Genomic DNA, 72,089 nt, shown 5'->3' on the forward strand with positions numbered 1-72,089 from the left:
GGTTTTTGTTTGAACTTTAAAAGAGCTACCCAGAGTATCCTGAACTGTATCCCCAAAGCAGGCTTAGAAACTTGAATATCTCCTTTAAATTTCAGGCCAAAAAACAGTTCATTTTCCCACTGTCCACCAGCCCCCACTGAGCCAACAGCCAGCAATACTACTCTCCCATTTCACATCCAAATGTGCATCACACACCTGCTTATAAAATAATTGTGCCACATTCCCCTCCCTCAGATTGTGACTGAGGCACATTACGGCACACAGTCATGAGAACCTACCACCCAAATTTTAGCGTGTGACCAAGTTCAGGAAAGAGAGGTGTTACATACTTAGAATAGCATTGGCTCTTTTCTAGTAACTGTCAGCCTGGGGAGAGGTGAAGGGAGGGGTGCAATTGAAATAAGGATGGCATCTCTTCATGTGCCATCTCAGTTTAAGTGACATTCCCAGTGGCCCACCCAAATGCAGTTTGACAGGCTGCTGGGAAAGCAGGTGTGTTGCAGAGGATAGCACTGCTTACCATCTGCTCTTTTGAAATCATACACACACGCACACTCCAGACTATGAAACAGATGCTCGGTAGGTAGCTGGAGGTGCCATTTAAAGCGGGCAGGCATCACACAGGAATGATTCTCTCCATTCACTCTCCTGCCCAGCACAACATTCACAATGGAAGAAATGTAGCTGCCTATTGGGGATCCTCAAAAGAGATGCATACATCCCTTTAAATTGTCCCATGAGGCTAAAGGTGTAAGAAAAGGCAGAGGGACATAATTTAAGAGTTTAAAAATGCTTTGGCATGAAAACAGTTCACTTGACAAGCTGGCACCAGCAGCTTAAAAATTCAGTAAAAGTCCTGGTGACATTGGGAGGACTAAATTGGCTTTAATCATACTACTTCAGCTTAACATCACCAGACTGGGCTGCATCCCTGTGGTTCATAGAATCAGCTACTTGAATTTGTCTCAGTGAAGTCTATATATGATAATCCTTAGTAAGAATGCTTAAGCTGTCAGCTTCCCACACCAGCCATCAACACATTTATGTCAAAATCAGCCAGGTCAATTTTAATGGAATTTACAGCATTGCAGCTGTTCTTTGGATCATCACTGTAGTTCAGTCACTGAAAGGCTGAGGGTGGCTGAAACAGAGAGAGACCAAACTTGCAGCTACATGATAAGAAGTTAAGGGTCCCCCCTCAAGTCACTTTTATACATTGAAGTCAGTGTAGTTTGCTTTCCCACAAAAAGCCATAACCTTATTGGATTATTAGAATACAGGTTGGGTATCCTTTATCTAGAATCCCAAACTCCAAAATATTCCAATAGCCAAAATTGTCCACATGGGTGGCTGAGATAGGGATGCTTTTGCTTTCTGATGGTTCAGTATACACAAATTTTGTTTCATGTACAAAATTATTTAAAATGTGTATGGAATTCAGGCTAAGTATAACGTGTATACAAAATATAAATAAATTTCATGTTTAGACTGGGATCACATTACCAAGATATCTCATTAGATATATGCAAATATTCCTTAATACTCCCCCCCCCCCCAAACATGAAATCCAAAACATTTCTGGTCCCAAGTATTTCAGATAAGGGAGAGTTAACCAGTACATGATTGGTATAAGTTCTTACAAAAAGTTGCCACCCACCAGATATTCTGAGCAAATAAATGTCAGTCTGAATGCACACTTACAGATCAGGTCAACCCTTTAATTTCTGAGAGCATGTGGCCAGAAGGAATAAAAAACAGTTTCCTCTGTTTTGAAACTTAATTAGAAAGGATTCCTCCCATGAGGTGAGAACTACCCTGTATATCAACACAGACATGTTTGTCTGAGGAATAAACTATTAGGATGTGTAAGTGCAAGCCTGTCCCTCATTTGAACTATATTCTTAGAAGGAAAGGGATATAGCCTATATTACTGGAATGAAACGGAAATAGCTCCCTGGACAGACGCTGACTTCTTGACATGTGCTGCATCCACACTGAGAAATAATCTAGTTTGACATCACTTTAACTGCCATGGCTCAATGCTATGGAGTTCTGGAAACTGTATTTTTATGAGAGAATTAGCCTTCTGTGTCAAGAGAGCTCTGGTGCTACAAAAAACTACAGTTCTCAAAATTCCATAGCATTGAGGTATGGCAGTCAAAGCGGTCTCAAACTGGATTAGTTTTGCTGTGTGAATGCAACCTAAAGCAGCAACTTCATTCTTCTGTGCCACCATTCTGTGTCTTCGAAGCCTTGGAAACAACACATCAAAGGTCAGAGCTGAATTTGTACACATCCAAATTTCAGGATTTAGTGTGTATCTTCAGTTTTCTCATTGACGTATGATAACCTAATGAATTTCTCAGTTTTTTCTTAGGCAAGGAATACTCAGAAGGGGTTTGCCATTGTCTCCCTCTGAACATAGCCTACAGAACCTCGTATTCCTTGGTTGTTTCCTTTCCAAGCTAAAGATGTTCAAGTTCAGTGTGTTAAGATTTTGGGTTGTTGTTTTTTTAGAAAAATAGTTCTACTGTAAAGTCACATCACAGGTTTTTTGTTTGTTTGTTTTTTAAGTGCCTACACATTCAGTTTGGGATCAGTATTTACAGCTGCTGCAGAATTTAGCTTTATTTTATGCCTCTGGGCAAGGGGAACAATTGGATTATATTAAGGCTGCAAAAATCTTTGACCCTCATATTCTGCTGTTTTTCTGACTGAAGCACACTGACATAAAGGAGAATTTGCTCTTTGGAAATTGTTCCCATGTCAGAATCACAAGCTACAGTTCACTTCAGATAGTAGTAATATTAGGCATACCTGTAAATTTTCATTTTGAGAAGATTTACAGGAAGTGGGGGAGAAGAATGTGATGAATGATTTTAACAGGTCTCCCTTTCACAGACATTGTAGCCTTATTTTGGCATTTACCTAAACTCCCAGTAGGGCCATCAGATAGTTCACCTTTCTAGCTCACCAGCTGTTCATACATTATGATAAGGTCCACATGCAGGGAGGAGGGACTGGTCAAGCATGCTTAATTGTTTAATATTAACCAAAAAATGTAGGCAATATGAGCTCTCAATTATATCACGCTCCTCATTATAGCAGTAACATTTTGGATGCTAGCTATCACATCTGAATCTGAGAGAAGGGGAAGTGGAAGATGAGGTGACACACAAATACCCATCTGTTTGGATCACAAGGCACCAGCAGATGCTGCATGATAGAAGTCAAAATTAAAGGTGATATATCCTCTCAGCAAGCATTGTTTGTATTCAAGTACTTTGGCAGTGCTATGGCAGACCATCATGTGGTTTTCTTGGCAATATTTATTCAGAGAAGGTTTGCCATTGCCTTCCTCTGAGGTTGATAGGGTCTGACTTTCCCAAGCTCACCCAGCTGATTTCCATGGTTGAGTGAGGATTTGAACCCTGGCCTCCCAAAGTCCTAGTCTGACACTCAAACCACTTACACCATACTGCTGGTCTCCCAGCAGATGTGGGCTGTTATTGAGACTGAAAAATGCATCTCTGATGCTCTTGACCATTGGTAGCAAAATCAAATGTGGCTCATGTGTCAAGTGAGCAAAGTTTTCTTTAAAAAAGAAAAGGTTGCTAAAATCTATTAGATGCATTTTCTAGTGCTATACCTCTAACTATGATTTGGTTGGTCTCTCCAGCTTGCTGAGAAACCCCTACACATGCATGAACCTCAATGATTGCCATACTCAAAAGATCCAACCTGAAAGTCGCAAAGGGTATGCATAATTGTCCATGCAAAGGGAAATGGAAGCCTATGGCTCAAGAGCATCAGGTGTGTCTCTGAGGTGCAGTGATGCCAGAGACAAGTGTATGACAGAAGGCAACTTGTGTCTCTGCCCTGATACAATATTCTCTCTACTGGTAGTATAAGATGTTGTCTCAGGATTGTGATCCATAAATCTTTCTTTTCTGCATCTATTGCGTCTGCGAAGTCTCGTCCAGCAGAGCTGTTCAAGGTGGTTAAGAAGCTAACTCAGACTCCTTCCACCTTGAACCCGATATTACAACCTACTGAGGGTGCTGTGACAACTTCAATGATTACTTTGCAGATAAAATCTCTCGGATAAGGGCCGACTTAGACACCACCTTTGATATAGAAATGACAAGAGAGGTGTCCAGCGACTCTTAATGAGGTTAATTTGGATCAATTTCAGTCTTTGAGTACCGATGATATAGACAAGCTGCTTGGAAAGGTTCAAAAGACCACTTGTCCTCTCAACCCCTGCTCTTCATGGCTGGCCATCCAGGGAGGGGAGGCAACTATGAGTTTACTAAGATCAATAATTAATGCCACCCTCAGGGAAAGCTGCTTTCCAGCCAGTAGTACATGCACTGGTAACCTCTCGCTTGGATTTCTGTAATGCGCTCTACATGGGGCTACCTTTGTATCAGGTTCGGAAGCTTCAGCTGATTCAAAATGCTGCAGCCAGATTGATTACGGGGATAACTAGATCAGATCATATAACACCCGTATTAAAATCTCTCCACTGGCTGCCAATTCGCTTCCGGTCCCAGTACAAAGTGTTGGTTATTACCTTTAAAGCCCTAAATGGCTTGGGCCCTGGTTACTTGAGGGAATGCCTCTCCCTGCATAATCCACCCCGCACTCTCAGAACAACAGGTAAATTATTACTCGAACACCCTAAGGTGAGGTTGGCGACTACCCAGCAAAGAGCTTACACGGCTGTAGCGCCTATGCTCTGGAATGCTCTTCCAGAACAGATCCGCCTTAGTGGAACAGTGGAAGCCTTTAAAAAGGCATTGAAAACCTACCTCTTCCAACAAGCTTATCCTTCCAGTTCCTTGTAATAAAAGTATCCCCCAAACTGTTTGATTATGTATTATATATATTTTATGTTTTTAATACTGCTGAATTCATGTTTTTAGATAATTATATTGGATTGGAATTTGTATTACTGTTTTTAATGTGCTCGTATTGTAATATGACATTGGTCATTATTTAAATGTTGTACACCGCTTTGATCTACAAGGAAAAGCGGTATATAAATAAACAATTTATTATTTATTATTTATTATAAAACTGGCTGTGGTCCAACCCATTCTTAAAAAGCCTTCCCTTGATCTCCTGGAGATATCTAACTACCAGCCGGTCTTTCTTCTACCATTTTTGGTCAAGGTGACTGAGAGGGCAGTTGCTAACCAACTCCAAACAGTCTTGGATGATACTGATTATCGTGATCCATTTCAAACTGTCTTCAGGTCAGGATATGGAGTGGAGACTGCCATGGTCGCCTTGGTCGATGATCTCCATCTGTGCATTGACAGGAGAAGTGTGGCCCTGTTGATGCTCTTGGAGCTCTTAGTGGCCTTCGATACCATAGACCATGGGATCCTTCTGGAGTGCCTGAGGGAATTGGGAATTGGAGGCACTGCTCTGCAGTGGTTCCGGTCCTATCTCTTGGGCAGGTTTCAGATGGTGTTGCTTGGCAACAGTTGTTCAGCCAAGAGGGAGCTCAAATCGGGTGTCCCTCAAGGCGCAATACTGTCACCTGTGCTATTCAACATTTACATGAAGCTGCTGGGTGAGATCATCCGGAGGCATGGGGCAGGGTGTTATCAGTACGCTGATGACACCCAAATTTGTTTCTTTATGTCTTGGACTGCTTCAGTGACCAAGGAAGGCATCTCCCCTCTGAATGACTGCCTGAGGTAAGTAATGGATTTGATGAGAGAAAATAGACTTAAATTGAATCCAAATAAAATGGAGGTACTCGCTATAGGCAATCCCAATGTGGGTATGGTGATAAGCTCTCCAGTTCTGGACGGGGTCACACTTCTCCTAAAGGACTGTGTTCGTAGCTTGTGGTTGATCCTGGACTCATCGCTTCAGCTGTCATCCCAGGTGGATGCGACAGCCAGGAGTGCCCATTATCAGCTTCAACCGTTCCTGGAATGGGAAAACCTAGAAACGGTTGTACATTCACTGGTAACCTCTAGTCTCAATTTCTGCAATGTGCTCTACATGAGGCAACCCTTATGCCATGTTCGGAAGCTGCAATTGGTCCAAAGTATGGCAACCAGATTGGTGACAGGGAGTTCCAAATTTGATTCTATTACACCTACCTTAAAATCCCTACACTGGCTGCCCATTAGCTTCTGGGCACAGTATAAGGTGTTGGTTATTATCTATAAAGCCCTGCATGGCTTGGGCCCAGCTTACCTGAGGGAACGCCTCCTCCCATACAATCATTCCCTCACTCTCAGATCCTCTGGAAAGAACCTACGGCAGTTAGAGAGAACTAGACTGAAGACGACTTCCCGGAGGACATTCTCTGTTGCCGCTCGAAAAATCTGGAATGACCTGCCAGATGAGATCCGCCATATAACATCATTGGAGGCCTTTAAGGAGGCAATAAAAACAGATCTCTTCTGGTTGGCCTTCCCAAACTGATCTCCTCAGAATTTTCACTCTCCATTTGTTTAGGGTACTCACCGGACTTTGATCTTGACTTATTTTATTAACCATTTTATTGGGAATTGTTTTTAATGGTATTTTAGGGTAGGAGGGAGATTGGGGAACTAGAATCTAATATGTCCTGTTATGCTTTTATCTATTGATAGTCATGTTTGATTTTATTGTTTTTGTTTGTTGTTACCCGCCTCAATCCAATAGAGGGAGAGGCGGGATACAAATTATTATTATTATTAATCTGTTAAATGGTTTAACCATGGCTTTCCCAATGTTGCTAAACTGCATAGCCAGTGACAAAGAATTATAGGAGATGCGGTTCAATAACATCTGGAATGACCCTCCCCTGAACCAACCAAGCATATCTTTAGACTGTGTGGGTCAACTTCTAGGGTCTTCAACCCAAGAAATTACCTTTTCAAGTGTGTTCAAAATACTGTGAAAGTATGATGCTATGAACACAACTAAATGAAATTATGGTTGTCTTGCAGGGTACTGAGGGGCTATTGATAATTTAAATTAATCTCTAAAAGCAAAAATCTGGTGGAAAAATGTTGCAGGAACTGGTGCAGTCCTGGATAAATATTCACATTAATACTGGGAGTTCCCTACCACCACCATGTCTTCCATTTTGAAGATAAGCTCAGTTTGGATGTGAGATAAGCTACTTTCTTGTATACCTAACACTTGCTTTTGTGGCGGGAAAGGAACAGGCACTTATTTTCAAATGGATATGATGTTCCTTATTCATGTAGCATTTAAGAAATGGACCAGTGGAGGGCACTAAAGAGTTGCATAATTCCTAATTTCAGAAGATCTTGTTTAAAAGGAAAGGCTTGGAACTAGAGATGAGACCTGGTCCTAGCATGCAGTGCTATTCTATGCATGTTGACTCATTATGTCCAGTTGGGATTTACAGAAAATTCAAAATATTATCCTTAGTGAATATTGGCCTAATTCAATCAAGTTAAGAATCTGAAATCTGCATCAGCATCAATTAGCATCAATCATCCATTCATTAGCATCTCACCTTCTCTCCCAAAGTGGGACTCATGGTTTGTTGTTATTGTCATTTTGTGCCTTCAAGTCATTTCTGAATTATGGCAACCTTAAGGGAACCCTATCATGGGGTTTTCTGGGGCTGAGAGTGTGTGCCTTGCCCATGGTCTATCAAGGTGGCTTGCAAAAATTAAACAAACATGGATAAAAGCACAAAGAAAGATACAGGTAAAAACATACAAAAAGTTACTGTGCAATCATTTATAGAATTAGAATCATTTAAGTCAGTAAATCTGAATGTTAGAGGAAAACTGGAGAGTTTAAACATGCTTAGCAATTAAACCAAGTACTTTATTGATTAATGATCCATTTACCTTTAAAATCTGCATTCTGCTTTCCCGCCAAAGAATTCTCATTTAACTATGGCTGGATCATATTTGTTTTAAAAGTTGTATCCATCCAGTTTGTTTTCTGTGTTATACTATAACCTTGCACTGCATATAAAGAGAGGCCAACGTGGTTATGAAGGGTTGAGATCTGTCAGCCAAACTTATTATTATTATTATTATTATTATTATTATTATTATGTTTTATTTATATAGTGCTGTAGGTTTACACAATGACGTACATACAAACAATAAAATGGATAAAGTAAACCTGCCCATGGCATACAATCTAAGAAATAATAGCATAATACATATAAATAATATATAACAATACAGGAAAGGGTTCAAGAAGTTACTAGCTCTCTGGGCAGTTTACAGAAACAGACAGAAAAATGCATGATGTTCCATTTCTGTCACATAATACTTTTAGAGATCACTAGCTACTTTATGTTTTTAGATGGTTTGCCCTATTGCCTGTCACTGACTCAGACGTGACCCATATTTAAAGCCACAAGAAGTTAAATGTGTAAATAATTCAGCTATTCCAGCACTTTTCTCTGTCTCTGTGGCATATTTACGGACATGTCCTATGGAACTTCATCCTTTCCCCAGCACTGAAAAACATCTATATGGACTCCTGAGTGACATTTACTGGTGGCATGGGGGCACAGTTATTAATATGCTGATGACAGGACTTTTTTCATCACCTGTTGATCCAGGCATAGAAGTCTTGGCTGAGCACTAGTAAATTCATAATGTTATCAAGAGACCTGGTGATGCAGTGGTTAAAAGCCTGTAATGCAGCCACTTCACAAACCACAAGGTTGTGAGCTCAATACCAGCCCAGGGCTCGAGCTCGACTTAGGCTTGCATCCTTTCAAAGTCACTAAAATGAGTAACCAGATTGTTGGGAGATGGGAATGTAATTGCCTGTTCTATATTGGAATAAAGAAAAACTACCCCTCAGCTTTTGAACCAGTGTGGTGTAATAGTTTGAATGTTTGACAACGACTCTGGAAAATCATATTTCACATTAAATATATGTATGATTTTCCAGAGTGAAACATTAAATATATGTAAGGTGTGCTTTTTTGTTGTTATTCCAGCAGCTGCTGCAGGAATTCAGTAGCTGCCACACTGCAGAATTAATGCTGTTTGACGCTGCCTTAATTGTCATGGGGTGATCCTATTGAATCCTGGGATTTGCAGTTTGTTGTGGCACCAGAGCTCCCTGACAGAGAAGGCTATAAAGCTCACAAAACTACATATCCCAGAATTCCATAGCATTGAGCCATGGCAGTTGAAGTGGTGTCAAACTGCATTAATTCTGCAGTATACTTGCAGCCATAAATGCTGTTAGCCCTAGGACAGTAGTTTCCATTGACACAAATAGAAGCTTTCCTCCCTGGCTTGATAATAAAGCGGTGGGAATTTTTATGAAGTCCATGTATAGAGGGAGGCTTAAAGTTCTGATTTCCATGCATCACAGTCTCACTGTTACCTTTTAAAAGGTTTTGCTGCATGTTAAATGCTCATGTACATCTAACATTCCATCTTGTTTCTCCTTCCATTTATTTGCTAATTTTGTTCATTAAAAAAGACCAAAATCTTAACTAGTGTTTGCTATGTACCTTCAAGTCTTTTCAGATTTCTGGTGACCCTGAGGTGAACTTATCACAGGGTTTTCCTGGCAAGATTGCTTCAGAAGAGGTTGTCTTTGTCTTCCCCTGAGGCTGCCAGAATGTGACTTGCCCAAGATCATTCAGTGGGTTTCCACTGCTGAGCAGGGATTCAAACCTTGGTCTCCAGAGTAATAGTCTAATGTTCAAACCAGTACACCATGCTAGCTCTTAACTAGAGTTTAGACCCAATCAGTCAGTGGAACTGACACAAGTTTGGGTTTAACAAATTCTCATTGATTTAATGGGTCTGCTCTAATAACAAGAGAACCAGTTTGGCTCTTTTGAGAGTGGTTTGAGTGTTGGACTATGGCTCTGGAGATCAGGGTTTGATTTCCTGCTCGGCCATGAAATCCAATGGGTGACCTTGGGCAAGTCATATGTTCCCAGCTTAGAGGAAGGCAATGGCAAACCTCCTCTGAACAAAGAAAACTCCATGATAGGCTGTCTTAGGGTCGCCATAACTTGGAAACAACTTGAAGGCGCACACAACAACAGCAAACTGAATTGAGGCTCAAGTCAGCTTGAAGCCTCCATTACACTGTATGCTGTACTTGATCTAGCTGTACTAGCTGTACTTGAAGATGCCAGAGGCTGATCCTCTTTTACATGCAAATCATGGGCTCTCTGCCACTAGGCACTGATGACCATTCCCCAAAATAGATCAGTGGTTCTTTTAGGATAGCACCATCGCACCTTAGCCATTTTCAGCGGAGAAACAACATGCACTTTTAAAAAGCTAAGAGTCTTGACTAATTGTGGTAATATCTGCTGGCATTAAGAAGACAGCAATTAACACAATTTTGGAATCAGTGCGAAAGGCGTCCTCCCACCTTCAGTTGAAGCGGATGGCATGTTTAGGTGTTTTGGCACTTGAATGCCAGATTTTATTTCTCTTTGGGGGTGTGTGTATTGGCTGTTCCTTCCTACACATTTTTCTCAAACTGCTTATTTCTAAACAACAGATGATCAAAAACAAAACAAAACAAATCAACCCCTCACCCACTTTAGTACTCTTTCTGTGTGTGCGTGTGTGTGTGTGTGTATAAGCTGAATCTGCCAAGCTTGCCACTGTTCAGGAAATGTGAAGCCAAAAACAAAAGGATTATGTATAAATATGACATCAATATAGTTTTGCAAGGAAAGGAGGACTTTTCAGTCAAATTGAAATTAATATGACTTGTATATATGGCTCAGATTTAAAAAACGATCCTTCTGCTCAGATTCTGTTATCCATTAATTACTGAAGGTATTGCTACCAAGAATTTAATTAAAAGAGTAATGAAACTGATATCCTTTATTTATCTTATCAGATTTTCTTCTAATCAATTCTCCTGTGAGTCTGTCAGTTCCTTGTTTATTCTTTTCCAAAACTTCCCTTTTTTCTGCCAAAGACTCTCTGGAGTCTTTCAGTATTATTTGCTGTCCACTTATGGCAACCCAATGAATGAGCGAAGGGCCTAATCTTCAACTGCCCTGCTCAGGTCTTGTAAACTTCCCTCGTTGAGTCTACCCATCCATAGTGTGGTCTTCCTCTTTTCCTGCTGCCTTTCACTTTATCAAGCATTATCATCTTTTCCACTGAGTCACCTTATCTCAAAATACATTTTGCCCTCTGGCTTGAAAACATTTTTAAAAATATAAATTCCCAAAAGCAAATCTTGATTTTACCCTTTTATATCAGGGACACCATTCTACTATGCCATTGAATTTATTGGGACTTGAGCGCCCATGGATTTTGATATCCCTAGGAGGTCCTGGACCCAAACCCCAGCAGATAACAAGGGCTTACTGTATGCCCAAAGTACAATGCCCACATTTGAGTCATCTTCACATCTACTGAGAATGCAGTTTGATTTGCTCTAACTCTGATTTGCTCTCTCTTTTTTTTTTCTTTTTTCTTTTTACCAGTCCACGGTATCTACAGAACTCTTCTTTAGCACCACATCTGAAATGAGTTTTCTTCACTGTGCATTGATCACACCCATACTTAGAATGGAGTCTACCTGTGTGAATATAGACCAGCCTTCCCAGCTGGTTGCTCTCCTGAAAGAAGTTGGAAATAATGCATTACATATGATTAGGTTGTAATTAGTTCCTTGCAGTTCACTCCTTTCCCCAGTAACTAAGGTTTAACCTCATTACATTATGATTGTAACTGTCTACTTTAGGTGGCCTTTTAAAGTGTAACTTTCCAAGCTGTCAGAGCTCAAAAATATACTTGCTCAAAGGGATTCATTCATATTCTTGTGTTTAAAAAACAATTGGTTGCTTTTGGTGCAGCATTATAAAACACTTCTTTGCACTGCTTGTTATTTTTTGTTAGTTTTGTTACTTTAAAAAAAAACTTAGATTGATAAGAGCAAGTCCCAAATTTCTAAAATTATTGCCAAAATGCCTCTAAAAATACCTAAAGATTCAGTTTAAAAAGTAATAAATCTATTTCTCTTAAAAATGTCACAAGACTCTTCCTTTTTTGTCCCCCCTTCTTTTTAACTAGCGATCTTTGCTCATTACATTAATATAGGTGCGTTACAGACCACCTGAAAGCGGCAGTCTGCCAGCGCCGCCGGTTGCTCCATGAGGGAGCCGCAGCTTCCGTACCGCGCGGCTCCCTGGTGGAACAAAAAGAAGCCCGAAAATGGTGCTTCTTTCTGCGCCCCGGAAGTGGCGCCGCAAGTGCCCAATGGTGCACCACAGTGTCACTTCCGCTGCACGACGTGCGGATGCTATGCGTCTTCTGCGCAACGTGCAGATGCTATGCATCCGCTACGTCAAAATGGTGGCGCCCGTGTGAAACAGGCACAGCCATTTTGTACATACCCAGTACATACAAAGCACGCCCTTTCCTAACCCTAGTACGTCCTGGGGATGTACTTTACACCCGTCTGGAACAGGCCATAATATTATTGGGCTCATCTAGACTTGTGGCTTGTGAAAAATTTTATTATACCATTCAGTGTCATATCCTCACTCTGGACATTACAGTCAGCTTTTGTATCCAGGGATTCTGCATCCATGGATTCCAACATCTATGGCTTGAAAATATTCTCTTTAAAATCCATAAAGCCAGCCTTGATTTTGCCATTTTATATAAGGAAACCATTTCACTACCCCATTGTCTACAATGGGACTTGAGTATCCATGTATTTTGTTATCCACAGCAGGGTCCTGGATACCAAACCCCAGTAGATACCAAAGATCCACTGTACTTTGGAAGTGTATCTCCCCCTGTCCTTGTTATCAAGATCAAGTAACTCATCGCTGGTAACTATGTTCCTTGATCCTTTCAGCACTTGAGATCTGCACATGTTCAAGTGCAACTCCCAGGATGCCCAGCCACTGTGGCTGATGGCGGGTGCTGAGGATGATAGCAATTGTAATCCATCACTCTAGAGGGCACCATGCAGTTAGGGAAGAATGGCACAGAACATGGTATTTCAGGCTTTGTTTTCTTTATTTCCATGGCAACAAAATTCAATTATTTCTCCCACCCTGAAGTCTGAGGACTGAGCCCATTTTCCAACCTCCCCCTTTCTTCTTAGCCATTCAGAAAAACAAAACAAACCTTTCCACAAGCTGAAGACCATTTGGCATTTTCAGGCTTCCCCATCGTCTGATGGTGATGTAATGGCCAAGGCCCACGATGACTGGCTGCAGGCAAACTGGTCATGTTTTGTCCACACATGGTCCAGTAGTCGGCTTACAAGGCAGTCATACTGAAGCTGAAGCTGTCCTTACAAAAGACAGCTCAAGGAAAAGCATTCAGGGCCAAACAAAGGGCCAGCTAAGCGTGAAAAACAAGAGAAACTTGGCATTCACAGCAGAGTGGCAGTTTCCAGCTCTTTTACTAATGAGTGGCAACTGGGTGTGTCATATAGCAATAGCAGGCCGTGATTTGTTTCTTTCACTGGAGACATACTTAGTGATATGTTTTAGGGACTGGCTGTGGAAACATTCTAAAGAACACACACGTTCATTCAAAAAGCCTAGCACTATCTGATGGATCCCAAGAGGTTTGAACAGAAGAGTGGAGGAAGTGGATAGTGCCACAAGTTCTACAAATGTGCTTGTGTGAGATTTGCACAAGAGTTCATACAGTGTTGGCAATGGATGTATCCACACTGTGGAATTAATGCAGTTTGACACCACTTTGACTATCATGGCACCATCCTTTGGAATCTTGGGATTTGTTGTCTGTCAGAGAGCTCTGGTGCCTCACCAAACTATAAATGTCAGGATCCTACTGGATAGAATCATGGCAGTTAAAGTGATGCAAAACTGCTTTAATTCCGGAATGTAGATACACCCTATGATGGGCACAGTTCCATAGCAGTTCCATGCAAGTGCATGAAGTAAGCATACATGGCTGAACTGAGTTTGCTTTTCTTGTGCAATCCTCTAACACAGGAGCACATGTGGTTTTCATGGTCCCAGTGTTGCCCCAGGACTTCCTTTATAAACGTTTTAAAAGCCATTTCTTCCCTAGGGCTGTGGGGAGCAATGTTGCCAAATTTGGGGCTCTGTTTGACCATAGCAGGTCCCCCCCCCCAAATGGAATTGTGTAATGTGAGGTATAAAAAAGTCGTTCTGTGAGCAGAAGCACTTTCCCCCCAAAAAAGGTACCACCCAGATCCAGTGGCAATAAATATAAAGTCACAATAGCCATGCAGTCAGTCTATCCATCCATCCACCCTCCTTCCTTCCCTCCCTCCCTCCCTCCCTTGATTTATTGAGACACAGGCTCCCAATCATACAGACTGCTTTATGACTGATTCCGAACCATTATCTTACACTAGCTCTGCAAATATCTTTTTAAAAAAATTTCAGTGTTAGTGTAAGAAATAGAACTTCTGGAAAAATACATGGATGACAAGGTGAAACTGTGGAGAAATGCTTTTCATGCTTGATGGGGAAGCGTAAATGAGTTCCAGTTAGCATTACTGTTGGGGCAAACCTATTTTCCTTTCCTCACAAAACTGAGGTCCCATGCCTTGGGACCACCATTCCCATGTCAGCAGTCTTGTTCAGAATGGCTCCACACAGAGGGAGAGGGCAATGACAGTGGCCCCATTCTCACTGGCTTATAAAGCAGATCAAGACTTGGATTATAGGAGCATCGTTCCCATTTGAGTGCACATTCGATCCTCATTATGCCGATTTCATTCCCACTGGAATTTGGATCTGATCCCTATGTAATCGATGTTTCCAGGGAAAACCCGAATCGGGGGGGGGGGGGTCGAACCCAGGTTAATTTGACTGCACTTTTCTGGAGGTTTTTCTTGCACCTCCGGTGTCCGATCTGGGACAAATGAATGGGAATGACAAGGGTGTCCAATTCGGGAACTTGGGGATGGGAGGAGCAGTGCTCAAGGGGCTGGCTTGGGGGTGTCACCCACTTTGTTCTCTTTCCTGCATTACCAGCACCATTTCCCCCCATTCGCATAGCCTTTCCCCAGGTGGAGTGGGAAGCAGGGTAAAAGAATTGCATATGTAGACAAGTTTATTTTTTTTAAAAAAAAAATTAAGCTTTCGATCGCCTAGGCGCTCTGTCAGGTGTCCAAACATAGCAAATTGCTGCATTGACCTCCAAATACGGTAAACACATTATGCCCCCCTGCAACCTCCCCCTGCTCCACATTCATATCTCTACGTGTGAGGGGAGCTATTCAACACCATTTTTAACTATTTTTTCTTTTTTTTTTTTACATGCCTGCGCAATCGCCCCCCAGACAGCCCAGGGAGCAATGGGGGAGGCAAAGGAACTTGTGGGGATAGAGGCTCCTTCTCCCTTTCCCAGAGGGACTCTGGGAAGACACAAGACAGCTTGGGAAGCAAAGGGACTTGGGGGAATGGAGGCTCCTTCTCGCTTTCTCAGAGAGGCTCTGGGAAGACACAGGACAGTTTGGGAGGCAAAGGGACTTGGGGGGATGGAGGCTCCTTCTCCCTTTCCCAGAGGGGCTCTGGGAAGACACAGAACAGCTTGGGAGGCAAGGACTTGGGGGATGGAGGCTCCTTCTCCCTTTCCCAGAGGGGAAAAACGCCTAAGCAATTGATTGACAGCTTTAAAAAAAAACAGGACTTTTTCTCCGTTGTAATTTGAAGCTGACTTTTTTGCTCTCTGTTCCCATTGCCCTTCCGGAACCTCTTTTTTAAAAAACAGCTGTCAATCAAGTGCCTAGGCGCTTGACGTCACAGTGATGTCAGTTGCTTCAATGCATTTTGAAAGATGCAAATGGGAACAGGGAACAAAAATAGCCCCGCACCAAATTGCATTGAAGCAACTGATGTCACTGTGACGTCAAGCGCCTAGGCGCTTGATTGACAGATGCTTTTTTAAAAAAGAGGTTCCGGAAGGGAAATGGGAACAGAGAGCAAAAAAGTCCGCTTCAAATTACAATGGAGAAAATTTCAATGGGAATGAGAAAAAACCGCAAGTCCGTTTGCACCCTTTCTTAATGGAAACGAGGGTCCAGATTCGAATACGACTCGTAAAAAAGAACCGAATCAAAATCACAGCGAAATACGTCGCTTTATATGGCCAGTGGGAATGGGGCCGTATGAGGCCCGAATGTGTCATCTTATTTGTTCAACTCCCTGTCTGTATGCCTTTACAGACTGCAGATGTCAGGCCAAAAAAAAAAAAATACTGCCATTTGTCTAGACCTTCAGTTCACCCTAACATTCTTTCACTGTATTTCTTTATTGCTCTGCTGTTTAAAAAACTGTTTGAAATTGTTATATATTTGATCTGTTTTTGTTATTGTTATTGATGATGATGATGATTATGATGCTTTACATTTTAGTATTGCGATTTGATTTTTTCTAAAGCTTGTTTTAAACATGCTGCAAAATGTAAAGCACTGTCAACATCAAGAAGTGAGCTATCTATATTTAAAATAAATAAACCTTTCAGTATAGCCTGGATTTTCCCTTACAGACTTGAACAGCTACCATTGACACCAATGAGAAATGCTACACTTGGAAATATCATAGCATGAAACCTGTCCCTTGTCCCTAATACTCTGATGGGAGGGGGTTCTCTTGGAATAAACACCATACATCTCAATACACAGATCATTTTGGTCTTACAAATACATGACCTCTAGAACCTAAATGTAATTAGCTAAAATAACTAGTTGTTCATAATTTGATTGTTTCCCTAGTCACTAAGGTACAAATATATTACACTGACACTGTAACTTAGCTGAGGATCACTTCATTCCTATTATAGTTTTATTTAACTTTTAGTTACTTTCATAGTTTATATGGCTCAAATGTTGGCCTCAATACTGTACCTCATGCTCTGCTGTGGATAGTGAGATACAGGTAGATGCAGGGAAACATATTTTGTAGAACAGGCCAGAGGCTTAAAATATTCCAATTTTTATAATGAGGTCAAGTAACTATTTTTTAGTTACTTTGAAAAACTAGGACATTCAAAAACTATATGGTAACTACTACCTTTGGGACCCTTGGAGCTGTAACTGCAGTGGATTACATTTTAAAATAATTTTCCAATCTCTTATTTTTGCTATACTCTTTGCAACATCTCTGAGTATGCAAACACATTGTCGGTATGAGATGAACATTCAAACAGGAGAAAGAAGTTCTTTTCTTTTATATCCAAAATTACAATTCAGACCACAAGCTTATCAGTCCTTTTAAACTAAGCTTTAACCAAAGAGTGCATTCTCTGTCATTTCAGCACTGCAAAGAATGAGAAGAATAGAACTAATGTAGCAAATAGAAAATATGCACAGAGAATAGCTCAATGTGATTCTTAAGCTTACCAAGTTCTTCCTATAGTATAAAGCAGATGCAACAATTTCCCAAAGAAAACAATAATTGAGCTCTGCTGCTTTTGTGTTTTTGTTGATAGCAGCTAAACAACAGCAGGGAGCAATGAGATATGATTGTGGAAGTTTTTTATCTGCAGATTATAATTATTTTCTCTTAGCATGTCTTCTGGGCTTATAGTGTTGTATCTTGTTGCACCAGAGGAAACACAAGAAGTTTTTTGTGCCTGCAGACCATTGTTTAAAGGCCAGAAGGGTGCCTTTGAGCTTGGTATTTAATGTTGCCTTGTGGCTCATTGACTGAGGATTATTTTAGAAAAGACAATCAATCATTCTGCTAAGGCTGCATTTGGAAGAGGTCAAGAAGGGGAGGCCATATATAGAAAAGTGCACAGTATCTGGAGGTGAAATCCATTGTGCACGTGGACGAAGAGCTGGAGTCACACCACATCCTAAATGTGGCCCTCTCAAAAGGTGGAGTGCTCCTTATGGCCACATAAAGTGCCGAACTTTCCAGATGAAATTTGCTACCTATAAAAGAAAATCCTGCGATGAAAGCCGATTACCTCATCTCTGGCACACAGAAGAGAGTGATCCATCTAATTTCTCTTCCTTACAAATTGCCAGAGAGGTTACTACAGTTCAGGCAGGCTCATTAAGGGCAGTGCCAAACACTGCGAGAATGGATGGATGGATGGGGGATTCAATAAAAAAAAAACCAGTCTGAAAAGCTATTCTGCACAATCCAGTTGTTACTAAGCTCCTGCTGAACAAAGCCCTATATTGTTTGAGCCATGATTTCTCCCAGGGTGGGAAAAAAGTCTTGAAATGATGTGCCAAAATATATTTTACAAGGAATATTGTACACTGTATGACCTAATGACCCACGGCTCAGTCTCCTATAGCTGTACCAGAGAAGAAAAGCATGAATATTTCCTTGTTAAAAGTGAGAGGAGTGGGGGGTATTCTAACATTTGAAACAGCTCCACTTCCCTCTTCCCAAATTTTGTGTTTTGAGGGGGGGAAAGAAAGCACTAAAATTTACATTTCTTTTTTCTCCATTCTGCTATAAGGTCTAAAATGAGGTCAACGTGGCTTTGGAAATGACAGATCATTCTAGGCATTAATTACATTAAAAAGCATGGCCTAAAGAAGCACTAATAAATCAAATGCAGGGAGCCTAGTGAATGATCTTTTGAGCAATACAGGAAAGACCCCAAACTTGTAGGATCTATTTTACTGCTTACTAGAACTCCAAGGTCCATCAACTGGACTCAAGTTGAAAACAGAGGTGGAAACCTGCATTTAAGAATTACAAAACAAATTCCCTCTAAGTACCTGCTCAGCTCAGGAATTTGTTTCTGTCCCAGAACAGAGTTTATAGTTCTTGCACATAAAAATCCATTTTTAATTTTCATGCAAGCCTTCAGTAGTCTGTTTTAGGCAGGGGCATGCTTGTGCAGACCCTTTTCATTGTTGCTTTTAAACAGTTGAGTGCTAGATCCCTTACCAATCGACAAAAACTCCCAAGAACTCCCAGCACATCCCATTGAACCTTCTACTCAACCTACCACTGTAGCATTACTACAGCCAAGTGGATGTAGACCTGGACAGTGTTACAATGGGAAAGCCATTCAGTCTTTGAGAGCAGGATATAAGTGCAAAAACTTCACATAATTACTTTTATAGAATCATAGAATCATAGATTAGGAAGAGACCACAAGGGCTATCCAGTCCAACTCCCTGACATGCAGGAACTCACTATCAAAGCAACCCAAGAGATGGCCATCCAGCCTCTGTTTAAAAACCTCCAAAGGAGGAGACTCCATCATTCTCCAAGGGAGTGTGTTCTACTGTCAAACAGCTCTTCCTGCCAGGAACTTCTTCCTGAAGTTGAGATGGAATCTCTTTTCCTGTAGTTTGAATCCCTTGCTCCGGGTCCTATTCTCGGGAGCAGCAAAAAACAAGCTTGCTCCATCCTCAATATGACATCCCTTCAGATATTCAAAGGAGACTCCACCACACTCCGAGGGAATGTGTTCCACTGTTCAGCAGCTCTTTAACCAGTTCCCACTGAGATTGTTTCATGGGAACAATTTTTAAAGTCCTTATAGGTTGGTGAAGATATTCATCCTAACAAGTTTACATTTTCTCAGGTATATATGAATATCACCGTAAAGATGGTGAAGCTGTAACTAATAAATAGTTGCAGCTATGTAACCAATGACTTCGTACATCACTAATAAGAAGGAATTGTAACAAATTTCCCCAATTGTCTAATTTGCTAAAATAGTATCCTCCCGCCCCCACAAACATTGTTGTAGACACAACTGCACTTTCTTCTACAAAATGCTTTAAAATTTTCAATATATTTTGTTTGTTATGGCTTTTTCCTCTCTCCTCTCTAGTAAAGCCACCTTCATTTTCTTAAGAGCAAAAGTCATGATTTCTTAATATGAATAACGAAAAAGAGTCAAGCAATTTGCTTTGATTTATCCAAAACCATACATTTTAACACTGGTGAGTTTCAACTGGCTTTCAGCACTTGGATTTGGCACTTGAAACCTGACAACGTATCAGTTACAGGGCAGAATGCAAGTTATTTAACTGAATCTAATTCTTATGCTCTGTAAGAACTTGGAAAGGAATCAGAAGTTATAAAGATACTATAAAAAGTACTGTGAACCATAGTTTAAAACATTTCTGGAATATTAGAAGACATTCAAGCATGCCTACCATTTTTAAAATGATTTGATTCGTGTCTATTAAAAATCCACTTTGCTCCTTATGTGGTATATTTGTACATTTGTTGTTAACAAATGTTTTTGTGGTTTTTTAAAGAAATATGAAAATGCATCTTCAATGACATATAAAGAGAAACAGGTTTGGAACAAGTGAGAGCAGTCAGTGGAACACTCTTCTATTCTATTGTGTGATATGCTCCACCTCTGCTAAGCTAGCAAATTGCAGCCAAGAGGCCTCAAGAAACCATAGCAACTATCTAGTGACAATCCTGAGTAGTTTTTGTTCAGCAATAGAACAGCCATTAATCACATCAGTTTCTGCCAATGCAATTTTAGATTCTTTTACCATTTTTCAGCTAAAAATTGTGCCTAAACATTTGCACATATGCAAGTAGCATATTACTATTACTTTGAGGAAAGACTGCAGATTTTGAATTTGATGACATAAAGGCTATGGGACTCCCGCTCTGCCATAAACGCTTAATCTGGATATGGAAGACTGACCCCACTGCCCACATTTAATTTAGAATTTGGAACATATATCTAAGTGTAGCTGAAAATGTTGCACCACTGATTTACTAAGCCAAGAAAAGTCTACCTTCAAATTTCATTTAATTCATTGTTGCACTATGCTCAGTACAATTTATTGTATCTGTCAACCTGTCAACCTGTGTCCATCCAGAGCAGAGTAGTATTTTATGCATAAAGGCATCTTCAAGGACTTAAATAAAAGAGACGTGTATATCCCTTTATATATGAAGAACTTTTTTCCAGTGAAGGAAATAAGCCCTCTAGTTTGGTGAAGCAGTGTGTGGATCATGCCAGAGTGCCTTTGTTCATTCCAGTCCATCTCCCTCCAAGTCTGATCACCTGCATAACCTGGATGTAGCAGCTAAAAAGCCAATGTGATTCTAGGCTGCCACAACATAAATAATGTCTAGACTGGGGAAAGTAATAGTGCCACTCTATTCTGCTTTGGTCAGGCCTCACCTGGAATATTGTGTCCAATTCTGGTCCCCACAATTCAAAAAGGATGTTGACAAGCTGGAGCATGTCCACAGGAGGGTGGTCAAAATGGTAAAAGGCCTGGAAACCGTACCCTATGGGGAGCAACTTAGGAATCTGGGTGTGTTTAGCCTGAAGAAGTAAAGGTTAAGAGGTGATATGACAGCCCTGTTTAAATATCTGAAGGGATGTCATATTGAAAATGAAGTAAGCTTGTTTTCTGCTGCTCTGGAGACTAGGGGTCATTCAGACATTGTTGATTTTTTTTTAGCACAACTGTGCAAATCATCCCACTCACACATTCTGGGTTTGTTTTTCACACTATGGAACCACACCAATGTGCATCTCTGCAAGTTTAGTTGCTCATACATGCAAACGTTCAAATAAAGATGGAGTTGACAATACAAATGCATTTGGAACACGTTCAAGGCATGCAGTGTTTTATCTTGGCTCTATTAGGGTCTGTTCACATTGGTTATTCACACTACAAATGATGCAGAATTTCTTAAAAACTTGGGGAAAAACTCAAGATTGATTATCCCAGATTAATTGGGGGATTTTTTGGCAGCCCCCCCCCCCCCATCATGTGCATTCATGACACGTGTGAACAATGGTGAGTCAACCCAGATTCATCCTGGATTATTTTCACAATGTCAATAATCCCTAGGACACAGAGCAATGGACACAAACTACAGGGGAAAAAATTTCACCTAAACATTAGGAAGAACTTTCTGATAGTAAGAGCTGTTCAACAGTCGAACACACTCCCTCAGAGTGTGACGTATTCCCCTTTGCAGGTTTTTAAACAGAGTCTGGATGGCCATCCATTATGAGTGCTTTGATTGTGTATTTCTGCAAGGTAAGGGGATGGATTGCACGGCTCTTGTGGTCTCTTCCAACTTTTATGTTTCTATGCCTGCTAGTGCCACCTACAATCTGCAGTCTCCACCTGACGATTGAGTTGAATTGAAGACCTTGTGGCTGTAACATCTGAGCTGCCTTCTTTGTCCTCCTGCCCTCTAATAGTTATACCACCTAGCCCGAGGAAGGGCTTTTGAGAACTAAGAAAGTTGTACACAATTGTGGCCTTTTAGCTGTTCCTAATAAAAGTAGTGCCAGTTGTTGATTTCTCTATTTGTTGTCTCTTTGTAAAGACTGTCCTAGGATACTGATGTTCATGTATTACCAGAGAAAGCTTAATTTTTCCAAAATCAATGTGTATTAATCCATTGGTACAGCAGGGAATTAAGAATTTCAATGTAATTTTTTCTATGGTGGCACTCAATTCTAGAAGTTTCAGCACTATGTAAAGACTTTATGTGAAAAACTAAAATGAAAAAAGAAAAAAGAATCATCCCAACTTTTCACAACACGTAGCTCTTTACTCATAGGCTTCTCTGGTTTTCAAATGTTCACCAACTGTATCTCGTACACCTTTACTCATATTGTCATTTTCCAATATTTGGCAACTGCTTTGGATCATTGTTATAACTTGCATTGGGCATACAAATGTTTTAAAAAGTGACTTCATAAATAAGTCTAACTGCATTATCTTTATGCAAAGGGATCTTACAACACCTTTGAGGCTAACTGGAAGATCGGGCCTGAAGAGGAAGAGCCCGCCCCTCCCTCCTTCCAACTGTCATCTTGGGGGGGAATGAATAGGCTGGCACAGCTCCATCAGGGCTAGCCTGAAGATAGAGGCTCCTCCCTCCATAACTGTCATCCTTTGGCCTGAGAGGGAGTGAATAGCCTGGCCCAGCTACATCAGGGCTAACCTGAAGATAGAGGCTCCTCCCTCCATAACTGTCATCCTTCGGCCTGGGAGGGAGTGAATAGGCTGGCCCAGCTCCACCAGGGTTAACCTGAAGAGGAAGAGCCCTACCCTCCCTCCTTCCAACTGTCATCTTCTGGCCCAGGAAGGAGTGAAAAGACAGGCCCAATGCCACCGGGCCTGAAGAGGAAGAGCCCTCCCCTCCCTCCTTCCAACTGTCATCTTCTCGCCTGGGAGGGAGCGAAAGGACAGGCCCAAAGCCATCGGGCCTGAAGAGGAAGAGCCCTCCCCTCCCTCCTTCCAACTGTCATCTTCTCGCCTGGGAGGGAGCGAAAGGACAGGCCCAATGCCATCGGGCCTGAAGAGGAAGAGCCCTCCCCTCCCTCCTTCCAACTGTCATCTTCTGGCCTGGGAGGGAGCGAAAGGACAGGCCCAATGCCATCGGGCCTGAAGAGGAAGAGCCCTCCCCTCCCTCCTTCCAACTGTCATCTTCTGGCCTGGGAGGGAGCGAAAGGACAGGCCCAATGCCATCGGGCCTGAAGAGGAAGAGCCCTCCCCTCCCTCCTTCCAACTGTCATCTTCTGGCCTGGGAGGGAGCGAAAGGACAGGCCCAAAGCCATCGGGCCTGAAGAGGAAGAGCCCTCCCCTCCCTCCTTCCAACTGTCATCTTCTCGCCTGGGAGGGAGCGAAAGGACAGGCCCAATGCCATCGGGCCTGAAGAGGAAGAGCCCTCCCCTCCCTCCTTCCAACTGTCATCTTCTGGCCTGGGAGGGAGCGAAAGGACAGGCCCAAAGCCATCGGGCCTGAAGAGGAAGAGCCCTCCCCTCCCTCCTTCCAACTGTCATCTTCTCGCCTGGGAGGGAGCGAAAGGACAGGCCCAATGCCATCGGGCCTGAAGAGGAAGAGCCCTCCCCTCCCTCCTTCCAACTGTCATCTTCTGGCCTGGGAGGGAGCGAAAGGACAGGCCCAATGCCATCGGGCCTGAAGAGGAAGAGCCCTCCCCTCCCTCCTTCCAACTGTCATCTTCTGGCCTGGGAGGGAATGAAAGGACAGGCCCAACGTCATCGGGCCTGAAGAGGAAGAGCCCTTCCCTCCCTCCTTCCAACTGTCATCTTCTGGCCTGGGAGGGAGTGAAAGGACAGGCCCAACAACATCGGGCCCGGCCTTGATTAAGAAAAAGAGCCCTCCCTCCAGTCCATCTGCCTTGGTCCAGGCCTCAGAGGGAGAGAAGAATGCTGGACCTCATCCCCTCCCCCCCCCCCCCCCACCATTCCCTTCTCCTTTTGTGTGGTGTCTTTTTAGATTGTAAGCCTGAGGGCAGGGAAACATCTATTATCCCCTCTGTTGTAAGCCGCCCGGATTCCCAGTGATTGGGTGGAATATAAATTTTAAAAATCCTATAGAAGTTGCCAGCATGATCTTTCATAAACTTCAGCCTACTTCCTCAGATGCATTTGGTGGAATAGAAAGCTCAGAGAGAAACCTATATGGCAGTCTATGTGTGAGAATGTCCACAGGAATTCAAAATGTTGTGGGTGTAGAGAAGAGGTGGAAAGTTCAGTTTTAAACTATGGTCATTGGGGGACAAGGCAAGGATGTTGCCTAAAGCCAAGGTTAGTAGATAACCATATGAATTTGGAAAATGAATGGAAGCACCTAAACTGAGCTCTACAGGCTAATGGTTATTCCAGCTCAGACATCAGAAGATCTGTCAGATCCAGAAAAAACCACAGGGATGAAGAAAAACAACCAGCCAAAGAGAAGGTATTTTTACCATATATCAAAGGACTCACAGACAGAATAGAGAAAATGATTAGGAAACACAACCTCCAAATGATCTACAGACTGACGAAGAAAATCCAGCAAATGCTTTGCTCAGCAAAGGACAGGAGAGACCCTCTCATGGCCACAGGAGTTTACCGCATACCGTGCAGCTGTGGACAAGTCTTCATAGGGACCATCAAACGCAGTGTTCTAATGCGAATCAAGGAACATGAGACACACTGCAGACTGGGTTATCCAGAAAAGTCAGCAGTAGCAGAACATGTTATAAACCAACCTGAACACAAAATGCTATTCAAAAACACTGAAATTCTAAACCATGCCAACACCTATCAGATCAGAATGCACAGGGAAGCCATTAAAATCCACAAACACCTGGACAACTTCAACAGGAAAGAAGAAACCCTTAAAGTAAACAAAGTCTGGCTACCAGTCCTGAAAAACACCCAAATGCCAATGAAAACCATCCGGGGTGAGGGGTTTTCCCAGCAGACAATGGGTCACTAATTAGACACCCTGAGGCCTTGCCATTCAACAACAGACCAACACACAGATTAACATGTAGATCACTTCCTTTCAACCAAGGGTCACACAGTATATATACCCCACTCACTTCCATGCCAGCATTCTGTGATGAAGCCACTTATGTAGGCAAAACGTTAGGAATACATTCTTCTAGAACACGGCCACATAGCTCAAAAACTCCCACAAAAAACTATGGATGCCAGCCATGAAAGCTTTCGGCTTCACCTTTGCATACTGATTTCCTAGACTAATACAGCTATGTCTTTGAATTCTACCACCATGGGACACATTATCTTTAGCATCTACAAACATAATTTAATATCAAGAAAATCCTGCCTTTTTTATTTCAGATTGCTAGATTTGCACTACTATTTCAGTTTGACAGAAGTGTCATTCTCTTGACTACAATAGTAAGGATTTTAATTTCTTCTCTTTGCTTTCTTAACTTATTACCAGAAATGGAATTAATTTTGTTTGAGTAAAAATGTAAATATTACAAAGTGTACCTTCATAAGAATTTTACTTTAGTTTCCAGTAAATGAAAGCATCCTGGATGTATGAAGTAATTTGAATCTTAACAACACAGAAGGAATGCAACAGTCTGCTTAAAGAATGTTCTGATTCACTGCATTCTTATATGACTATTTGAAGGATTTAGTGAAAGCATAGTCCTACAAGTCCTGGTGGCAAATTAAATCTATATCCATATTACAACTATGCATGTGGTATAATTACCCTGGCACTGTAAGTAGCCACACTTCCTCAGCATTAATAACTGTTCAGCTTGGTACCATTATTCCAAGCTGATTTACTGTTCAGCTTGGAACCAATTATTGCTGTATGACAGTGGTCTGCAAGCATGTGTTCCCGCATAGCTATGGGTACTTAGGAAGTATGAATATTTAGGAATCTGCTTTATTCTGAGTCATAATCCTATGAAATTAGGGTTACAAGATGAAACAAGGCTCTATCTCTTTAATGACTGAGTTGAAGAGAGGGTTCCAACAGGTCTTGCCTTGCCCCTTATTCCACCTGGCAACCCTAGACCTAATTGTCTTAATTTACAAGAAAGTAGATTTCATTGTATATTAGGAGAAATGTCTCAGTAGTGACTGTTCAACAGTGGAAGCACTTCACTAGAGTTGGATTTGGACTCTCCTCTACTCCTCTACTCTTCAAGGGAAAGTTGGATAACCATTTGGGAACACTAGCTCTGGAGTTCATACAGTGAGCAGATCTGGACAGCCTACAAGACTCCATCTTATTCTGTGATCATATGGGTTGCATTTAATGTTGTACAATAGATTTCTACTAAAACAAGAGTTTCATTTCCCCTTCTCATCCTGCAGCTAGTTCTAAATCCCAGATTTTATTTGGACTGCCCCATAGTCTCCAGAGCATATTTGGGAAAACACAGGGAGATGCATGAGAGGAGGAATATGATTTGCCAGTGGTCTCTTTTCCCCTACAAAAAGGACATGATTGGACATAGCCCCATGAAAGTGTACCCCAAAACACAGGGCAGCATATCTTGCAGTACTACAGTTGGTATACAAAATATTTTCTGATAGAACAATGTTTTGAGAAGTAATAATAAAAATAAAAATAAATAATTGGTAAAGAACAAAAGGAAGAGATAGATCACACTGGCACACTACCTTTATTTCAATCTCTGTTGTTGGTTCAAATGTTGTTTTTTTGAATTTCCTCCACAAATCTATGTGTAGCTTCTTTTATAAATACCCAGTAATTTGCCCTAAAGTAGCCTTTAGATTATGGAACTGTCATATTAAGGAGCAGTAAAATATATGAATGAAGCAGATGTATTTAACATGAACAGGATTTATTTGTAACTTTACAAAAGATTGTGCAAGTTCCTGAGATGGAAATGATCAACAAATTCCATGAAAAGAAAAGCAATTTAGGATTAAAACTCTAAAAGTAGTTTGTTGAGAGTGTGCAACTAATCAGCAACAGGGCCTAAGAGAATTTGTAATATAACATTATATACAGATGAAAATATGAAGCATCACACAACATACTAGAAGAAATTTAAGTCACGTGAAGGTCATTTATCAAAATAAATATGTTTGGAGGTAGGGGGAGAGAGAGGTAAATAATTATTTCATGACAACAAGTACTCATATGTATTCTTGACCAAAATTTTAAGACAAGAGAAACACAGCTCAGTCTCTGAAGTTTGTGGATCTGGCGCCTTCACTCATCTGAATGCAGTGTATGTGTGTACACATGTGTGAAAACACAAATGTTTCAGTGATCACTTGAACCACACTATAAGAACACACATAGGGTTGCCATATCCCGCCGGGGGGCGGGACAATCCCGGTTTGGGAGGGGCCAACCCGGTCCCAGTCCGGTTTGGCGCCCAAACCGGGACGGCCCCGCCCACCGCGGCCACCTCAGGCCACGCGGCGGCTCCAAGGCCTTGCTGAGGCCTGGGAAGGCTCTCCGCGGTTGGAGCTCCAGCCGCGGAGACGCTCCCTCCCGGGCCCCAGCGAGGCCTTAGAGGCGGCTCCGCGGTCGGAGCTCCGGCCGCGGGGTCCTCCAAGGCCTCCTCAAGGCCAGGGAGGAGGAGGAGGCCGCTTCCCACCGCGGCGATTGCCGCGATGAGGAGCGGCCCCTGCCTCTTTCCCGGCCTGGGAGCCTGCTGAGGCTTCCTCCCAGGCTGGGAGAAGGAGGAGGACGCTTCCCCTTGCGGCGATCGCCGCGATGAGGAGCAGCCTCCGCCTCTTTCCCGGCCTGGGAGCAAGGCCTAGGCTTCCTCCCAGGCCGGGAGGCGGAGAAGGAAGCCTGGCACCGCGGCGATCGCTGCGATGCCAAGCTTCCCCCCGCCCTTCCCGGCCTGGGAGCCGGCCTAGGCTTCCTCCCAGGCCGGGAGGAGGAGGAGGAAGCCTGGCACCGCGGCGATCGCCGCGATGCCAGGCTTCCCCCCGCCCTTCTCGGCCTGGGAGCCGGCCTAGGCTCCCTCCCAGGCCGGGAGGAGGAGGAGGAGGACAAGGTTTAAAAATCTAGGACTTTTTTTTTTTTAATTTCCTAGCCAGGAAATTAAAAAAAAAAATGTCCTACATTTTCAAACCTTGTCCTACATTTGTCCCGGTTTCGAGGTCCTCCATTATGGCAACCCTAAACACACAGCAATTTTTCTAATTGCCTGAATTACAGTTATTGATGTTTAGCAACAACAAAAAATAAGTTCCCTTGGAAAGAAACAACAAGCATCTGTTTTCATTTTCCAGCATCACCAGCAATACATACAGTGATCTGTTTCTTCTTACAGTGCTTCATTTGCTTATTTTTAGCTCATTAATTTGACATCACAACATAAGGAATGACCAAAATATTATTTGGGACTTTTGTTTAGGTCTTACTCATTGGACTTAATAAATTATTATGTATCACATAAAAAATTAATGCTGTGCCTGCATGTTACTCCTTTTGCACAGAGAGTTCAGGCTTCTAACATCTTTCTGTTGAAATCAAGAGTTATGTCATACATCTAAAATGGGAAACTGTCATGTCATCTTATTATGTTAAACAGGATCAGTCTGAATGTAACAAGAGGGCAGTGGTCTACATATAGCACAAAAAAGCACCAAAGCTGGCACAAGAAGGGGAAAAGGGTAGCAATGGAAAGCATGAAGACACAACACTTGGTCTCAGCCTAATAAATCCAAGTTTACTGGCTATATCTGAAATGGGTTTAGAGCACACCACTCCTTAGAGTAAATATTGCCTGTTTTCCATGTTGTGATCTGCCTTTAATGTTCAATGCAATCTGTATAGGAAGAAAAGTCTAAATATTTGATTGCACATAGTTGACTAATCCTACAATGTTTTTCACAAAACAAACGTGGATCATCGTAACTCACAAAATAATAGGTGTAATATTTTTGGAATAATTTGCTGTGTGGTACACTCAGTTTATTTGTCATTTCATAAAGGCTTTCTGGCATTAAGTTCTCCATTCCATAAGTTTTGGTCATGACATATTCAAGCTTCCATACTGATTCGTTTTTCATGTTGGCTTCTGTGAGGTTCAAATAGAACTGCCAAATATCCTAGAATTAAAAAGAAACAATGAGTGTACAACTGAATCTCTGCTTCATTAAATTTCTAGAGCGATGTATTGATTAAGAGGCCATTACTGCCTATTATTCACAAGTGAAGAGAAGGGTCATGTCCCACCACAAGATGTGGATTCATTAATCAGCTCAGTTTTGTCATACTGTAAAACTGGGGGTAAATGGAAGGATAAAAGGGGGGGGGGGACCCTCTATACTCATGAACATAAGACAAGCAATATAAAGACAATTCACACCAATGTGTCCAGGGCTGTGTGGATGTAAATGCAGTTCTGGGCACAGAACAGCTTCATGAGAATCAACCTTTGAAAAAGGAAAACAAGTTTCAAATAGTTCAGTGTCGTCAGGCTTTTTCCTAAGACTAGAAGAATAGGTTGCTTACCTGTAACTGTAGTTCTCTGTGTGATCATCTGTGAATTCACTTATTTCCCAGATGGAGCGATCTACATCTGTGCAGTGTATCATTGAGAACCTTCTAGAGCTGTTATGTAAACATTGTTATGGTAGCCCTGCGCACTCCCTGCACACCTGACTAGCATGCCTCCACCTAAACTCAGTTCTATGGGTGCTTAAGCAGTAGCCAGGGGGCGAAGGAGAGGCAAGACATGATGAGGGGAGGATGGGCGGGTTTGTGTCTGTTCACAAATGACTACTCAAAGAACTACAGTTACAGGTTTGCTACCTGTCCTCCTCCTTCATGGACTCTGTGACTCACACAAATGGTAGACTAACAAACTACTCACCACAGGAGGTGGGAGTGTCTTGCAAGACAAGAAAACAGCATGGCTTTCAAATGACCAGACTTCAGTCCTGGTTAAAGGTTGTGACCACATATCCACTCTGCAAACATTCCCCCCAAAAAATATCCCTCAGAAAGGTAGAAGACATGGTCATGGCTGCACATGCAAGACAGAGGGTCTTGCTTCACAAATTCAGAGGCTAAATGAATTGTAGGAACAAAAACTTCAAGAAGTCCTGGGAAGAGACTGGCAGACCTTCCTTCGAGGGGTAGTATCACAAAAAAGGTCTCTGGAACCTGTGGAAGGTTGGAACCCTATCTACATTAAACACTAGTGTCTCCTGAGCATCAAGACAATGGAGGGTGCTTTTCAGGTCCAAGGTAAGGTTCTGCACCAATGCAGGTAATACAATATCCTGATTCGTGTGAAAAGCTGTTTTCACAAGCTGTTGCTTTTGAGTCATCTGCAAAGGTAATTCCATGAACAGTAAATTGTAATAAACCATGTGAAATATTACTCACACATGAGTGACTGAGTCCAAAATTCTGTTTTTGGCAGAAAGGAAATGTTCTGCTTTTGGCAGAAAGGAAATGTCAGGTCTGATGGCACTCAGATTCATAATGGTACCAGTGGCATGATGAGATTGTGAACAAGGACTATGGGATCTTGATGGAAATCACCCCAGTCTTGGGAGCTGCCAGATTCTAATCTGGACACTGAGCAATGATATCAAAAAGGTGACACAAGAGGAAGAAGATCCTCCTCTGTCAGAGAAGATAGCCCCTCGTGCAATCCATAGGTGATGGTCTCTGCCGCACCCTTGCAGAGAATTCAACTGAACTGACAGTGGACAGTCTTCTCACACCGGCTCATGCTCTGGAGATTTGACTTGGAGGGGTGAATGCCTGGACTCAATGCACACTGCAAAAGGCTCCTGTTCCTGAACTGACTCCACCAAAAGAAGCTCGTTCAGGTCCTCAGGATGGTGACTGTTGACTCTGACACCAGGTTCCTTCAGCATCCCTTGCCCTCTTTTTTTTTTCTTATGGTATTTCTTCTCAGCCTACTAATCCAGCCATCCACAGCTTGAAAACATTTTTTAAAAAAAAAATCCAAAAAGCAAACCCTGTTTTTGTCATTTTATATGAAGGACAAAATTTTACTACCCCACTGTATATAAAGAGACGACCATCTATGGATTTTGGTATCCATGGAGGTTCCTGGAGCCAAACCACAGCGGATACCAAGGACCCACTTTACTGGGGAGTTGGCTTCAGCCACTTCTCTCAAAACAGAATTTTGGACTCAGTCACTCATGTGTGAGTAATATTTCACATGGTTTATTACAATATAGTGTTCATGGAATTACCTTTGCAGATGATTCAAAAGCAACAGCTTGTGAAAAAATGCTAAATTCCAGGTAGGATTAAGCCATATACTGTTTATGTTCCTAGCTAAATTCTGTTCTCTTCGTGTTTTCAATAAGACTCAGTGCTATTGTTCTTTTAAAGCTGAGAACAGTATGGGCAGGGTCTACATGCCTTAGAGGAGTTCTCCTCTCATCTGTGACTTCTATTTTCCTCAGATTGGCTGGGCACATCCTGCTCTGCATTCTCCTCTTTTTAAAAAAAATAATGAGTGTTAAGGTGTAGACTTCATTAACACTATGGCTATATACTGTGTGCCCCCTTTATCACCTTCTAAAAAGTTGCCAACAAGCACATCCTTCAGGCTGATTTGAAGTTTATTGTTTTCAGTCTAGCTTATGAATTCTTTTGTCCAACTGTGTTAAACACATGCCAGTGTATAAACAGGAACAGAAACCATCTCTAACACCTCTTCTCACATAATTGCCCAACACTGTCTTTTCTTCTTTTACCACAGAAACACTGCTTGACAAACAGAGGCATAAAGGACAATGGGAAAACCAGATGCATCTGAGGAAGGAGACTTTAGTCTACAAAAACTCATGCTGCCAAAGTCTTTCTTTCAGTGAGTCTCAAAGGTGCTATAAGATCTATCTGATTCTACAGACTAACACAGCTATATCTTTGAATTCTACCATTATGGAAAGCACCTAATTTAAATTTAAATACTAAAAATGATATGAAAATTGGAAACATATACAGATTAAATGGTGGCAGTTTCTCCCCCTCCCCTCTTAACATTTTATTTCTATTCATCAGATAGATTCAGTTCACTCTGTGTAAATTACAGAACAAGGAGGAATTATAGTGACTTGGGAAATGATTACATATATATATATATTTATTTTTATTTATTTAGGTATTTATATCCCGCCCTTCAGCCCTAATGGCTATCAGGGCGGCTTACATTTATCATTATTTTTAACCAGACAGTTCCCTGCCCTCAGGCTTACAATCTAAAAGACACGAAACAAAAGGAGAAGGGAATGGTGAGGGGGGAGGGGATCAGGTCCAGCATTCTTCTCTCCCTCTGAGGCCTGGACCAAGGCAGATGGACTGGAGGGAGGGCTCTGCTTCTTCCAGGCAGGCTATATTAAGGGAAAGGCTATATATTTGGGTTTTTCCTGCTTCTGCATACACCACAAAAAGTGGTGTTAGCTGCTGAAATTCACACAATATGATTATGTTCAATTTGGACTTACGAGTAGATTATAGGAAAGAGGATCATATTGATACAGTCTCACTCCAGGGTTGTTGGTATCTGCTTCCCAGAAATCTTTCACTGGTGTCACAGCAGGTGCTACAAACAAGGAATTTACAGGTTTTCCTGAACAATTTAAAAAAAAAAAAAAGGGGGGGGGGGAGAAAACCATACAATTTTGGATTAAGAAGATGAATGTAGTGAAGATCTTGAATTTGTGAAGGTGATATTTAGGTTTGCTGTGGAGAGCTGCACCCTTGGGGTGGCTCTAGAATGAATTAGAAATACTTAGATGGAGGATTTTAGATTTAAATAATTTACAGTTTTCTTTTAAAGCAAAAACTGAGAAGAACAATGTACAAACTGGAAAGCTGAATGCTATCTTATCCCAACATTGTGCAAAATGTAATTATAAATATGTTTCTTCCCCCACCTTGACCCTCAGTCTCTGCCCCAGACTTAATTAACTTTGAAGCAGCAGGGTGTCCAGAACAGAGGCACAATAATGATGCAGGAAGCACACAGGAAAGCCGAGTATGTTGGGCTAGTATGAGAACATTGCCCTTGACACATTATACAATAGGAACAGGCCAGTGTAATTGTCTGTTGTCACTGAAAATATAAGAAGGAAAGACTTCAGATGTGTGCAGGGAAGTCAACACTATTTTCATTGTTCAAGTGCAAAACTTATACACAGCTTTTCCAGGCTCCGTGAAAATATAAAGCACAAGCTTCTTGGAAGTATCATTCAGTAGAGTTGTCAACTGAATGGTTAATTGGAAAAATACCAAATATATTATACAGTGGGCATTTTAAAGTATCTGGTAAGCATTCATTTACTATTATTAGCTACCCTTACACTTTTAACCATCTGTTTGTTTGCACAGAATGGCTGATCAGTATTATGTGACTGGTATTCTTTAACTAAGCCATTCAAAACATAATTATACTTGGTTTCTGCTTTAATTATTGTTTGTGGTTATACTCATTTAATGTGTTTATATTAAAATATTTTAAGAACACAATATTAAACATGCAACAAGGAGCTAGAAAATGATTAGCGATTTCCTTACTATACTTTATCCAATGTATGGAAAAGAGTGGTTCAAATGTGTTAAAGATTTAATTTATCCCTATGAGGTAATAAGTGATCACTACAGTATAAGAATAAATGAAGTGTATCATGTATTTGTTTATAACATTCTGAACCCCAATATTGACTTTTACGCAACAATAAAATCCTCCATGGCATCAGAATCCAACTATCCTCACAGCACCAAACGTTTCTGATATTTAACCCATGAGATCAGTTAAGAAAGCAATTCCTCACAAATATTGTTACCCTTTTCATCCAGAAGAATCATGATGCTGTCTCTGTGAGTGTGTCCAAAAAAGTGTCCAGCAATAACATTGCTGTGCTTCCGAAAAATTTCTATCAGCCTCTCATTATAGTGTTTCCTTATGTAAGTAGTATTTCGAATATATGGCAGATAGCCTACTGGCACATGTCCAATAACGTACACCTAGGGGATCAGGATATAAGCATCATAAAAGGCATTTTTACTCAGTTAAAAACATTAGGTTACTGAGTGGCCAAAGCTCTGAATGGAGAGATGTTACTCCCAGGTGGAAATAACCCTGCACATCTCCTACAGGACTCACCTTGCACCTTCAGTGGCCTCTCCACACAGACATTTAATGGTTGTTAGAAGGGGGGAGGAATGTCTAGCTATATGCCTTTAGCTGTACTGATAACACAATTCTCCCCAGAAGGTTCTAGACAATGCCTTCATTATTGTTCATGCTGCTTTTGGCACACAGCCAGATCTTTCCTGCCACCCACTGCTTTCCACTAGTCACAGTGGCCATGGAGGGTGGTCCCAGCATGGGACAGATGAGTTTTGATGGGTTTGGTTGTTGCAGAAAGAAAGTAGTGAATCTCCCCCCCCCCCCTTTGAACAACTAAAGGAAGATGTATGCCAGTATTATGCCAGCATATGTCATTAACAGTATGCTAGTAACTGTTGATACTGATTTAAAACAACTGCTTATAAAGTCATGTCTGCTTTCTAAATACAAATACTTTTTCAACTTTTTCTTTCTAATCAGAATTTAAACAGGCGTTTGATGCTTCAGTTTATTTCTTTGAAGAAAATAGATTAGAACTAAATATGCTGATTTTGTCCAATACTATTCAGAAGAGACCTACTTTCTAATTAATTACCTATTAATAGCTCAAAAAACTATTGCAAGATATCTGCTGTGTTGGTATTCGAAATTCTTTCTCCAAGATTTGTGGTAAGATTTGTCTTTAACAGCCCATCAGTTCTGAACACAGTTGATGTTTTTAGAAGCTGAATCAAAAGTCTTTGGCTGATGACTACTGTACTGACAACTAGAAGTCAAAGACGTCTGATCTGCCAGATTTTCAGCACTGTGTCCACAATTTGGGATCCACATGTGTATCCCTTATGCATGTGGATGTCTTTTTTCCAAGTGCTGCAGAGGTTAGTATTCTCTGTACAGCGCTGAAAGCCTCCCCTCCTAAATTACTTCAAAGCTGCAGAGCTGCCTCATATAAGCATTCAGTCCTTCAATGGAGGTAGGCAGGATCAGAGAAACATCTAACAATCCCCTCCTCCAAGCCAGATGAACAATGATTATAAAAACACTGGGACCTCAGGAGGACCCCACAGATCTCAGGCAGATGTAATAATTGTCTGGCTACTGGGGGAGATAGCCAAACGTCTTCTGTTCCTGCCTGCTCATGTTGAATCATGGAATCCTTGTGTGAATCAGATGCAAGGCTTTAAAGTAAATCAGGAGGGGATGGCATATGGGCCAGTATAGCATAAGCTCCAGATCATTATGTTAGACTGAGGTGATGTTGAATTGGGACCACTATCTGTTGTGGCAAACCAGAAGACCAGTTCAAGTTTGAAGCGTATATGTCCCACCAGGTGCAGTAACTATAAAGCAGTGATTTCCAAAGTTGTGGGAGTATTTTAGGGCCTATAGTGCCAACCAGATGGCTATTACTTCAGCTTTTTCATTGCTTGACAAAAGCTACTCCAACTTCCCATCTGACATCACCACATCTATTCCTGGGACTTTAAGTTTGCACTTTGAATCTGTTGATGGCCCAAAAGATTGCCAAAAATTAATTTTATGTATGGATGATCATCTAGAGATATCTCTGTTACCCCAGAAGCAGGCAGCTGGATCATCAGATAGATATTTTGCATGGTTCTGTTGCACAGCAGTGGAAAGTGCAGGAAAAAAACCTTTTTGTTCAGATATCCCACAATTAGCTTTGTTTACCCAAATAGTTGTTTTCATATCTTTTTTTGTGCTTTTTTAGTCTGTAACCCCGCTTCGATCCACCGGGAGAGGCAGGGAAACATAAATAAATATTATTATTATTGTTGTTATTATTATTATTATTATTATTATTATTATTATTATTATATCATTACTGTTTCATCTGAATAATGCCTACCTTTTCCTTATTCTGTTGCGCTGTCTCTAGTACATGTTCCAGCCATTCAAACTGGTTTGCAGGATCTGTCATATTCCGAGTCACATTGTTGGGAGAATAGTATAAGACTGTGTTTAAACTTATTATCCTAAGAGGCTCAGTAGTTGTGTTGGGTTGAAATATCTGTGTATAAAAGCCACCTGTGGGGGAAAAGACAAAATTCATGCCTTGAGTTCTTAGATTTGTCAAAAGAAGGCAACTGAAATCATTAGGACTACTTCAGAGTAAAAATGAAGAGACTCACACTTTTTCAAAATTATCTTTTCTGTACAGATTGGGGTACAGTCCTAAAATCTGAAAGACCTTATCTCCATATGTGAGCATGCCTGAGTTCTGAAATCTTATAGATAGCTTTCCTTCAGCTCCACTACCCTCATAGACACATTTGATGAGGATATAAGAGATTGATGAGGATACATAGCCTGCTTCCAGGCTATGAGACATTCCTTTATAGGAAACTAAGCTGGCCCATTCTCTGCTCTCCTATCAACAGAAAGACAGCAGAGATTTTTGTTCTGACAGGTTTTTGGTCATGAATGGGCTTTGCAGATGGGAGTTGAATTTCTTTTCCCTTTCCTGATATGATATTCAACAGATTTTAAATCTGTGTTTGGTGTTAATATGGTAGTTTAATTTCTTTTTAAGTGTTCTAAAACACTTAATAGCTGAATTTTATTTTACTTGTGCTTTAATTCACTGTGGGTCCAATAATGGAAGAAAGGTAGGGTAATAAAGTCTCAAGTGGCATGTGCTATTCATGCTGGATAGCAGTACTCTTTAAGAATTATATATAATGAGTACAATTTCAAGGGAAGGTTAAATGAGCACTAAAGGGCATTTAATAAAGGATAACTAGTTCATCTTCTATATTCAGGCAATCTGCAAATTTCTGATTTTTTTTCTTTTCTTCTACTAGGCAAAAATATGTAGGGTTGCCATATCCCGCCAGGGGGAGGGACAATCCCGGTTTGGGCGGTGCCAACCCGGTCCCGGTCCAGTTTGGCGCCCAAACTGGGACGGCCCCGCCCACCGCGGCCACCTCAGGCCCCGCGGCGGCTCCAAGGCCTTGCTGAGACCTGGGAAGGCTCTCTGCGGCTGGAGCTCCAGCCGCGGAGACGCTCCCTCCCGGGCCCCAGCAAGGCCTTGGAGGCGGCTCCGCGGTCGGAGCTCCGGCCGCGGGGTCCTCAAGGCCTCCGCGAGGCCAAGGAGGAGGAGGAGGCCGCTTCCCACCGCGGCGATCGCCACGATGAGGGGCGGCCCCCGCCTCCTTCCCGGCCTGGGAGCCAGGCCCAGGCTTCCTCCTAAGCCGGGGAGGAAGCGGAGGCTGCTCTCATCGCGGCGATCGCCGCGATGAGGAGCGGCCTCCGCCTCCTTCCCGGCCTGGGAGCCGGCCTAGGCTCCCTCCCAGGCCGGGAGGAGGAGGAGGAAGCCTGGCACCGCGGCGATCGCCGCGATGCCAAGCTTCCCAGGCCCTTCCCGACCTGGGAGCCGGCCTAGGCTCCCTCCCAGGCCGGGAGGAGGAGGAGGAAGCCTGGCACCGTGGCGATCGCCGCGATGCCAAGCTTCCCCGCGCCCTTCCCGGCCTGGGAGCAGGCCTAGGCTCCCTCCCAGGCCGGGAGGAGGAGGAGGAAGCCTGGCACCGCGGCGATCGCCGCGATGCCAAGCTTCCCCGCGCCCTTCCCAGCCTGGGAGCAGGCCTAGGCTCCCTCCCAGGCCGGGAGGAGGAGGAGGAAGCCTGGCACCGCGGCGATCACCGCGATGCCAAGCTTCCCCGCGCCCTTCCCAGCCTGGGAGCTGGCCTAGGCTCCCTCCCAGGCCGCGAGGAGGAGGACGAGGACAAGGTTTAAAAATCTAGGACTTTTTTTTTAATTTCCTAGCCAGGAAATTAAAAAAAAAATGTCCTACATTTTCAAACCTTGTCCTACATTTGTCCCGGTTTGGAGGTCCTCCATTATGGCAACCCTAAAAATATGTGAGCTACAAGATTTACTAGTCTGTTTTCTGTCCTTCCATTTTAGTTTGCAGATACATGCATAAATTTACTCTGCAAGCTCGTAAAGGTTTACCACAGTTAGGAAATTTATTTGCCTGGCTTTTGTATAATCAGACTATGGTTCAAAGTCTTTAAAATGTAAAGTCAAACACTATTTTAATTACAATACTGATTATCTGTAGAGCACTTTTGGAATATTATTGTCCAGAAGTAACAGTGAAGAAGTAAATAGTCAAAGTATAAAAATAAATATTTTTGATTGCTTTAAAAAAGGAAGTCTATATTGTGTTTTAGTACAACCAGTTCCTGAAATAATTTCCATGCCAATACAATATGGATTTAATATAGCTAATTCTAATTAATGTTAGAAAATCTATTAACATAAACTGTAAACGCTTTTGGGGAAAGGTCATGGCTATAATCTAACACATATAAAAAATTCAACATCATGGGTGTTGCCAAAAAAATGTTGTACTTTGTCCCCAAACAGAATGAGCAGCCTTCTGGCAGTTCAACAGCCAAAAGAATTCTGAAACCTTTTTGCCTCAGGAGAAGGATCCAGATTTCAAGCTTGTGTTTACCATGCCAATACAATATGTATTTAATATAGCTAATTTTAGTTAATGTTAGAAAATCTATTAAATGATCACTCTTACCTTTTCTGAGGGTACTGACAGCTTCATCAGTAAGCCAAGGTTTCCAGAAATTTGCTACAGCACTGTAAATTTCACTGGCAGACACAGGCAACTGATCCTTTAAATACAGACACCACATTAGATCTATGCCTTCAAATACAACTGATGTAATGTGGCTAAATACAATGTACAAAGATATAACTTAACAGATGCAATGTGATCTACAGTATAACTGATCAAATTTAAAATTGTGCTTTGCAATCTTAGTCATTTCCATTTTCCCAATCCACTAATCCAAGTTGTAACTTTAATTGGTAGTTCCAACTAAAGTAGACCCATTAAAGCAACAGGAACTTTCTTAAGTCAACACTTACAAAATTGAAAGATTGGCAGAGCAGCTACTTGCAAAGTCAGGTAGTTGCTACACCATTCTACCGATTTTGCTATTCATTTTAAAAAAAAAAAGTCTCCCCCCCTCCTCCTCCTCGTGCCAGGCCCCAAGCTCTTGATCCTCCTCCTCCTGCTGCTGCTTCCTTTCTCCTCCTCCTCCCTCCCGGCTGCCACCCTTGGCTCACCTGATCCAAGGGTGGCAGAGGCCTGAGTGGGATCCCCGGGGTCTCCCTCCCTGCAGTCACCCATGGATCCTTTTTCAGAAAGAATCAATTCTTATGTGGCTTTCCCACTGTTAGGAATCGCGTCACAATCGATTCTTCTTAAAAGAGCCTCTAAAAACTGGCTATCAAATTAACCCAGGTTTTTTTGTGTTTGCTCTGCGTTTTTCCCACTGGGATCAATCCAACGAGGATCAGAATAGATTTCCAGTGGGAACTAGGGGCATATAAACTGGATCAGGATTTGGAGCTTTTGGTAGTGGGAATGACCCCATAGAGCAGGGGTAGGCAACCTTTTTGAGCCGGGGCCCGGGTTGCTGTCCCTCAGACAACTGGGGGGTCGAACTCAAAATGGCGCCCAGAGCGGCGCGGAAGCTGTGGCGGGGGTAGGGTTGCCATAAGTCAGGACATCCAAACCAGGACAAATGTAGGATAACATTTTCAAATGTAGGACACTTTTTTTTTTACATGGAGGAACCCTCCCCGGCTCCTTCCGGGCCTCTAAGGGGGCCGAGGCCTCCTCAGAGGCCAGGAAGGAGCCCACAGGGCACGTACGATCGCGAGTGGCCTCCTTCTCCTTCCCGGCCTCTAAGGGGTCCGAGGCCTCCTTAGAGGCTGGGAAGGAACCCGTGAGGCCGCCCGCAATCGCGGTGATTACAGGCAGTCTCCTCACTCCTTCCCAGCCTGCTGTGTCTTTCTTATTTATTTATTTATTTATTTATTTATTTATAGAGCGCTGTAAAGTTTCCATGGTAAGGGTAAGGGTAAAAAGAGAATAAAAACCTGCCAAGCAACGTATAATCTAAAAAAAAACAACATGCCCTGCTGGCGCAGTGGTTAAATGCCTGTACTGCAGCCATTCACTCAAAACCACAAGGTTGCGAGTTCAAGACCAGCACTCCGGGTGTGCTGACTCAGGCTTGCATCCTTCCGAGGTCGCTAAAATGAGTACCCAGACTGTTGGGGGCAAATTAGCTTACTTGCTAATTAGTTTACTTGCTGTTCACCGCTATGATCTTTGGAATAGCGGTATATAAATAAAACAAATTAATTATTATTATTACATGATTATCCACAGTGATACTCATAGCTGTCCTGTACTCTACCCCAATAGCTCACTGAATGCCATTCGATTTGTGAAATTCATCTTCTAGCACTATCTCTTGTTTCATTTTGGATTGTCTCATCATAGGGGGTTTGTGGTAAAAGACATTCAAAAGAAGTTTACTGTGCCTCCTTCTGCACAGTACTAACAAGTGTTAGCTTTGGTGCTATTGTAATTGTCTCTGAGAGAATCTTCTCCAATGTCACCCCCAAAATTCCGTTGCTGCCTAGAAATGTGCCTAGAAATGTTTGTCACATTTAGTCTGACCCCGCAGCAAAAGCCTGTCTGACATGGGAGAAACTATCAGCAGCACTTAGGGTTGACATACTGCCAGACCTCCAAACCGGGAAAAATGTAGGACAAAATTTTCAAATGTAGGACACACAAAATGTGTCCTGCATTTGAAAATTTTGTCCTACATTTTCCCTCATGAGCGCGGCGGGGAGCGGAGGCCAAGCGGCGAGGGAAAGCCTCCACTTAAGGAGGCTTTCCCTCCCCACCTGGGCCCCGGGCCTCGCCGCGATCAGAGGCCAGGATCGGGGCCTCGCCTTGTCCTGGCCCCCGCAGGGACCAGGAAGGAGGCGAGGAGACCGCCGGCCATCGCCGGGGCCTCGCCTCATTCCTGGCCCCCTCAGGGACCAGGAAGGAGGCGAGGAGGCCGCCGGCCATCGCCGGGGCTTCGCCTCCTTCCTGGCCCCCGCAGGGACCAGGAAGGAGGTGAGGAGGCTGCAGGGAGGCGGGGAAGTTGGCGCGGCTGCGCCCAAGAAGCGCCGCTTCCCTGCAGCCTCCTCCGCCCCAGGCCTCACTGCCCTCCTCTTCCTCCACGCGGCCATGCGCAGTGGAGGAGGAGGAGGTCAGTGAGGCCCCGAGGGTTGCCTAGCAACCCCGCTGCAACTGGGCTTTTCCTGGTTTTTGATGGCACCCATGCCGGGACTGGGCAGGTGCCGCCAAAACCGGGAAAAACCCGGTTGCAGCCGGGTTATGGCAACCCTAGCAGCACTGCTGCCATCAGTATGGCCTCTTGCCTCCCAGAAGCATGCAATTTCACCACTGCAGAAAGGTAGTGCCATTGGTTGGAGCTAGTTCATACTCCATTCTTTGTATTTCCTCAGAAGGCATATTCTGTTTCCATTTATAGTTGTCTGCTTTTTGATGCAACAGGACTATCATTAATCAGGAGTTTTATGCTACAGTCCTTACTCCTACATATCTTGAAGTACAATAAGTATCACTGAACTCAGTGGGACTTATTCCTAAGAAGACAAGCATGCTATTAGTTTTTTTTAAATATTATTATTTCACTCAAAACAGGCTGAAGGAGGATAGTATCCAACACAGTAATGCTGGAATCTGCAAGCTCCAGCAACATAAAACTTCTATTTAAAACGTAACTATAAACACAGAACATTAATTCTGTATACGAAAACCTCACAAGTAAAATATTTACCACTGATCATTACTTGATAGCTTTAAAAGGATTTCTTTTTTTAAAAGAAAATCTATTAGTAAGATTATAAACATGGAGGGTGAATGGAAAACTGGTAGAATGTGTACATACCAGGCACACACATACACATACTGAGAAATACATGCAACTTTCCTATTAGAAAACAATGTCCGGAGGTAGTAAGTAATGAATCAAAGAAATGCAGTTAATCCTGTTGCACCTGTAATAAGGAGCTTGTGAGGATAGTAATGAGAGCATAATGGAGGCATATTTCAAAAGTATTACAACCTAGAAAGTGCCAGGTTGGCAAACACACTTAATTTCTCTATCAGTACTTGTAAATGAGTCAACAAAAAGAAGTGTCATTTGTGCCCAAATGTCAACAAAAGTATTATATGTTTTTTCCTATGACAATCTTCTTGGGTTCTAGCTAAGTGGCCAAAACCATTTGAACACTGACATTTTGTTTAGATTGTTAACCAGGGCTGGCTCCAAGGAGCACACAATTCCTTTGTTGCAACAGGTCCACTGGCTGCCAGTCTGTTCTTTTTAATGGTTTGTTGTTGACTGCTTTACCTTTTATTGGTGTAGTATAATTATACTTTTTTAACTTTTGTACAATATAAAAATTTGTATCTCTTTTAATTTTTGTAAACCATCTTGATTTCTAGACTGGGGGAAAGGTGGGATATAATCATGATGATCATTATGATCATCATTATAATCAAATATCAATATTAAAAAAATCACCATCTAATGTTAACACTGGTAAGCCTTTTGTACTAATGTTCTAGCCTCTGACTATACTCACACAGTGTTGTCATGTGTGATTTAACTAATCACATTACCAACTTCAGAGGGAACCCAATTTGGGTTTTTGCTGTGGGGTCCAAGACTACAAATGGGTCAATGGCCCCACTCTTGGTTTTCCTCTTGACTTCCTTAACAGCCCTGTGCCATTGGTGCCACCTTCCCCTGCCAGATTAAAGGAACCAGTTGAAGGTATCTTGAAACTCAAGGGCATCTTGGAGTTGATATTGTCTGAGACATAACCAGGTGGTTGGTCAAAACTATTTCAACACTGACATTTGGTTCAAGAAAAATATAACAGTATAGTTGTACTTCATTTATTATAATTTAGGACTTGAACATTTCTTAAAAGAAATGCAGGCAATTTAACAATTACTGAATCATAGCCATTATACTGAACCTAAAAAGATTCAAGCTACAGCCTTATGCATATTTACCTGTGAATAATCTCTATTTAAGTTAGTGTGAGGAAACAAGCAGACCATGAGGGTACCAAACTATTAACTCCCTTGAGAAACCTGTCTTACCTGTGGCCAATAGTCATGATTTCCCAATGCAGGAAAAACTTGGAGATCTGGGAAAAAACTTCTTATGGTAGAAGTCAAGTTACCAATAATATCAATGACAATTTTTGTGGAGAGTTCTTTCACTGGAACATGAGGAGGACTGTCTCTTTAAGGAAAAAGAAATGCAAAAAACAACAACCCAGTTTATGGTTTTAGACTATAATTTTTCTGTTCTATTCTCTTTGTAATGGTAGTTCAGTATGGCAAGAACAATTAATATTACAGTTAACATACTCAGATAGTTTGAAATTAATAAGTAAAGCATGCAAGGTTTTCATAGGTCATAAAGATTGTTTTATTACCAATTAGACAATTTAAAAAAAGACAGCAGACCCTTAGAAATTTGGGCTTCAGTACAGGCAATTTTGAGTCCCTACTTCCCACAGTCTGCACCAACACATCTACGGGAAGGAAATTTACTAATCCTTTCATTTGTTACTCTGTGGGATCTGGAGAGAGAGAAGGGATTGCTGTACAACATGTATTAGAAGGATGAGGAGTAAGCCCTTGATAGGACCCAGCATGGTATAGTGGTTTGAATGTTAGGTTGGATTTCTGGTGACCAGGGTTTGAATCCCACTCAGCCTTGGAAATATACTTTGGGCAAGTCTCACTGTCTTCACCTTGGAAGAAGGCATGGGAACCCTCTTCTGGATAAGTCTTGCCAAGAAAATCCTATGACAGGTCAGCCAGTGGGCTTCATGGCTCAGCATAGATATGAACCGTGGTCTCCAGAGTCATAGTCCAACACTCAAACCACTACGCCATGCTGGCTTTCACATGCTTAATAATTTTCCATAAAAGAACCTCAATAACTTGTAATTTTGTGAAGAAGAAATCATTCTCTTTTTGTGAATTCTGTATCACCTACAGAATTAAAATTTCTGCAGTGGGAAAAGTAGGACGATGCCTTCCACAGGGCTTCAGAGAACAAAGCTAAACAGAATATATATTTCATCCTTAAAGTCAACCCTACATTTAAAAAGAAGAAGATATTAATCCACACATATTTGCTGCAAACCTTGAAGTGATTTTACATCAGAAACACTGGTATCTTACTTACCCTGTCCATATCATGAAAGATGCCTGTTGACCAGAATCTTTTATGTACTGCAAAGCTGATAAAATAAGTCGATATGGAGAATCACACATAAAATCTCCAAACAGGCCAGGGTTGGAGGTGTTCATTCCTTTGGAAGAGGCACAAACCCCAGTGCGATTAGTTGTGATGTGGTAGGAGGGGTCCAAGTGTAAATCAGTGATATGCCAGAACTGGCCTGTTTTTGGAAAATTATAATGGAAGTTAAATGTAGATGTTTCCTATTTAAATAGGAGGAAAGGGTCAGTCATCACCTTGAATATACAGTATTTGTTAGATGAACATGCCTGCAGCAAGTTAAAAGCTACAATATTTGTAGTTGTTGCTTCTGGTGTGTGTCTTCAAGTTGTTTCCGACTTATAGCCTCTCTAAGGCGAACCACCTATTATGGAGTTTTCTTGGCTAGATTTATTCAGAGGAGATTTGCCACTGACTTCCTCTGAGGCTGAGAGCATGTGATGTGCCCAAGGTCACCCACTGGGCTTCATGGTTGAGCAGAGAATTAAACCCTGGTCTCCAAACCACTACGCCACAATATTATTAACTCCAAAATGTTGTAGTCCCCTGTTGCTTTCTATTGCTAACAGATATCTGGATTTACCAAAACTTCTGAAATACATGAACTAGTTTATAACTCTGAAAGCAACTCCAGGTTTATTATTTTTCCTCTACAGCTGCAAAACAGTTTCCGGGCACAGTACAAGGTGTTGGTTATCACCTTTAAAGCCCTACATGGCTTGGGCCCAACCTATCTGAGGGATCGCCTGCTTCCATATAATCCGCCCCGTACACTCAGGTCCTCTGGGAGGAATTTATTACAGCCCTTAAAGACCAGGTTGACGGCGACCTCCCAGAGGACATTCTCTGCAGCCGCTCCCAATTTATGGAATGGCCTGCCAGACGAGATCTGTCAAATTACCAATCTAGAGAGCTTTAAAAAAGCCATTAAGACGGATCTCTTCCGGCAAGCCTTCCCGGAATAAAATGCTCGGCCACAAATAAGACTTCCCATCCAGCGAACTCTGCCTATGATGATTTTTATTTAGCTCTTAGTTTTTAATCTTACATTGTTTAATCTTGTTTTAAGGGGGGGGGGGGTATTATGTATATATGGATGTATTTTAACCTGTTGTACGCCGCTTTGATTGCCTGGCAAAAAGCGGGATAGAAATAAAAATTTTATTATTATTATATTATTATATACCTCTTAAATTCCTAACAACACCCATTACAACTACTGAGTGAAATAAATACTGAGTAGGATTTTTAAGAGCTAACTTGGAAGCACCCTAAAGGTAGGATATGCCCAAGAGGTTTTTATTTCCCCCTACATCTGTGAAAACCCGGTCACAAAACATTTTATAAATTACTTATCTTCAATCATACTTGCAATGTGAAAAGGACAGGGATGCTGCTACATGAGGAACAGAAGCCCAAAGCCCATTTGACTGTGTGAAACTACTAGCTGTTCTTCAAATCCCAGATGGTGACAGCAATCATTTTGTATTTCCTCTACTCAGTAATAAAAGATCTGGCTGGTTCTTGCCATTTTTGTGAAAAACAATTCTAAAAACCTGGAACAATTTAGTGCATGGAGCCATGACAGTTAACACAATGTCAAACTGCATTACCGTAATTCTGCAGTGTGGCAGCAGCCCAAGACAGATAATAAAATTTCAAGTTTTAGGCAGAGAGTAGGCAAATTTGAGTACAAAAACTGAAATCCTAAAAAGAGGGTTTAGAAACAACAGTGTGTATAATATAGCAAATAAATATGTGTAGGCGGCTGGAATGGGGAGTTTCTCCTTTAAATAAATTAAAGATATATCACACACTTATATCCGTTATATTCATGTGCATAGATATTATTCTAACAATAAAGCCTACCTCTGAGTTCTTAAAGAGAAAAGAGGGGAACTTTTAACTACTATTGTACAATCAAACTACAGTATTATTTACTGTTTCATTCAGTGTATAATATACATGGGTTACTTGAGGGAACGCCTCTCCCTACATAATCCTCCCCGCACGCTCAGAACTACAGGAAAATGTTTACTCGACCACCCTAAGGTGAGATTGGTAACAACACAGCAACGGGCATTTTCAGCTGTAGCGCCCTCTTTATGGAATGCCCTCCCTGAAGATATCCGCCACAGTGGAACGGTGGAAGCCTTCAAGAAGGCTTTAAAGACTTATCTCTTTCAACAAGCCTACCCTCCCAATTCCATCTAAGATTCTACCTCCTCTATTGTTTTTGCAGTTTGGTTTTAATAGATTGCTATGTTTTTAACAGTTTTTTATCTGATGTTTTTACTGTCGTTTGAATTTAATTCTATTTTAATATGTATTTTATGATGTAGACTCTTTTTACTGTTTTTACTGTTTGATTAACGACATGTACACCGCTTTGATCATTGGAAAAGCGGTTTATAAATAAAACATTTATTATTATTTATTATACCTTTCCTTTCTTCCCTCACAAAATCTCAGTGCACGTCTTGGTTCATTAGTTCTGAAACATATTAGTGTTGCGACTTGCTCAAATAGTGTATGCCAAAACAAGCAATATAAACCAGATCTAAGATCTATATTTATCTGAAAGAACATTTAAAAGATGTGCTGCTAATAACAATATTTCTTCTTCGGAAACCATTATAGAAAATAAAAAAGCTTGAGCATTGATCCAAGCCAGAACTAATATCTAGCACATTTTGAGTGTTATCATTCTTTTTTAGGTGCAATCAATACATTTTTAAAGCCTGGTTACCACACATATATTCATGTGCCTGTATATTTACCAATATTTTCTCAGCTGTATGGATTTGAGCAACACAACAATCAGAGTAAACAGAGGACTCGCTTTGTTTACAGAATAAGAATTAATTTCTGCATTGAATTAAACAAGCTTGTTCCCAAAGATAGTTGGATTAGCAAAAGCACCTCCATTCATCTAGAGCTGCTCATTTCTGCCAAATTCCCACCCTGCCATACTGACTCTGAGACCTAAGTGCATTTGTCAATTTCAGTGAGGAGGTTCGCTGAATCAATGAAACTTCCAGAAGCGCTGTCCAAGTTCTCACTGATTCAATGGGGCCATTCTAGACCCTAAGCAAAAATTACTTTTGGGGAGGCACAGGAGCTGCAACAGGAAAGAGAAGATGATGAGGCTCCAAGAGTTCATCCTGTGCATTTTGGGAGCCAAGGCAAAATTAACTCTCTAGTGTATATGGTTAACACACATTCCATCTTGTGATCATTACATATTGAAAGGTAGGTGGATAAAATAGTTATAGGCTCTGATGGAAAAGGAAAGAAAGAGCAGGACACAATAAAACTCTTTAGCAAATGAATGACATGAAGGAAGGGATCATAATATAACATAATACTGAGGGAAAGAGCCAAATGCTGCATACCTTCAACAGCACAGGTAATTCAAAGGTATCTCTACCTGCTTTATTTTGCTCTCAGTAGTTATTTGCTGTATTTCTGACAAAACCACCTCTGAATATTCCTTACCTATGAAAACCCTATGAAATCCATGGGGGCTGCATCCATGCTGAAGAAATAATCCAGATTGGCACTACTTTAACTGCCATGGCTCAATGCTATGGAATTCTATGAACAGTAGTTTTGTGAGACATTTAGCCTTCTCTGTCAGAGAGCTCCAGTGCCACAACAAACTACAGCTCCCAGAATTCCATAGAATTGAGCCATGGCAGTTTAACTGGTGTCAAATTGGATTATTTCTGCAGTGCAGATGCAGTTAGGGTAGCCCTATGTCAACAAGTGACTTGAAGACACACAGACATGTTCAGCAATTCCCAGATTTTGGTCCTCCAGGTGTTTTGGACTTCGCCTCCCAGAAGCCTTAGCCAGTTTGGCCAACAATCAGGAATTCTGGGAGCTGAGTCCAAAACATTTGGAGGACCAAAGTTTGGGAAACACTGTAATTGTATAGGTGCAGTGGACCTGATAGTTAGAGCTACTAAAGAATACAAAATAATACAACCATAGAATTGCTTAAAGAGACACAAAAGACATCTATTCAAAATCCGTGTACTGAGAAAGAATACTAAATACTCCTCTTTAGGACGGAAATAGAAATAACACTTTGCTACCACAAATTTAACACTTCTGTCAGCAGATCAACCCTGTTGGAGCTTGGCCTAAAGCAAATGGTGGTACATTAAAAGTGGGGGTCCATGGATTAGCGCCTGCCCATCAGCTACCAGTTTGTGGTAACTTTCCAGGAAACAATTAACCAGTTATAACCAATGAACCCAAATATGATAACCATACCTGTCATTTTGGAGTTCAGACTGGTTCCCACTTAAATCCATTTGCTGAAGCAATTAGGTGAAGGGGGCCATACCCATTTAACTCAGGTCTTTTGACACTGATTTTTTTCCATGTCTTTTTCACCAAATCAATTCAACGCAAGTGTGAACCAGAAGCAGATTGGAATCGATTCAAATTTGCCCTTCGGTCGGCTGGAGCCAAATCATTTTGAATCAATTTATTTGTGAATGTGAACCACAAGTTGGTTATTTTGATGCCAGAAAATACAATCAGGGCAAGTGTAGTGTAAACCACAATCCGATGTTGAATCGATCCATCGATTCAGATCGCACAATAGACTGCCCAGAGACGGATTTACAGGAAAGGTAGCAAGTTCACAAAAAGGAAGGTGCCAAGGGTTGTTTTCAGTTTAAATTTAGTTTCTGCACGGGATTTGTCCTGTATGATACAACTCCAGAGAGAACTCTGGTGCCACAACAAACTACAGAGACAGTGCTTTCCAAACTTTGGTCCTGCAGGTATGTTGTGGACTTCATCTCCCATACTCCCCAGCCATTTTGGCTGAGGTTCAGGGATTCTGGGAACTGAAGTCCCAAACCCTTGGCAGACCAAAAAGCCTGGGGACCCCAGGAAAGATGTCAAGGGTCCCAAACCACACTGCAGGAACAATTTTCCAGTTTCGAGGGGGCTGCTTGAAATGCCCTGGCTCAGTCTTATTAGGGAATCCTGAGAAGTGTATTTTTGTGAGGCATTTAGCCTTCCCTGTCAGAAAGAGCTCTGGGGCCAAGGGATGAGAAATCTGGAAATGAAGGATGGAGAGAGAGAGAGAGAGTAGGATTGGGAGGAAAGAGTAGGAGGGGGGAAAAGAAAGATAGATTAATGATAGTATAGTGAAAATAAGGAAGGATAAAGATGGTAAAGAAGGAAGAAAGGAGGGTAGAAGGAAGGTAAGAATGGAGGTATAGAAATTGATTAGAAGATATTTAATAGGAAGTTATGAGATCTAGTAGGAAGATGGTATATAAGAAAAATATTGGGGAAATAATACGAATTGACGAAGATAGATGTTTTAACTAATTTTAACCTGAACTTGTAACTTTAATGTTTTTGAATTGTGACTAAATGTTATGTTTTATGTTGGTGGTGGGTTGGGGGATGTGAGGCAGAGAACACCCAGCTGACCAATCAGAAGGCAGCTGAGGTCCAGCCAATAGAATGTGGGCTGTGACCTTTGAACATGCCATGAGTCCGTTGGTTTTGGCAGTTGGAATGTTGACACTTGGGAGTCAGTTAGGGTTTAGAAGGTTGAAGGTTGAAGCTGGTGTTCAGTTGGGGAACAGTAGAGTCCAAGAGAGGACTGTGTTCCGATAGTTCCTGAGGAGACAGTAGTTTGTTAGAGGGGGTGTTGATCAGAGACCAAGAAAGGGTCTGATAGGTCCAGAGAGGGACAGTATTAGTTTGGGAGTCTAGAAACGAAAGACTCAGTGTAGCCAGACTCTAAAAGAAGGGTTACATAATTTCTTAAAAGATACTATAGCCTTGGTGGCTGAGTTAGTAGAAAGAATTGCCTACAGAGGGACAGGGAGGACCTGTGGTAGTTAAAGAGTATCTGGGAAAAGAAGAATATTAGTAACAAAGTAAAGAGTACAAATGTAACTAAGTAACACGTGCCTGAACTAACAGCTGTTTAATGCCATTCAGTTCAAGTCATATCTGTTCAAACCCTTTGTTCAATAAAGTTCATATTTTCTTTTATCTAAAGGCTTGTCAGCCATATATATTATATCCACGCTACTATATTATCTCTGAAGCCACATTGGCTTTCGGGGAGAAGTTCTTCTGCAATGGCAGGAACTAATCTGTTCAGCAGTATCCTTGCGAGGATTTTTCCAGCAATGGAGAGCAGTGTTATACCTCGGTAGTTCGAGCAATCCGATTTTGCTCCTTTTTTCTTGTACAGGGTGATGATGACTGCATCTCGGAGATCTGATAGCAGTTCGCCTTTTTCCCAGCAACTCACAAGGAGTTCATGGAGTTTAGCATGGAGTGCATGACCTCCATGTTTCCAAGCTTCAGGTGCAATTCCATCAATGCCGGCATCCTTGCCATTCTTCATCTGCTGTATGGCCTTAACGGTTTCTTCCAAAGTGGGAGCTATGTCCAATTCTTTCTTCATCGGTTGTTGTGTCATCTGTTGAATAGCTGAATCTTGGACTACTCGGTTGGCACTAAAGAGGCTTTGGAAGTGTTCAGCCCATCGGTCCAGAATGGAAGCTTCAGAGCTAATAGGAGCACTACAGACATGGTATTTGCCCTCAGACAACTGCAAGAGAAATGTAGAGAGCAGAACAAAGGACTCTATGTAACATTTGTCAACCTCACCAAAGCCTTCGACACTGTGAGTAGAAAAGGTCTGTGGCAGATCCTGGAACGACTAGGATGCCCCCCCCCAAATTCCTCCAAATGATCATCCTGCTACATGAAGGCCAGCAAGGTCAAGTCAGATATGGCAATGCTCTCTCGGAGCCCTTTCTAATCACTAATGGTGTAAAACAAGGTTGTGTTCTTGCTCCGACTTTATTTACAATCTTCTTCAGCATGATGCTCCAAAGGGCTACGGCAGATCTCAAAGAAGAAGATGGCATTTATATATGCTACCGTACTGATGGTAGCCTGTTTAACTTAAACCGTCTGAGGGCTCGCACTAAGACTCTAAACTATCTAGTCCGTGAGCTGCTTTTTGCTGATGATGCTGCCCTCGTTGCCCATACGGAAGCAGCTCTGCAGCGCCTAACATCTTGTTTTGCTACAGCTGCAGAACTCTTTGGACTGGAAGTCAGCCTGAAGAAAACGGAAGTTCTCTACCATTCTGCACCTCAGGAAGAACACTACCATCCCCACATCACTGTAGGCACATCTGTGCTTAAGTCTGTCCAGCAGTTCACCTACCTGGGAAGCATCATCTCCTCAGACGCCAAGATTGATAAAGAGATCGATCACAGACTGGCAAAGGAATATAGCGCATTCGGAAGGCTTCACAAAAGAGTCTGGAGTAACAAACACTTGAGGCAAAGCACAAAAATCAGTGTGTATTGAGCCATTGTACTGTCTATTCTCTTTTATGGGTCTGAAACATGGGTCACCTATCGCCAACACCTACAACTCCTTGAACGCTTTCATCAGTGCTGTTTACGCACAATTCTAAATATACACTGGACTGACTGTGACAAATGTTGCTGTCCTCGAGCAAGCAGGGATCACAAGCATTGAGGCCATGCTATTGAGGACTCAGCTGTGCTGGGCAGGACATGTTTCTAGGATGAAGGACCATCACATCCCAAAAATAGTATTCTATGGTGAACTCGCCACAGGTCAGCGTAAGAGGGGCGCCTCAAAGAAGAGATACAAGGACTCCCTGAAACAACATCTCAGGCTTGGCCAAATTGATCACCAACAATGGTCCGCCCTGGCCTCGCATCGGGAGGCATGGAGACGCACTATCCACAATGCTGCAGCCTTTTTTAAAAGCTCACACATGAGTCTTGAAGAAAAACAACAGCGCAGAAAGAACCACAACCCAGAAACATCACCCAAGGAGACTTTCTGCTGTGCTTTCTGCAACCGGACTTGTTTATCTCGTATTGGCCTTTTTAGCCATCAACACGCTTGTAGAAAGCGCGGGATGAGTTCTTCCTGAATCTTCGTTCGCGAAGCAAAGCCAGAGAGAGACTATATTATATAATACTGTGAACCTGCCACATAAGAAAGGGGTTTGTTACATGAATTGGTGGCAGTGGGGTGGGATTAGAAAACCCCATAGGACTGCCATAAGGTGAAGGAGTAGTGTGCCTCACTCACAGGGGGATTGTGGGATTTTGTGATTTACTGTATTGTGTATTATTTTTCTACTTTTTACTGTAACCCGCCACGATCCACAGGGAGAGGCAGGCTGAAAATAAGTATTATTATTATGTTAATTGCATTAATACTTGGGTAGAAGTTAAAATGAAACATTATTTAAAGTAACTGGAGTGATAACAATATGTATGGCAAACCTATGTTTTCTTCATTTTGTTTATTGCCCTTAATGTTAATAGAAATATGTATATTTGTGTGTGCCTTGCACATGTTTGCATGTCTGATATGAGTTTGTTTTAATAATAATAAAATTATTATTATTAAATTTATTATTTATTTATTACAATTTATTAAATTTATTTTTAAAATGTATTAAAAATTATTTTTTAAAAAAGAAAGAGCGAGCTCTGGGGCCACAAGAGACTACAACTCCCAGCATCCCCTGACAGCACTGATCCAGGGCAGTTATCTCAAAGTGGACTATTTCTGCAATGCGTTTTGGACCTTAGAAACGTGGAAGCTGTGGCCTATTTCCATCATCAGTCCTCCTGGTGTAGATAGTGGAAGAATGCGGAAGGAGAACGCTGGAATGCGAGAGGATGCTGGGAAGTGTAGTTTTGTGAGGCGTGTAGCCTTCCCTCTCAGAAAGAGCTCTGGGGCCAAAGCAAACTACAACTCCTAGCATTCCCTCATAGCACTGAGCCCTGAGGGCAGTTAAAGGGCCCTCAAAAATGGATTGTTTCTGCAGTGTGTTGTTCTTGGCTCTGAGGCAGAGGGAGGGAGAGAGGAAGACGGACTCACCCACACTCGAGGCCGCCGCCTGAGGCCTAGCGTGGGCGCCGTAGTGCTGGTTCCTCCCCAGGAGGCAAAGCAGGAGCCCCGCAAGCGCCAGGGCGAAGCGGGTGGGCTGGGAAGGCCTCGCCATGGCTCTCTCTCTTGTGACCCTCCTTCCCTTCCTTCTCTCAGCTTTAAAGAGGAGGAGGAGGAGGAGGAGGAAGTACACACACACACACACTTCCCTTCCACAACCGCAAAGCTCTCTCTCCCACTCAGAGTGAAAGGGAAACCTTGGTTGCAGCAAAACACACTGCAGGAATGATGATGATCCACTTTGAGAGCGCTTTACCTGCCCTGGCTCAGTGCTGTTAGGGAACCCTGGGAGTTGCAGTTTGTTGTGGCACCAGACAGAGAGGGCTAAATGTCTCACACAACTACACTTCCCAGGATTCCCCAGCATTACAGCTTTCTTCTTCCACGTTTCACACACCAGGACTGGTGAAAATGTGCCACAGCTTCCACGTATCGAAGGTCCAAAACGCATTGCAGAAATAATCCAGTCTGAGGTGACTGCCCTGGTCTGGATCAGTGCTGGTTAGGGCACCCTGGGAGTTGTAGTTTGTTGGGGCACCAGAAATCTTTTTGACAAGGAAGGCTAAACGCCTCACAAAACTACACTTCCCAGGATTCCCTTGCATTACAGCATGCTAGGGAATCCTGGGAGTTGTAGTTTAATGTGGTCCCAGAGTTCTCTGACAGAAGGCTAAATGACTCACAAAACTGCACATCCCAGGATTCCATAGTATGGAGCCATGGCAGTTAAGTGGTGTCAACCTGGATCAGTGTGACCAGATGTCCTAACCGCAAAGGAGGACAAGGCACTGGAAAATGTAAGGGTTTGCCTGTAAATCTTACATGAGGAGAGAAGGAGGGAAGGTTGGACAATGTCAAACTTGCATTAATTAATTAATTAATGACTTAATTCAGAATATATATCCAGGGGTAGCCGTGTTGGCCCTATATCATAGTACAGTATCATCCCTAATCCACCAAACAGTGATTCCAGCCAAAATACACATTACACATGTTGCAAGATTTCAAAGCTCCACTGGTTTCTTCATCAGGCAAAGGTTTAAAAAATCATACAGGACAAAGAAAGAAAGGGAAATAATTTCTGATTTCTGAGAGTTGGATGGAGGTGTGGATAGAGATCCTGAGACTTGTAAAAGCTGTTCAGATCAATAGAAATACAGGAAAAGTGTTTATTGATATGTGCAGCTAGAAAGGCAGAAGACCTGTTAAGAAATGGAAAAGGCGGAAGCTGGGCTATTCTTCTTTAGTCTGTGAAGATGTAAGTGTGGTATGGCATAAATGGTAAGGGGTGATCCATGATAAGGTTATTTATTATGCACCTTAATCTTTTGTCTATTTTATTTTATTTTTACCTATTGAGGATAAACCTTCTACCACCCAAGTCAGGTATTTGGGGTGATACTCTGTTTAACTCAGTGTTCACATGGGAAATAAATGTATTCTCAGCTGTTGTGTCCTTTCAAGTCGTTTCCTACTTCTGGCAACCTATCATGAGATTTTTCTTGGCAAAATTTCATCAGAGGAGGCTTGCCGTTGCCTTCCCCTGAGGCTGAGAAAGTGTGATTTGCCCAAGGTCCTCCAGTGGGCTTCATGGGTTAAGTGGGCATTTGAACCCTGGTCTCCAGATATGTAGTCCAATGCTCAAACACTAGGCCATGCTGGCTCTCTTCAAACTAGAAACCATTGTCTTCATTACCTCTCATGGTCTAAGCAACAATATTCCAAACAGCTATTTTGGCTGACTTTGGCTCAAGTTAAGCCTTGGCTCTCATCCGTGTGATTTTACTGCCCAATACTTTAGCCATCTGATGCATTTAAGAATACAGGTGGTGAAACAATACAAAGAGGTTAGAGTCTTATAACTGTTTCAATAAGTATTTCTGGGTGAAATGGTGACCATAATTTGTATTGGGGATTTTATACTAAAAGAGTCAGTTACTCTTCCTGATAAACTGGTGTTATGTGTGTAGCTTTGAGGAATTTATTTGCTCTAAAACAATTGTTCAAAGCAGGCTGTTTTCACATTATTTCACTAATTAAGTATAGAAATTGTTAAAATTAATACAATCTACATCCATAATTACATACTATTAATATCTACATACATGACTTTTTTTGTTTACTAAGCTTGGAGATTATCACATTGTGAAGTATACACCCTATACTTCAAAATGTGACCATCTTCATGCTTAGTAAACAAAAATGAATTATGTATGTAGATGCATAATGCCCATAAGAAGAAATATACTGTATTCATGAGATATGGAACCACTGTCATTTAGCTATATACCAACGATTAAAGCAAGTTTGGGGATGAGGTACAGTAAACAAAAGATGATTTCATACCCTATAACTGTCCTGATTTGGCAAAGTTTAATCCTCTGTCTTCCCAGTTTTGAGCTGCTTTTAAAATGCCCCAGTTTCTTTCTCCTCCTACACTTTTACTCTCAGGGGGCATTTACACTTACTTTTTTGTACCAAGGTGATGCAGATCTCCACAGTGATGCGATGCCAAATTGATGTTCCCACTACGTTTCCTGCAAACAAATCTCTCCAAGGCATTTTAACCCGATGTCGCATTCACATGGTACTGCTTAGCATCAGCATGGCAGCACCACATGGCTGGAAACAATCCCAGCGATCGGTTCAATTTGATAGTGCATTCACACTAACAAAAGTCCGGATCACTTCAGCCCCTCCCCAAAAAAAAGAGGTACCCAGTGCAAAATGCACCAGGTTCAGTGGGCTTTTCTCTCCCCCCCCCCCCACAAACCGGGTGCATTAGGGGCCAGTGTGAACATCGCAGAAATAACCCAGTTTCACACTGGGTTATTTCTGTAGTGTAAATGGGCCCTCATAGTTTACTTCACTTTCACTTTTCACCCTTAGTTTTACTTCAGTTGGTACAAGCTGAGTCTTGCATGCCAGAAATTTAAGATTTTTCTACTAGGTCATCTGCATATTTGGAAAACGTTTACCTCAATTTCTAGTGGTGTATGTAGCTTATAAAATGGCAAATGGAGGGAAAACAACTGTGATACAGTGGGTGATATTTGGAGGTTCACCTCAATCAGTAATTGCCTTTCATAAATACACCTCATATATGTCCTTGTATCTTTGCTGAAATGTCCATGAAATAGATGCAACTTCCCTTATCTGTGTTTTAAACTGTTTTGCATCTTTAAAAAAAGCCAGCCAGTGCTTTGTTCTCACTTAAAACATTCTGAAAGATTTAGGAAATAGCAATCTTCTTAGTACTTTGATGTTCACTCATATTGCTTGCATCTGAAGTAGTAAGTCGATAAAGTTTTATTTCATTTGTTGCTATGCATAAAATGAAGTATGTATGTAGGAAAGGGAGAGGAAAAATTCATTTTACATATGTTTGGAATGTGAATGAATATCACACAACAGAAGAAATGAGTGCATTTCAAATATTTATCATTGAAACCCAATACACATTTAAGCCATTACTTTTCTCCTTCCCACCAGGAACCCTAATTGTCTTTTCTTTCATTTGGTACCACCATAAATCAGTTGCCATGGAAATTAACTCCATTCGAATGATAGCTTTTTCCATGGAGATGAAGTCAACAATCTTGTTCTCACATCTCTGAGTAGGAGGCATGGGAAAGGCAGTCATCTGCTTTGAGCCCACAAACCAGACAGCAGTGATGTGAGCTGTATTAATGGATTACGGACACAATGTGTATTACCATACTGCCGTCACAAAACATTGCAGGCTATGTAGAAGAGTATTATGCACTTACACAAATAGGCTACAGTCTTGCAAAGATTCACACACATACATCATGATTCCACATTTATACTAGTCCTAGCAGAGTTTCCTGCAGCACAGTTGTATGCTGTTTCTAGATTAAATGCTAGTATTATGGGCACTCCAGTGTCAACTCCATGAATACTTTCCAACACCGCCAGCAATGCCAGCTCCCACTGTAAAATCCAACATTAAATATTATGTACAGTGGGATAGAAGAGCAGGCTGAGTAAATTTATATTGATTGAATGTATATGTTGAATTATGTCCTGTGTCCATACAGAATTTTTCCCCTCCAGATGTAATATTCAGGACTTTAGGAGTTTTCTTCACTGTATACTGCAATAGATGAATATTTACCATTTACATATCATTTCAGAATGTTGGAAGTGCTTCAGGTACATTATCTCAGTAGTCTTTACAACAACCTGCAAAGTCAAGTCTGTAATTATTATCCTCATATTGCAGATATGGAACTATAACTGAAAGTCAGTGTCTTGACTTTGACCGCAAAAGAAATGCATAAGAGATTTCAAACAGGAACTCCTGAATCATAATTCACACAGTACCGCTTCATAGAGGGGGAAAGAAATGACCCAGTATATCCAAAATGCCTAAAAGCAGCAGATACACTGCCAGTATCACTGGAAACACCACCAAAGCCTTTAATCAGATTGTGATTGACAAAACCTACATACCACCCACACAGAGGGAGCCAATAAACTTGTGACATCTGTAATATGCCCCAAGTACATTATCCTGCATCACAACATTGTGCCCAGTGCACAAAAGGATGCCACAGCACATATAGTGGCAAGCCACAACAAATCAACTACAGGGTTCAAACCAACTACAATAATAATAATAATAATAATAATAATAATAATAATAAATTTTATTTGTATACCGCTTTTCCTTAAAACCATTACAACATCTCATAAAATAGATAAAATGAAAAATACAAATGATATAAAATCTAAAAAACAATCATTCAAGAGAGTAAGGCAGAGAGTCAATGGGATTGGGAGTGCACAACTTCATTTTTCAGCGGGGAAGGCTAGACAGAAGAGGAAGGTTTTAAGCCTCTTTTTAAATGATTCCAGGGGGGGTCACAAGACGGAGCTCCTCGGGAAGAAAATTCCAGATTTGTGGGGCCACCACTGAAAAGGCCATCTGGGATGTAACAACGTTTTTGGAAGATGGAATTTCCAACAGGTTCTTCCCGGATGTCCTAAGTGTGTGGGGCGGATTATATGGGGAGATGCAGTCCCTCAGGTAACACGGGCCCAAGCCATGTAGGGCTTTATAGGTGATAACCAACACCTTGTATTGCGCTCGGAAGCAAATAGGCAGCCAGTGAAGATCTTTCAGAATAGGTGTTATATGGTCAAACCTGAATGCTCCAGTGACCAATCTGGCTGCAATATTTTGTACTAGCTGAAGCTTCCGGGCTTGGTACAAGGGTAGCCCCATGTACATCACATTACAGAAATCTAGACGAGAGGTTACCAGAGCATGTACCACGGTTTCCAGGTCCTTTTGGCCCAGGAAGAGTCGCAGTTGGCGTATCAACCAAAGTTGATAGCAAGCACTTCTGACCATCGCATCTACTTGAGATGTCAACTGCAGAGACGAGTCCAGAAGTACTCCTAAACTGCAAACTTCGTCCTTCAGGGGAAGTGTAACCCCATTCAGGACAGGTGGATAAATTTCCTTCCCCGGACCTGGGGAACCTATCACCAGTACTTCCGTTTTCTCTGGATTCAGACTGAGTTTGTTTTCCCTCATCCAGCCCATTACTGACTCCAGGCAAGCATTTAGAAGAGAGTCTCCATCCATAGTCACTGCATGATTCGGAGACACAGAGAAGCATATTTGGGTGTCATCAGCGTACTGATATCACTGTGCCCCGTGTCTCCGGATGATCTCTCCCAGCGGTTTCATGTAAATGTTAAAGAAGATGGGAGACAAAATAGCTCCTTGAGGGACACCAGATGTGAGTTCCCTCTTAGAGGAGCAAACGTCCCCCAGCTGCACCATCTGGAACCTGCCTGAGAGGTAGGAACGGAACCACTGGAGTGCAGTGCCCCAGATACCCAACTCTCTCAGGCGTTCCAGAAGGATACCGTGGTCAATGGTATCGAAAGCCACTGAGATGTCCAAAAGCACCAACAAGGTCACACTTCCCCTGTCAATGCCCAGATGGAGATCATCGACTAAGGCGACCATGGCAGTCTCAACTCCGTATCCCGCTCTGAAGCCAGTTTGAAATGAGTCCAGATAATTGGTTTCATCCAAGACAGATTGGATATCCCTTCCCTTATGCGTGGGATCTGTTCTGGAACACACACACACCCCACATAAGGCAAAAAACATGTATGCTCGAGCCCTATTGAAAATAATGGGGCTCGTGCATGTGGTGCAGTGCAGCGTGCACTCCATTCTTTTTATTACAGTGCAGACTTCTTTATCAATGTGGCAGTGAATTTGACCCAGTGCAAAAACACTAAACCGTATCCCTCTGAAACACTGCTTTTCAACCTTATCTCTCTGAAATCACTGCTTTGATCCTCCACATGGTTTGGAATCATCTCTCAGAAGTCAAAGCCAGTGCGGCCAATGCTCAAGAACTCTGAAGCCCAAAACATCTGGAAGATGAAAGGTTGAGAACCACAGCCCCCAAAGGTTCAGCATCTTGTGAGTGCATTTGGTATCATACTCTGCCTCCAGGACCCTGGAATAGACTCTTGAGTCAGAGAATGAAGGCACTGATCTCCTGAACAGAGTTCCCAGCAGCCACAGGAGCAGAACCCTTATCTAGGAAGCAGCCACAATTAGGGAGCATCCATGAGACCCAGGCAGCTTATAAATGAGCCAGCACCTCCCTGAATAAGTGTTGCTGACAATTGTTTGCCTGTTCTGCAACTGTTTGCCTGCTTGCCTTGAACTCTGCTTAGACTCCTGAAAACTCTACTGGACTTCCCTTATGATTTCCTGCCTGGACTGTGTACTGAACTGTGGATGACTTGGACCAGACTGGACTATCTCTGCTTCTCAGCTGATGTCTTGGTGAACTCTGAAACTCTCCATGTAACTCGGTGAGATGCTGTACTTTGGTGCTGAGAGCACAGTTTGCTTCCCAAGAGAATGTTCCACTGATATAAAAGCCTCTGCAGAAAAGCCAGGAAGAGGAGTCTATATTATATAGCAATGTTAACCTCAATGCAGAGGGCTGCACAGGTCGTACACAGTCTGCTTGGATAAAGCTTCAAGATCCACTGGGAAGGAAAGATCTACTGGGATAATCAAAGAGAGAGATTGGGACATTCGAAGAAAGAGAGCTAGACACACAAGTGACAGCAGGGATTTTCAGTGTCTTGGGGCACATAGTTGAAAGCAGTGGGAAGAGAGAGAGAAAGAGAGAATTTTTACATCAACAGAGATGTAATCAGCCCCCCTTGCTTTTCCCATACATGACCAGCTAAAAACAAAACTATAGCAGTAATCTCAGTAGCAAAATAGAGGAATCTCCCAAGACTCAATCCCATACTGTAACTTCCACAAGGCAGTCTCTTGACTACTCAGCCACAACAAGAGGTAGAAATCGGGTCAAGATCCTAGTGAACACCAGCAGAGTAGAAATACCCACTGGTGTGTTAATGAGGATTTGCATGTTTGGTGCTGTGTATGGCATTATCACTGTTGGCAAACCACTCCTTCAGTAAAATCCACTTGAGAGTACCACAATGCCATGGCTCTTAGAACCATCTAAAATGAAATTATCAGTATTGTCAAAAACATGAGATAACTCAAACACTAAAAACTCTTAAAAGATATTTCATAGAATCATAGAGCTGGAAGAGACCACAAGGGCCATCCAATCTGACCCCCTGCCATGCAGGAATATATACTCAAAGCACTCCTGACAGATTACCATCCAGCCTCCAAAGGAGACTCCACCATACTTTAAGGTAGCAGATTTCACTGTGTGTTCCATTGTCGAATAGCAATTACCATCTAGACGTTCTTACTAATGTTTAGGTGAATTCTCTTTTCCTTTAGTTTTAATCCATTGCTCTCTGCCCTAGTCTCTGAAACAGCAGATAACAAGATCCCTAAATTCTTCCTAATATTTAGATGGAATATCTTTTTTATTTTTTGTTGTCATTGTGTGCCTCCAAGTCATTTTTTTACTTATGGCAAGCCTATCTTAGTCTTGACCAAATTTCTTCAGAGTGGATGTTGCTGTTGCCATCCTCTGAGGCTGAGAGAGTGTGACTTGCTCAAGGTCATCCAGTGGGTTTTTATGGTTGAGCAGGGAACTGAACCCTGATCTCCAGAGCTGTAGTCTAACACTCAAACCACTACACCACACTCCATTTTAATTTATATTTAATTGATTTAAATTATATTTATAATATAATTTCAATAAAAGATTATGCATACGCATACACACAGCACACCACTTTACATACAAACATTACAGCTCCATAATTAAAATTCAAAGGCTTGCCAAAATAAAAATGTCTTCACCTGTCAAACAGGGAGAACTTCCGGCACCTGTTTTTCCTCCACAGGGAAGCCGCAGCCGCCAAACCGTGCGCCTTCCCTGTGGAGGAAAAAGAATCCACGAAAAGTAGGTTCTTTTTACCCCACGGCGGCAGCGTAATGAGTGCACCAGTGGCTCTGCCCCCATGCAACCTTAGCACGTGATGAAGGTGTCGCAAAAGGCCCATCTGTACCAGACCTTAGTCTTCCCCAACACCTGACACTCTCTACTGCATTCAACTCAGCTGCACTGAACTCCCCTAAACAGAACTCCCCTGGACTGACTGCACAGTCACTCATTCTTCCCTTTTATATCTATTCTTTCCTTGGCAGCCCCTCCCTCACAGTCAGTCCAAACCAAAATTGGCTGTCAGGAAACCAATTATACCAAGTGACTCTGTCATAGCACCCACTACACAGCAGTCCCAATGCACAACCGTTCCAATGCACAATGTTCACTTCTTTTGTTTCCCTATGTAGTAGTGTCACAGCAGCCGCTTGCTGAAGACAGATGTTGTGAAACTGCTTGAGTTTATTTCGTGCAGACGGAAGTCCACTTATGTAAATGCAAGTCCCATAATCAATTCCAGCTAAGGTCTTCTACATATTCATTGCCAAGTGGCACTAGTCTACTAGTCATTATGGCTATACTTTTCCTACAGTATCAGGAACACCATTCCTTTATATATCAGTTGTGAGAGAACACAACCAGGAGGTAAGGCAACAATATTTGGGCTTTGTGTAAAATTCCATGAATGATTCAGAATGTCTACACACAGTCAAACTTTTGCCTAAAAGCGCCTATGAACAGCACAGAAACAGTTAGCTTGACGCCTCTTCAGGGAGAGATGACTGTGACAAAGTCTCCATCATAGGATCTTACAATGAGACTGCATTTATCTATTTATAGCACTCTGGGCACTATGCCTGAATGTGGGTTGGACTCAGTCCTGACTGGTTCAGTTGTGGGTGGGTGGGGTTGTATTGACTTAGAAAACCTGCTTGTAAAATGTCATTGGTTCATTCTGGCTAACCCTTTTCTTGTACACCCTGCACTCCTGCACAAGGATCTTATAGTATCAAACAAACAATTCAGGGAAAAGATTGTTTTTTCAAATGGTTTGGCAGTTTCAATGCTTGTTCAGAAAGGTATTAAAGACCCCCCCCCCCGTGCAAATAGAACAACAGTGTCAGTAAAAACACATGGCAGGAGCTGATCCTAAACACCCAGTGCCAGTGCATTTGCTAGCCAGAAAGGAGGTACCCACCTGGCATGCACCTCCAACCAGGGCCTGTCTGTCTTTAGAGCAGCCTATTTCTTCAATGCCTGGCTCTTAGATGGTTCTAAGAGTATTTTAATGTTTTAGCTGGGCTTTTAAAAATTATTTTAAGCTGCCTTTAGTCTCATTTTGGTAGAAAGGAAGGATAACTGCCATCTGCCGGCCTGAGAGGGAGTTGGCCAGGCAAGTCCAGCTCCATCAGGGCTAAGCCTGAAGGAAGGAGACTCCGCCCTCCACAACTGCCATCTGCCGGCCTGAGAGGGAGTTGGCCAGGCAGGTCCAGCTCCATCAGGGCTAAGCCTGAAGGAAGGAGACTTTGCCCTCCACAACTGCCATCTCCCGGCCCGAGAGGGAGTTTGCCAGGCAAGTCCAGCTCCATAAGGGCTAAGCCTGAAGGAAGGAGACTCCGCCCTCCACAACTGCCATCTGCCGGCCTGAGAGGGAGTTTGCCAGGCAGGTCCAGCTCCATCAGGGCTAAGCCTGAAGGAAGGAGACTCCGCCCTCCACAACTGCCATCTGCCGGCCTGAGAGGGAGTTGGCCAGGCAGGTCCAGCTCCATCAGGGCTAAGCCTGAAGGAAGGAGACTCCGCCCTCCACAACTGCCATCTGCCGGCCCGAGAGGGAGTTGGCCAGGCAAGTCCAGCTCCATCAGGGCTAAGCCTGAAGGAAGGAGACTCCGCCCTCCACAACTGCCATCTGCCGGCCCGAGAGGGAGTTGGCCAGGCAAGTCCAGCTCCATCAGGGCTAAGCCTGAAGGAAGGAGACTCCGCCCTCCACAACTGCCATCTGCCGGCCCAAGAAGGAGTTTGCCAGGCAAATCCAGCTCCATCAGGGCTAAGCCTGAAGGAGGGAGACTCCGCCCTCCACAACTGCCATCTGCCGGCCCGAGAGGGAGTTTGCCAGGCAAGTCCAGCTCCATCAGGGCTAAGCCTGAAGGAAGGAGACTCCGCCCTCCACAACTGCCATCTGCCGGCCCGAGAGGGAGTTGGCCAGGCAAGTCCAGCTCCATCAGGGCTAAGCCTGAAGGAAGGAGACTCCGCCCTCCACAACTGCCATCTGCCGGCCCGAGAGGGAGTTGGCCAGGCAAGTCCAGCTCCATCAGGGCTAAGCCTGAAGGAAGGAGACTCCGCCCTCCACAACTGCCATCTGCCGGCCCAAGAAGGAGTTTGCCAGGCAAATCCAGCTCCATCAGGGCTAAGCCTGAAGGAGGGAGACTCCGCCCTCCACAACTGCCATCTGCCGGCCCGAGAGGGAGTTGGCCAGGCAGGTCCAGCTCCATCAGGGCTAAGCCTGAAGGAAGGAGACTCCGCCCTCCACAACTGCCATCTGCCGGCCCGAGAGGGAGTTGGCCAGGCAGGTCCAGCTCCATCAGGGCTAAGCCTGAAGGAAGGAGACTCCGCCCTCCACAACTGCCATCTGCCGGCCCGAGAGGGAGTTGGCCAGGCAGGTCCAGCTCCATCAGGGCTAAGCCTGAAGGAAGGAGACTCCGCCCTCCACAACTGCCATCTGCCGGCCCGAGAGGGAGTTGGCCAGGCAGGTCCAGCTCCATCAGGGCTAAGCCTGAAGGAAGGAGACTCCGCCCTCCACAACTGCCATCTGCCGGCCCGAGAGGGAGTTGGCCAGGCAGGTCCAGCTCCATCAGGGCTAAGCCTGAAGGAAGGAGACTCCGCCCTCCACAACTGCCATCTGCCGGCCCGAGAGGGAGTTGGCCAGGCAGGTCCAGCTCCATCAGGGCTAAGCCTGAAGGAAGGAGACTCCGCCCTCCACAACTGCCATCTGCCGGCCCGAGAAGGAGTTTGCCAGGCAGGTCCAGCTCCATCAGGGCTAAGCCTGAAGGAAGGAGACTCCGCCCTCCACAACTGCCATCTGCCGGCCCGAGAAGGAGTTTGCCAGGCAGGTCCAGCTCCATCAGGGCTAAGCCTGAAGGAAGGAGACTCCGCCCTCCACAACTGCCATCTGCCGGCCCGAGAGGGAGTTGGCCAGGCAGGTCCAGCTCCATCAGGGCTAAGCCTGAAGGAAGGAGACTCCGCCCTCCACAACTGCCATCTGCCGGCCCGAGAAGGAGTTTGCCAGGCAAGTCCAGCTCCATCAGGGCTAAGCCTGAAGGAAGGAGACTCCGCCCTCCACAACTGCCATCTGCTGGCCCGAGAAGGAGTTTGCCAGGCAAGTCCAGTTCCATCAGAACTAGCCTGGAAGAAGGAAGAGCCCTCCCTCCAATCCATCTGCCTTGGTCCAGGCCTCAGAAGGAGAGAAGAACCACTGGACCTCATCCTCATTCCCTCCATCATTCCCTTCTCCTTTTGTTTCGTGTCTTTTAGATTGTAAGCCTGAGGGCAGGGAACTGTCTGATTAAAAATAATATTGTAAGCCGCCCTGAGAGCCATTAGGGCTGAAGGGCGGGATATAAATACCTAAAAAATAAATTTTAAAAAATCAAATAAATACATAAATACTGTGTCCTCCTACACACATAAGGTCACCATAAGAGGAAAACAATGGGCAGAGGAAATTTTTCCAAGCCTCTTCAATTGGGTTGGGGAGGGCATTATATCAAGGCATCAGAACAAAGCAGCTGGGCCTTTGCCAGCAGTTCATCTGCCTCGAGTGCTTGTTGACTATGCAAGTCACACCCGCTCTGCCCCACTCCATTCTGGCCCTAGACTGAAGTTCACTGTCATGTGTATCTGAGTTACAGTGTAGTGTCACACTGTGTCCCTGTTTCATTTTGTGTATGTGTTAGACTTCTCTTTTTTTTCCCTCTACCTCCCCAAAAATGTGATTTAAATTTATCAAGTTCTGTAACTTTTGCCTCTAATCTTATTTTTATTTTGAGGAATAATTTAACTCACCACTGTTTTTGGACGTTTACACTAAGTGAACTTTTTTAAAAAGTGGGAGGAAGGAAGCAAGCAAATCATTGTTAACCCCCTCCTTCAATCTATAGGTTCCTCAGCATGAAAACTTTGGGACCTATTTTTCTGAAGTTTTAAAGGCTTTTCAGAAGTGGCCACTGTGCCTGCAGTCTTCATCCATGCTGAGTGGTGAAGATTGTCAAATGCCAGACAAATAGGTTCCAGGAGGAGGAGGATTGTAGTAGATGCCTTTACAATTTTAAGTTTTTAATAGAGGGATGATTTAATTAAAATCTGTTAAGTTACACCACCACCACCACCCCGCCAAAAAAATAAGACTAATGGCAAAAGTTAGAGAGCCTAATAAATGTAAATAATATTTCATCTGATGTTGTCAAAAAATCCTGAATTCTCTTTTAATCTTCCAAACCAGAGAAGAAGACTCATTGATTCAACAGTTTACTATTTTAGTTGTAACTACTGTAGTGGGAGCTAATTATTAGGTCTCAGGCTATAGACACTTGCTAATTTCCCCATAATAAATCTGTGGGGAGATTAACAGCTTTGTATTTTCCAAACCAAGATTGTGCTCCAGACTCAAGATGATGTGTGCTATACCTTTGCTTCCTAACACAGTATGCATAAAGTTATGCAGCATAGATAGTAAATTGAGCTGATATATCTACTATCAAGATTTGGGATCCTGTCAGCATCCATGATATGGATGTTTTGTACATCTCAGAAATAACCAGTTGATCGCTATCATTCCCCCCTCCCTTACAATTCATAGGTGATCAAGTGGAGGAAGGCTAGCATGGACCAGCTTGTACATGTGTAGAACCAGCAGCCAACTTTTTGCCAAACCTTTCTTGGGATAGGATCGAGCACTAGGAGAGCATCCCTTCAACTCAAAGCAGCTGCAGGTGTTGTAGCTGTTATGCCAAATATGGATTCACTGCCCTCATGGCAATGGATCCACTGGGTGCTCTTCCCTTATATATACAGTATTTTTTTAAAAAAATCACATGGAGTAGCAGGTTCCAGAGCATTAAGTCTTTGCATTTTTCCAGAATTGTGGATTATTTTAGCCTTGTGCAAGCAAGATGACTAAACTATTGTACTTTGAGTGTGTACCATGAGAATTCATAACTCCCTAAAAAAGACAATAATGCTTGGGAAGGGAAGGAAAAAAGGAAGTCTGCATTCCACATGGACAGACTTGATGCAAGAAGCCATGGCCCTGAGCCTGCAAGACATGAGCAGGGCTGCTGGTGATAGGTTGACTTGGAGGTAACTTGTTCATGTGGTCACCATCAGTTGAACAGCAGTTGACAACAAATCAAAATATGAGCTATAAGCCATGTACATCTTTTATAAGCACAATTTATAAATATACATGAGCTTCACCATATAAAGATTTGGTAAGGATTAAAGAAAAATAATTTTATGTAATCGTTAGGTGTTTTGTCTAGTTATTAAGATCTTGATGAGTATTCAGTATCTGAGGGTGCAGTGAGAGAGCATGCCATTTTTTGACATTTGAAAAGAACAAACTGAATAACTCTCTTTCTAAGTGAATGGGTCCAAGTGCAGGCTCTCAGATGGGGGAAGTAAGGACTAGGACAAGCTCCTTATTCCTGCAAAAATTAGTAAGGGGTCAAAAATAGCTCCTTAAGTCCCCCCTACAACTATGAGTGAGGACTTGATGTGTACTTTTCCCTCGCATGATGAGGGACATCTGTGCAAGAGGAGACATTAGCTGGGAGCCTGCTGGGAGAAGTTGTTGTTTTGGGTACTGAGAAATGTCCCATCAGCCAAGATACACAAGACATTTTGTTCTAAGGGCTGGGATTGGTTGGATTTCTATCAGTTAAGTACACCTACACTGAGCTGGCCCACTCAGATTTTTTCTCACATTGTTGCCTGGCAGGATGATTCTGGGTAAGTTGTCTCCATGTAGGCAGGGCTCAAACAATGTGACACAATCTTCAAATGTTTTCCCATCTGATGGCTTACTGGAAACTCCAGGCAAGATGACTCTGGAAAGGTGATACACATCTCCACTGTATCTACTATCAACCAGTACAGCCAGATGTTGAAGGAAGGAGACAAATGCACATGTCAGAATGAGAAATACAGGACAGGTGAGGAGCACTTGTTTGGAAGGCTTAATATGTACATATATATGTGAGAGAAAGGGTGGCATGAGCAACAGCAATGGAGAAAAAGTGATATACCAGGTAGGAAGTATGCATAGCATGTAATTTATTCCTAGCTGTTACTCAGTATTGAATAACGAATATTCTAGAGAAATTATTTTCACTAAACCACTACACCATTGGTATGAAGCCAGAAGAATACCTTAGTTCTGGTTTGGTTTACATTTAATAAAATGCCTATTACAAATGACAAATAATATTGATAATATTATGGACAAGTAAAGGTAGACAAGCACGAATTTCAGGTATTTATTGAAAAGTTTTACTTGCAACAATTTACAGAGCAAGAATTTGCGAATTTGGTAGCATCAGTCAAAAGTCAAAACACAAATTAGCACTTGGTTTTCTTTTCATGTCAGCAGCATTCATTTCATATGTAGTCAACTGAAGACAGTTCTTCATTTCATCCAGAAGTATAAAAAAATCTCAAGAGATCGACAAATTCTATGCTTTTTCATACTGGCGAACAGAAACAATATCACCAAAAGTGAGGGTCTGCAAATGGATCAAAAAGTGGAACAATTAGGCAATGTGCCATCGAATGTGAAGGATTCTGTCATCTTTATGAGTGTCTAACACTGTTGCAGAACTAAGAATTTGTTGGGAAAAAATGAAACTGGTCACAAAACCTACACAGTATCACTCCACTGGGAAAAGACTGCCAACATAGCAAGCACTTTCAGTTGAAAATATACCCAGTATCTACTATGTTCTGCTCTGCAGTCTTTAGTATTTGTTGTCATATAACAAGTTGGAATCTGTATATCTAGCCTGATAAATCTAAAAAGCCAGAAGGAGAATGGAGACAAATGTATCATTATTATCAGTACTCTTATAAAATTGCAGATTAAAAAAACCTTGCAAAATGCTTGGAAAACTGGTAGAGATGTTTTGTTGTCATCACTATTGCTGGCCAATATGAACACTCAACAAATACCTTTTCCTTAATTTAAACTGTACTGTAAAACAACAAAATTGGGTTTTCAAAGTTTGTCCCAGAACAAAAAAAATAGATGAATTTGTAACAGCAGCAAGTTGATTTTTCATTACTCTTTTCCCTTATGTAAATTAAAAAAAATTCCCCACCTTTTGCATAATAATTCTGATCAAGCAATTGGAATTTTTTATAGCTTGCTTGTGGAATAGGTTGGAATTTTAGTATGTTATCCATGGACAAGGCAAACCTCATTCTTACCCATTACTTCTGTTGCCTTCCCACCCACACAACCAATATGATTTTTAAAAAAATAGTAATGAATTTTAATGTTAAGTAAAATATACAGTGTAAAATTATGCATTTTTTGGAACAAGTGGACAAACTGTGTCCTGTAATCATGAATGAATGTCAAGTGCCATGATAAAGGTCCACACTGTACACTCATAAATAATCAGCCCGTATTAAAATAAGAGGCTAACAAAAGGTGTAAACCAAGAGAGGAACGCCTGTCATAATCTACTGTATTATCAGTATACCAGATTATGACACAATTCAGTGCTGCTTTCAGATCTGATAGAAGACAGTGAAAAAAGTACAAGTTTTAAGGAAAATTAAGGAATGAAAAGCTTCTTCAGGGATATTTTGCGAAATCCCATTTTGATGCCCAAACAAGAGAAAGAGATAATTTTGTTCTTTAACAGTAAGATTTTTTTGGCCAGTTAGAGATTGTTAGAAGGGAAACTGCATTAAAGCATTCTTGTTAATAAGCTTAATTCCCAGTTAAGATGGATATGCACCAGATTTTGTACTGTAATTCACTGATTACAAGTTATTGGTCTAAATCAAGTTGTAAACTCCAATTTGAGCAGACTGACTGAATCAATGGGAACTTGGCACTACTTGACTAAATCCGTTGATTCAAGGAATGACTGTGATTAGCAATTGGGTGTGAATTTTATTGCTGTGGAAAATGCTCTTTAGAAATTGTAAATCCTCAGTGCAGAAGAGGAAAATGAGTCAAAATGTCTGAGTCATAATAAATTGAGGATTTGAGGATCTGTAACTGTTAAAAAAAAAGCTTTTGTTTACTTACCATGACCATTTTGCCATCTTTAATTTCTCTAACAAAGTTTGTTTCTTTGCCATCCCATTTCTGCACGTGAACTAATTTGTCTCCATCCATGGTCACCACAGACTGTGAGCACAAAAGCACACACACCAGAGATTTCACATCAGATTGTAAGACATGGCAATGAAGATTACACAAATGATTCTGAGCACAATCCAGCCAATAGTTAAACACTTCTAAAGTCCCTCTATTATCAAAAAGATCCTTAAGAATATATTTCAGTTTCTGGAATATGAAATGTTTGGACTACTAATTTGAAATGAAAGAATTGTTAGATTGTTATATATTTTAAACAGCCCACTTCTAAAAGGTCATATAAACACTACCAGAGCTTTGAAAAGTTACCATTTGGACTACAACTCTCAGAATTCCCTAGCTGGCATAGGTGGCAGCAGGGGATCTGTGAGACTGCTCCAAAATTGCACTATATTGCACAAAAATTGCACATAGAGTCATGTGGCTAAATATTAAGGTGGAGTTCCTTTTCAAGCACGAATCAGGTTGACATGTGGGTTGTAATTAGGAAAGACGTCCTTTTGGAAAAGAACCAGGACCCACTATTATTCAGAAAATATTAAGCACCCAGCGATGGAATAAAGCATAATAATAAGGCCAAGAATATGCCTAAAGTCTAATCTGCACTACAGAAATAATGCAGTTTGACAGCACTTTAGCTGCTATGGCTCAATGCTATGGAATTCCAGGATTTGTTGTTTGCTGTGGCACTAGACTCTCTGACAGAGAAGGCTGTCTCACAAACTAGAAATCCCAGAAGTCAATAGCACTGAGTCTTGACAGTTAAAGTGGTGTCAAACTGCATTATTTCTTCAGTGCAGACTAGACCTCCAATACACTATACATCTGTCTGCCCTGTCCAGACGCCTCTGAAATACAGAGCTGGTGATGATATAGTCATTCTAAGCGGTCCCAAAAAAGATGAGACAAACACACAATGGAGAATTTCCATTTGTATGTTCAAAGCATTTGTTTAGAACTGAGTCCCATTGGTCTGAATAGCTCTGTGAAGCACAAATAAGTTAGATGTGTAGTAATGGGGATGGTGGTGTTGCCACCCAAAATAAGAATTGCCCCCCCCCATATTTTCCTTCAATCCTCTAATTTCTAATCCTTCTTTTCTTTCTGTCTTCAAATTTCATCACAGTACTTAAAGCTTCAGTTGAGCATGTAGAAATACAGTATAGGTATTCAAAGCGAATGGGCTGGCAAAGTTACCAAGGAGGTGCTAATAGCAAAAATGAATTTCAGTATCTCATTTCCTGCAATGCTAGAACTTTAGGAACAGAAGGAAAATTCCATTGGGAAGGGGCAGAATTCTTATTGGGTGGGAAAGTCCTAATTTTGTCTCTTTGCATCACTACAATCCTGTATACATATTCAACATCACAACTTAAAAATATAGCAGCAACAACAAAAAAAAACTCCTCTTTTGCTTTTGTTGTTTGAATATTCCAAGTAAAATGTTATTACTTAACACCAATCAGTATTTCCATCACAAACAGACAACAACATTTAATAAACTCTTCCTGTAAACCCTAAAAAAAGAATTTAAAATAAAAGTCTAAAGGACTATTGCGGTGGCAAAGATAATTTCTTGCTTACTTTGCAGTTTCTGTCATCTGCTGTAGTTTCATCAAATTCTTCTCCCAGTTTGAAACTGATTTCGGTGTTCTTGAAGGTGCTCTGGGTCCTGATCACCACTTTGTCTCCCTCTTGGCTGATGATCACTGTTGGTTTGGTAACGTTTCCCACCTGGCGAGTAGCATAGCCAACTCCTAAACAATATATATATAAAAATTAAAAAATTGATTCTGAGCTTTACTGATAAAGGAAAAATATTTTCAAATGTTTCTGCTATGAAA

At 42.2% G+C, this 72,089-nt stretch overlaps 2 protein-coding genes across 3 annotated transcripts in view; both read right to left on the bottom strand.

Moving 5' to 3' along the window:
- Positions 1-28,250: 28,250 nt before the first annotated feature.
- On the bottom strand, positions 28,251-53,616 carry SMPDL3A (sphingomyelin phosphodiesterase acid like 3A). 2 transcript variants are annotated; one of them, XM_089530470.1, is made up of 8 exons: positions 53,398-53,616; positions 44,404-44,617; positions 43,302-43,446; positions 38,823-38,919; positions 36,135-36,313; positions 33,978-34,158; positions 32,637-32,761; positions 28,251-29,243 (listed from the first exon to the last, which is right to left on the bottom strand). In XM_089530470.1, exons 1-8 carry the CDS (start codon positions 53,519-53,521, stop codon positions 28,944-28,946), a joined length of 1,365 nt encoding a protein of 454 aa, XP_089386596.1. In that variant the 5' UTR covers positions 53,522-53,616; the 3' UTR covers positions 28,251-28,943. The 2 variants fall into 2 exon arrangements, with proteins under 2 accessions (XP_089386596.1, XP_089386599.1); XM_089530473.1 differs by lacking the exon at positions 53,398-53,616 and adding an exon at positions 53,101-53,118.
- Positions 53,617-68,377: 14,761 nt separating this feature from the next.
- Positions 68,378-72,089, bottom strand: part of FABP7 (fatty acid binding protein 7) — a 5,272-nt gene continuing 1,560 nt past the window's right edge. Inside the window, exons 2-4 of the mRNA XM_089528480.1 lie at positions 71,830-72,002; positions 70,174-70,275; positions 68,378-68,638 (exon numbers count right to left, since the gene is read on the bottom strand). Of these exons, the coding sequence (XP_089384606.1) occupies positions 68,588-68,638; positions 70,174-70,275; positions 71,830-72,002 (326 nt within the window). The 3' untranslated portion in view covers positions 68,378-68,587. The remainder of the gene's footprint in view (positions 68,639-70,173; positions 70,276-71,829; positions 72,003-72,089) is intronic.

Source organism: Sceloporus occidentalis, unplaced genomic scaffold (assembly GCF_023333645.1).
Source record: "Sceloporus occidentalis isolate IW3139 unplaced genomic scaffold, rSceOcc1.0.p SCAF_6, whole genome shotgun sequence".
NCBI lineage: Eukaryota > Metazoa > Chordata > Lepidosauria > Squamata > Phrynosomatidae > Sceloporus > Sceloporus occidentalis.

Coding starts and splice junctions, on each gene's coding strand:
- SMPDL3A (XM_089530470.1), bottom strand. CDS start 53,521: ATGGCGAGGCCTTCCCAGCCCACCCGCTTCGCCCTGGCGCTTGCGGGG. Junction 34,159..36,134: donor CGCAACAGAATAAGGAAAAG/GTAGGCATTATT, acceptor CTGATCCCCTAG/GTGTACGTTATTGGACATGT. Junction 32,762..33,977: donor GATTCTTCTGGATGAAAAGG/GTAACAATATTT, acceptor TAAATTGTTCAG/GAAAACCTGTAAATTCCTTG.